We start from the raw sequence: 72089 nt of genomic DNA, 5'->3' as shown, positions 1-72089 counted from the left end.
AGCTACCAGCTTCATGTGTTTTAACTTTGTCAGAGCACTTTGAAAAAGTGGTCTATGATATATGGAAAGCTGATGTTGCGTGTGAATATTATAGACAAGCTTTATCTAAGGAGATCTGGCTCTTGAAGTTGAGAAAGCGGCGTGAAGATTACAGACAAGCTTTATCCAAGGAGATCTAGCTCTCAAAGTTGAGAAAGCGGTGCCTCTTCGGTTTTCGAACAAGCAATCCTGTCGGGGATCTGTCTCTCGAGATTCGGAGAACAGTGCCTCTTCGATTTTTGAGAAAGCAATACTGCTAGGAGTCTGTCTCTCGAGATTCGGAGAGCGGTGTCTCTTCGATTTTTGAGAAAGTAATCATGTTGAGAGTCTTGCTCTCAAGATTCGGAGGGCGGTGACTCTTTGATCTTGAAGCAAGCAATCTTGTTAGGAGTGTTTTCTCAAATGTGAGTAAAGGTTGGGCCTGTTTGCTAGTCTACCTTGCCACAGAGCACAGAGGTTGACACACAGGGACTTTCCAATTATCCAGCAGTGGTCCTGTTCCTTTACCCTTGTGGGTAATAATAAGGTAGCTAGACCTTCAAAATTTATATGTCTAAACTTTGTTAGTGCTGTTTCTTTGTTATTCTTTTACCCTTCTTGGTCATAGCGATGTAATAGGAGCTGCAAGCTTCACATCTCTAAACTTTGTTGGAGATCTTTGGCAAAGTTATCTATGGTACCCGTGAGCTGATGTTGCGTGTGGAAAGTGGATGATTGAACAGTAACATTCACGTGCTTTCTACTTTACCAGAAATCTTCGACAGAATGCCTATAATTTCCGCAAAGTTGAATGTGCATGTGACAGGTGCTGACAAGGCTGAAAAAGCAGGTGCCTCTTCGATTTCTGAGATCAGCCATCGTGGTCTCTGAGCAGCCCAGCTTTTGAGAAAGCAAGCGCCTCTTCAATTTCTGCAATCGGCCTTCGTGGTCTTTGAGCAGCCCAGCTTTTGAGATAGCAAATGCCTCTTCAATTTCTGAGATCAGCCCTCATGGTCTCTGAGCAGCCCAACTTTTGAGAAAGCAAACGCCTTTTCGATTTCTGAGCAGGCGCCTCTTCGATTTTTGAAGCTCTGTCGAGTGCAAATTTTTATAGAGGCTGGCATTAAGTTCCAAAGCACACTTGAATCTCCACCAGTAGAAGCTCCCTTCTTGCATTTCTAAGATCTTGATTTGTCAGACCTCTTCTCTCTTCAACATCTTTGAAAATGTTTGGCCCCTCCGACCGTCGTTTTGACTTGAACCTTGTTGAAGAGGCAGCCACGCCTTTTCCAGACAACATATGGTGCCCATCCTTCTTATCCCCTACTGGTCCTCTTACCGTTGGGGATTCCGTGATGAAGAATGATATAATCGCTACGGTGGTGGCCAGGAACCTTCTCACTCCCAAAGATAACAGATTACTTTCCAAACGGTTTGATGAGTTGGCTGTTAAGGATTCTCTGGCTCTCAGTGTTCAGTGTGCAGGTTCTGTGTCTAATATGGCCCAACGCCTATTTGCTCGAACCTGCCAAATTGAATCATTGGCGGCTGAAGTGATGAGTCTCAAACAGGAGGTTAGAGGGCTCAAGCATGAGAATAAATAGTTGCACCAGCTCGCACATGACTATGCTACAAACATGAAGAGGAAGCTTGACCAGATGAAGGAATCTGATGGTTAGATTTTACATGATCATCAGAGGTTTGTGGGTTTGTTCCAAAGGCATTTATTGCCTTCGTCTTCTGGGGATGTACCGCATAATGAAGCTCCAAATGATCAACCTCCGATGCCTCCTCCTTCTAGGGTTCTGTCCAGTACTGAGGCTCCGAATGATCCCCCTCCGGTGCCTTCTCTTTCTGGGGCTTTACCGACTGCTGAGACTTCTCCTAAGCAACCTTTGTGAAAGCTCCATCTTGTTTGTTTATTTTGACTCATGTATATGTACATATTTGCAACTTCTCGGAGATATCAATAAATAAGCTTTGTTTCATTTCAACGTATTATGTTAAATACACCAAAGCCTTCTTCACTAATTTCTTTGAATTTTTCTTTTGTTGAAGCTTGTATGTTGAAGCTTTGTGAGTGGAGCATGTAGGTTGAGGTAGTGTTCCCTTAATTTCCTGAGTGAGGAAAACTTCTCGGTTGGAGACTTGAAAAATCTAAGTCACTGAGTGGGGTCGGCTATATGAATCTTAGAACGCCATTGTGCTCGGTCTTGTGTCATGTCCTCCGTTAGATCCAAGTACTCTAAGTCTTTTCTTAGAGTCTCTTCCAAAGTTTTCATAGGCCTTCCTCTACCCCTTCGGCCCTGAACCTCTGTCCCGTAGTCGCATCTTCTAACCGGAGCATCAGTAGGCCTTCTTTGCACATGTCCAAACCACCGTAACTGATTTTCTCAACTTTCCTACAATTTCGGCTACTCCTACTTTACCTCGGATATCCTCATTCCTAATCTTATCCTTTCTCGTGTGCCCACACATCTAACGAAGCATCCTCATCTCCGCTACACCGATTTTGTGTACGTGTTGATGCTTCACCACCCAACATTCTGTACCATACAGCATCGCCGGCCTTATTGCCGTCGTATAAAATTTTCCCTTGAGCTTCAGTGGCATACGACGATCACACAATACGCCGGATGCACTCTTCCACTTCATCCATCCAGCTTGTATTCTATGGTTGAGATCTCCATCTAATTCTCCGTTCTTTTGCAAGATAGATCCTAGGTAGCGAAAATGGTCGCTCTTTGGTATTTCCTGATCTCCGATCCTCACCCCTAACCCATTTTGGCCTCCGTTTGCACTGAACTTGCACTCCATATATTCTGTCTTTGATCGGCTTAGGCGAAGACTTTTAAATTCCAACACTTCTCTCCAAAGGTTAAGCTTCGCATTTACCCATTCCTGAGTTTCATCTATCAACACTATATCGTTTGCGAAAAGCATACACCAAGGGATATCATCTTCGTAAATCCTTTTTCCCATCTCTATATCTTTCCATCAATCTTCGTAAGAGATAGATTGCCTCCATGGTTGAGCACCCTGGCATGAACCCGAATTGGTTGTCCGAAACCTGTGTCTCTTGCCTCAATCTATGCTCAATGACTCTCTCCCAAAGCTTCATTGTATGACTCATTAGCTTAATACCCTTATAGTTCATGTAATTTTGTACGTCGCCCTTATTCTTGTAAATAGGCACCAAAGTGCTTTTTCGCCACTCGTTTGGCATCTTCTTCGTTTTCAAAATCCTATTGAAAAGGTCAGTGAGCCATGCTATACCTGTCTCTCCCAAGGCTTTCCACACTTCAATCAGTATATCGTCTGGGCCCACTGCTTTTCTATGCTTCATTTTCTTCAAAGCTACAACCACTTCTTCCTTCCTGATTCGACGATAAAATGAGTAGTTTCTACACTCTTCTGAGTTACTCAACTCCCCTAAAGAAGTACTCATTTCATGTCCTTCATTGAAAAGATTATGAAAATAACCTCTCCATTTGTCTTTGACAGCGTTCTCTGTAGCAAGAACCTTTCCATCCTCATCCTTGATGCACCTCACTTGGTTTAGGTCCCTTGTCTTCTTTTCCCTTGCTCTAGCTAGTTTATAAATATCCAACTCTCCTTCTTTGGTATCTAGTCGCTTATACATATCGTCATAAGCCACTAACTTAGCTTCTCTCACAGCTTTCTTCGCCTTTTGCTTCGCTCTTCTATACCTTTCACCATTTTCATCGGTCCATCCTTGTATAAGGCTTTACAACATTCCTTCTTAGCCTTCACCTTTGTTTGTACCTCCTCATTCCATCACCAAGATTCCTTTTGGTGTGGCGTAAAGCCCTTGGACTCTCCTAATACCTTTTTTGCTACTTTTCGGATACAGCTAGCCATGGAATCCCACCTTTGGCTAGTTTCCCCCTCTCTATCCCACACACACTGGGTGATTACTTTCTCTTTAAAAATGACTTGTTTTTCTCCTTTTAGATTCCACCATCTAGTCCTTGGGCACTTCCAAGCCTTGTTCTTTTTTCTTACTCTTTTGATATGTACATCCATCACCAACAAGCAATGTTGATTAGCCAAGCTCTCCCCCAGTATAACTTTGCAATCCTTACAAGTTATACGATCCCCTTTCCTCATTAGAAGAAAATTTATTTGTGTTTTTGACGACCTACTCCTGTAGGTGATCACATGTTCTTCTCTCTTCTTAAAGAAGGTGTTGGCTAAGAAGAGATCATATGCCATTGCAAAATCCAAAATAGCTTCCCCATCCTCGTTTCTCTCCTCAAAACCATGGCCACCATGAAAACCTCCATAGTTGCCTGTCTCCCTGCCCACGTGTCCATTTAAATCTCCTCCTATAAATAACTTCTCCGTCTGAGCAATTCCTTGCACCAAGTCTCCAAGGTCTTCCCAAAATTTCTCTTTCGAACTCATATCTAACCCTACTTGAGGTGTGTACGCACTAATCACATTAATGAGTTCTTGTCCTATTACAATCTTGATTGCCATGATTCTATCTCCTACCCTCTTCATATCGACAACATCTTGTGTTAAGGTCTTGTCCACGATGATGCCAACACCGTTTCTCGTTCTATTTGTACCCGAATACCAAAGCTTAAACCCTGAGTTTTCTAGATCCTTTGCCTTAAGACCAACCCACTTAGTTTCTTGTAGGCACATAATATTTATCCTTCTCCTCACCATAACTTCCACTACTTCCATAGATTTTCCCGTTAAGGTTCCTATATTCCACGTTCCTAAACGCATTCTACTCTCTTGAACTCTACCCTTCTGTCCTAGCTTCTTCACCCTCCCCCGTCTAATAGGATCAAAGTACTTCTTTTGTGTGTCCTATGTAAAGTTGATAGGAGCATATGCTCCCAAACAACTTTGAGTGGAGTCGTTCGAAAAGAAGTTTCTATGGCCCCCTTGCTCATTTAACACTGCATCCGGATGCCGATGGAGATACAGTGACCCTTGTTCACTTATCACTGTGCTCGGGCCACACAGCGCGCCACTTACGGGTGACGTCTTAGCTTTAGCGTGATTTCGTTCTGGATTCATTTTCATAAGGATTTGACGTAACCGAGGAGTGCCGGCTGTCGACTACCTGACGCCCTCCCCTTCCTCCTTTATCTAGGCTTGGGACCGTCAATGTAAGATAAACTTACACAGGCGGAGTTCTCATAAACATGCAAAACAAAAAAAAACTCTCAGGCTTATAACATGGCACATGTGATACAAACAACAAACTTGTGCAGGTAGAGTACATGCAAAAAGTGAAAGCACTTCTAGTCATCCTCATCTGAGGTTGAACCCCTAATCATATCACTCTGAGTCCTACCGCCATTTTCTGCATCTCCAAACTCATCATCACCCTAATAACTCTGCTCATCAGCACTAGCCTCGTCGCCAGACTCATCAACATTGCTAGAATAAACTGCAAGGTCGAAGGTTTCACCTTTTCGATGATGCTCATCTATTTCTTCACGGTATTTTCGAACAACGCTTCCATCATCATAACGATCAAGGACAGCCATCCATTTCCTTTTTTCAAAGTGAACTTCCCAGGTACAGCGAGGTCTAAGGACATGGAGAAAGGCATGGGAACCCAAGAACTCCTTCATAGCAGCTTCCTTCTCAGTCGTGATACTACTCTTCAGCTCAGAAACCTCAACCAAGGCACTATCCAACTCCTCTTTAACCTTGGAAACCTCGAGCATAGTTGTCTCCAACTGTTTCTTAGTCGCCTTAAATTCTACCTTGAGTCTCAAGTTCTCACAATTCCGCCTCTTCAAACTCTCAAAATGTTGATCCTTGACTTGGATGGCCTCAGCCAAAGCTTTGCTCATCTTCCTGGCATCATTCACAAGCTGCTTATTCTCTTTCAATTTCACCTTGCACCTCTCGCAGTCTGTCGTGATACTCAGCCATGACCTGCATGACAAGACGATCATCGTTACCAAAATAATGCTAATAAAGAGGAGAAAACAAGGAAATGACAAAGTAACACTCACATATGAAGACAGCTTCAACATCTGATCGCAATCCGATTCATCTTTAGCTAAGGGCTCTCCGAGCTCATCGAAAGTGAATCGACGCCCTGCCAGGCAATTGTTGATATACCCAAAGTCCTTTGGCTACATGGCAACCTTCAAATCCTTCTAAGGGACACTGCCAACCTTTTCCTTATCTTTACCCTCGCTGCTAGAACTAGGATCACCTTTCTGCCCAATGTGCTCCCTAACTGGAGGAAAGATAGGATTGATAGTAGGAAGAGGAGGCAGCAATCGCCTATCTTCTCCGGCAACTATGGTAGCAGCACATCCAATTGCCTCAGCTTCAGCTTTCTTCGAGGCAGCAACCTTGAGGACTTCTTCTCGAGACTTAGTTTTAATGATTGGTCTCACTCGGTGCTTGCGAGCTTCCTTGTGAAACATGATGTCTTCTGAAGGAACTAACATGGGCACTCTCCTTTTCTTGGTGCTAGTCTCCACTTTCTTGCCCACCTTCTCCACTGAACAAGGAAAATCAAAGTAAGGAATACCACATTATATATCTATATAAAAAAAAGGGAGGGAAGAACAAGGATCAAGTGAAGGATACAACTTACTCGCTCGTCTCTGGCACTCGGAAACTAAGGGCTGGAAACCGTACTTTCAAAACAAGGGTCGTAGCTTACCCAAGTGTCTATCTTCTTTGGGCACCCTCAGCACTTTCTCTACATCAGCTAGCTCCTGTCCGGAGAGTTTGATGGTGCCTCGTGTCACTGCATGAAGAAAAATCTTAGAAGCAAGAGAAAATCACAACAATAGCAAATAATGTGAAAATGGATACATTACAACCTGCAGTCTGGAAGTGAGTAGGAACACGTCGCTCAGGCATGACACCCTTAGCATGCTCCAAATCATTATAAAGAAAGCACCAACGTTTCTTCCATGTGCAGTACGCCTTTCTCTTATCAAAGACAACACGCTCTCTCTCGCTCCGACATGCACATTCGGCATAACCAGTACATGCTTTCACCGGGCGCATCTTATAACAGTAGCGCCACTAATGGAAGGAAGGCTCACCTAATCCACACTCCATCCAAATAATATAAAACCTAATCAAGGTATCCCAAAAACCAGGGTTGAGTTACCCAGGTGCATAACCAATAAAAGACAGCATCCGTTGCAACCACGGATGCAAAGGTAAATTTACCCCCAAGGTCACTAATGTCTGGGTATAGAACATAACATGACCCTTGGGCGGCTCAGAGGGCAATTCTTCACAACGCACCAAACGTATTCCTACATTACAGGGGATACTACATGATCGCCTTAGGGCCTCAAGCTGCTTTTCTTTATCTAACAAGTTATTTTCTAAATGGTCCACTGTGAACTCAGAGCGAAATATGGGTATGGCGTCACAAATAACCCCCTCACCCACTAGCATGGAGTAAGAACCAATATTGGCTAAGGTTTGACAATTGTGAGGATCATCCAACGTTTCTTTCGTACAAGACTCTAACAAAGGCCATGAAGACCCTAACATTGCAGGCTCAAACCTAGAGCTAGAGCTAGGGGAGCCCTCATCACTAAGACTTCCAGACTCCGACATCTACAACAAACAGAAACAAACTCTATCACTACATGAAAGATCAAAACATAAGGAAGCTCATAGGGCATGAAGAAAAGCTCAACCAGTTCATTATGTTCTTAACAAAATACATGAACACTCAAACAATTCAACAAGAATGAAAACATCTGATCTAGTGAAGAAGAATACCAACTTGAAGATGGTGCAGCAAAGCAATGCCAGAATCCCTCTCAAGTAAAGAGCACTCTGTCTTCAAAAATCACTACAAGATGAGCAAATGAAGGTAAGGTAAAGAATGGAAACTTATCCTTCTTATATATAGTTCAACATAGCTATTGACATTCAAAATTCAAATTCAAACCATGAGAAAACCCCACATGGAAAATCTTCAAACTTCTAACACTAGGGAGTTTCAAATTTCAAATGTTTCAGTTCCCTCATTCAAAAAAAAAAAAAAAAAAAAGGAAGGGGGAACACAGCAGCTTCATCAATGGAATTCAACTACCAATCTCAAAAACTTCGCACTATCTTCATCAAGATAGTGCGAAGCACAATCAATTTATGGTGTCAACAAAAGCTTCATCAATGGAGGACAAATATCAATCTCAAAAGCTTCGCACTATCTTCATCAAGATAGTGTGAAGCAAAATCAATTTATGGTGCCAACAAAAGCTTCACCTATAAAGCTTTAACACCAAAAGCTTCAACCCTTCAACACCAAAGCTTCACCTATAAAGCTTCAACACCAAAGCTTCACCTATAAAGCTTTAACACCAAAGCTTCACCTATCAAGCTTCAACCCCAAAGCTTCACCTACAATACAAAATTTCAACACCAAAACATATAAAAGCTTCACACACTCTTCATCAAGATAGTGCGAAGCTAATTCAAGTTTTGTGTCCTAAAAATAGCTTCAACTAGTCACGCTATATACCCAAGCAAAAATCTATAGTCAATAAACCTTACCTATTAAACTATTTTCCAAACAGAAAACCTTGTGGCAAATAAACAAATTTTGTTCACAAAACCAAGATTCTCTTGAACTTGTACAACAACACATGAGTAAACACAAACATTTTTTGTTTTACATCCGCAATATCCCTATCATAAACAGACATACAATTATATAAAATCCAACCCAAGCAGCCTTTTTCTCCCTCTCCCTCTTCTGCCTCTTTCCATCTATCAAATTTCTGCAACTCCTGCTCTTCCTCAATGGAGCTGAATTTTGGACATCTTATAGTTCTTGAGCAAATGAACAACTTTCACGAAGGAAATGTTTCTATTTGAGCGACGGAAGTTAGAGTGTTGAAGCTCCAAACATGACGGTCAGATTTCTGCAAGCTTCAAAGCTGCTGCGGTGTTTCGAAGATCTGGAAATATTCAACCGTTAGTTTGTTCTGAATTTTTGATATGTTATGGAAGAGATGATGAGGAACAACTTCGATGAAGAAAGTATGTTGATCTGAACAAGAGACAATGAAGTTTCGAAGCTCACAATAAGTCTGACGGGTTAACAGAAAAATGATGAACAACTACTCATCATACCTGACTTTCTGAATTTGTACTACTTCGACGGATCTCAAATGTGGATATGTTGTAGTTCACATGGTGAGGAACAACTTCGATGAAGAAAGTATGTTGATCTGAACAAGAGAACATGAAGTTTTGAAGCTCACAATAAGTCTGACGGGTTAACAGAAAAATGATGAACAGTCACTCATCATACCTGAATATCTGGAGTTGTACTACTCCGATGGATCTCAAATTTGGATATTTGTAGTTCACAAGCTAAGGAACAGTTTTCATGAAGACAACCTTGCGATTTGAGCTACAGAGAATGGTGTTATATTGAAGAGCTACTGCTCCCTCTACGTTAACTCCCTCCTTCACTTCCTTGGCTCCAACACCCACATTTCCTTCAACATGGCTTTGGAATAATTCAGATTTTTAGTGGAAATGAAAACCTTTCCAGCTAAGAAAGGAAAAGGCAAAGCAAAAGAAAAGTTAAAGGATACAAAAAGTGACAGACAAAAGGAATAAATGAGCAGTTTTGGGCTACACAAAAATTTTGGGCCCTTACAAAGCTAAAACCAGCTTGAAATATTTTTGCATAAGGCATATATGAAGATGTGACGTCAAAACAAGGCTTCGTTACTTTGACAAATTAGTAGAAAGCAAGACACTTCATTCGGCAACTCTCCTCGCCTGAAGACTTGGGGGACTCCCACCATATGCTACTGCACCTTAATACTCAGAAGTCTCACAACCACTCAGTGACTTGGATTTTTCAAGTCTCCAACCAAGAAGTTTTCCTCACTCAGAAAATTAAGGGAACACTACCTCAAACTACATGCTTCACTCACAAAGCTTCAACAATACAAGTTTCAACAAAAGAAAAAATTCAGAGAACTTTTTGAAGAAGGCTATGGTGTATTTAATGCAATATGTTGAAATGAAGCAAAGCTTATTTATTAATATTTTCGATAAGCTACAAATATGTACATATACATGAGTTAAAATAAACAAACAAGAAGGAATCTTCATAAAAGTTGCTTAGGGGAAGTCTCAGCAGTCGGTAAAGCCCCAGAAGGAGAAAGCACCGGAGGGTGGTTATCCGGAGCCTCAGTACTGGACAGAACCCCAGAAGAAGGAGGCATTGGAGGTTGATCATTTGGAGCTTCATTATGCGGTACAGCCCTAGAAGACGAAGGCAATAAATGCCTTTGGAACAAACCCACAAACCTTTGATAATCAAGTAAAGCCTGACCATCAGATTCCTGCATCTGGTCAAGCTTCCTCTTCATGTTTGTAGCATTGTCATGCGCGAGCCTGTGCAACTGTTTATGAAGGATTATTTTGTGAAAACATGTTCATTTGAATAACATCTATAGCATGCATTTAACAATTAAAAGGCGGAATCATGCTTGCATGCATTCAAAAACAAAACATTACCCATGAAATTCAAAGCCTAGTAGATTGGTGAACCATGAATCAACTCAAAACAAAGTGAGTTGAAATTTATACCTTTGTAGATTCCTCTTTGCATAAGCAAAGGCTAATCACCCAAAGAGAGGGCCTTCATTCCTTGCATCTAAAATCTATGGATTTGGATGGATGAAAAGGTTTCTCCAAGTTCCCAAAATTGAGAACCTCTAAGTCTCCACACCAAGGAGAGATTGGAGAAGGAATAAGTGACCTTGGAGTAGTGGGATTGCTAGATCCACCCTCCAAGGGGGCCGGCCTCCTAGAGAGAAAAAAAGAGAGACATGTTCTCACCAATTTTCTCCAAAAGAACCCTTAATGAATTTTAGGCTATAAAGTTCTTTATATAGTCACTTCTATAAATGACCTAAAGAACCAAAAAACCCTAATTCAACACATATGGCCGGCCACATTAGGGATTTGGGCTTTTGGGCCTTTGTGAATCTTTATTCATTAAATTGTCATACAACTTAAGTCAATGGGCTTGACGTTCGAAGCCCATTGGGCCTTAAGGTTCAAAACTATCCCGAGGTCTTTAACGAACTTATTCATTTGATTAATTAACATATTAATTAATCCTTGCCATAAATAATTAAACCTTTTAATTATTCTTACTCATCTCCATTGTTTCTTCAATCTCCACCTTACACGGTGTACGATCCATTAGGTTCCTTTTAGCGAGGCAGTGGGCGATTAAAACTCTTTCAAATCGATTGTGAATTGAAACTTACTTTCAATTCTCCCTTTAGTGATTATACACGTTTAGGGCTTCCACAAACCATGAGTGACACCTAGCAGCATATCATGGTTACCCAAGCTAATCAGCAGAGGTGGAGAACCTATTCAGTTTAGGATTACAAATGCAATATGGTCTTTCTCTAATACAATACTTTTGACCACATTGTTTGGTTTGATAGTTTATTCATGTTTACTATCCAATGTGATTCGTGTGCTTATATGATTACCTTGAACGTGATTTGGAACGCCTTCCTAAATCTCATTCATACTTTGGCCAAAGATTCTTAATCATATCATAGAGTATTCTCCCTTAAACGGTTTGAAGGTTAGAGATCCCTTGTTGCGCATTCACTTTCCTCCATGGCTAAGTAGCTTAACCACAACGATGCCGTGGACACCCGCGATGGGGTGACTTTGACATAATCAAAGATCAAGAACTTAACCACAAGACAGCTGTGATGCCTCAGGTCAAAGGACTACTTTGCATTATCCCAACCATGAGTTCTCATGTGACATGAATATGAGAACTCTTCGTTGATCGTGTTCAGTGAACTCATTCTCTATTGAGCACCTACGTACTTGTCTTAATGTCACACACACCAATGACTCGAGACTAGTCACTCTCCCTGAGAGAAGACACAGCACGTACTGATCTTAACGGACTGTCAATGCCCAATTGGCAACCCTATGATCAGGAACGTTTAGGATGTGTCTACGAAAGAATGGTCTCATGAATCTAACTTCTTTAGATCGTATTCTCCCAATCACATATTCCTTGGACTTATCGTTTAAGCATATAACATTTATATGAGACGGCTTAAAACAATAATCTATGCCCTTGATATTAAACTAGATTAGTTTAACATGTGAAATGTCCGTAAAGTATCATCATATGATTGGTTTTAGGGCATATTTCCAATAGTTTATTCTCATGCTTGAGCCCTCTAATCTCCTGTTTGAGACTTATCACTTCAGCCGCCAATGATTCAACTTGGCGGGTTATAGCAAATAGGCATTGGGCCATATTAGACACAGAACCTGCACACTGAACACTAAGAGCCAGAGAATCCTTAATAGCCAACTCATCAGAACGTTTGGAAAGTAGTCTGTTATCTTTGGGAGTGAGAAGGTTCCTGGCCACCACCGCAGCGATCATATCATTCTTCATCACGGAGTCCCTAATGGTAAGAGGACCAGTAGGGGATAAGAAAGAGGGGCGCCATATGTTGTCTTGAGAAGGCATTCGTGCCTCCTCACCAAAGTTCAAGTCAAAACGACGGTCGGATGGGCCAGACATTCTCAAAAATGATGAAGGAGAATGAGGTGCAATAAATCTCTGAAGTAAGGGGAAAATTCCTATAAGCAATAACTCTCTGAATGTACTTCTTACACACAATTGGTGCCCTTATAAAACGAAGGGCAACAGGGTCGTTGGTTCAAAAATCGAAGAAGCACTACTCTCCGGATTCCGAAGAGGCACCACTCTCTACACACAACATCAACTCCTCGGGTACCACATATAACTTTGCCAAAGATCTCTGACAAAGTTTAGGCACGAGAATTTCGAAGTTCCAGCTACCCTACTATTACCCACAAGGGTAAAGGAACAGCACCACTGCTTGACAACTGGAAAGTCCCTATGTGTGTCGACCTCCGTGTTTCGTGGCAAGACAGACTGGTAAGAACGTCCAAGCTTTACTCACATTCGAGAAAAGACTCCCAACATAATTACTTTATTAAAAATCGAAGCGGCACCGCTCTCCGAATCTTGAGAGCCAGACTCCCAACAAGATTACTTTCTTAAAAATCGAAACGGCATCGCTTTCCGAATCTCGAGAGCTAGATCCCCGATGGGATTGCTTGTTCGAAAACTGAAAAGGCACAGCTCTCAGAACTTTGAGAGCAAGATTTCCTTAGATAAAGCTTGTCTGTAATCTTCACACACAACATCAGCTTTCCAGATACCACATACCATTTTTTCAAAGTGCTCTGACAAAGTTAAAACACGTGAACCTGGTAGCTCCCACTACATTGCTGTGACCAAGAAGGGTAAAGGAATAGCATTACTACTTGCTATTGGGAAATCCCTATATATGTCGACCTCCCTCCTCCACGGACAGGCAAACCTGCAAAAATGCTCAACCCTTTCTCGAATTCGAGAAGGCACCATCAACATAACCTCTCGAAATACTCAGCTTCATTTCCCCCCGATAATACCTCAGCAAATAAGCCACACCAAGAACAAGAGTATCTTATATCATCAGGGTTGAAAGCAAGAGTATCCCATATCATGCTTTCTCCATGTCCTTGTCTTTGTCTTTGTCCATACCTGCAGGACAAGGAGAAAGAGAGCAGTCAGTTGAAACCTGAAATCAAACCTCCAATCTGGAACTGACTGCTTGGGACCTTTTCCTGGTTGCTTACTTAGCATTGCTCTCGAGTACTCATCCTCCACTGTTGTCACGGTCATGAATTCTTCCGGCAAATACCTCATGACAGTTGATCAGATATTGGCTCTTTACACTGAAGCTGCCAAGCATGGATGAGTCACTATGAAGGAATGTTCTGAAGGACCATTTAAATGCAAAAGTTGCACACCACTTCTGCCATGCAAAAAATTGAAGCAGAAGGTTCAACGATAAGCTGAAACAGATCACTACATCACGACACCTTTCCATACCACACTCACTATTCTGTCAACAGCAAGAGTATCCCATATCATCAGGGTTGATCATACTCTAGATTTGATGGACTTATTTTAACCCTCAAATTCTTGAGTCGACTCACTAAGGCGTCGTGAACTGCACGTGCCGATTCACCACTCTTGAATCAAATCCTTAAAGATCAAGCCACCAACGGTCCTTGAAGATATCACAAGCCCAATTCAAGATCAAGTGTCCACCACCCTGAATCAAATCCAGTTCAAGAATAAACCTATGGAAAGTTACTCCTTCAAAAGCAAAAGTATCTCATATCATCTCTTCTCATTTTTCTTCCCTTTATCCTTCATGCTGCCTGCAAGATAGGGAGAATGAGAACAATCAACCGGAACTCAAAATCACATATTTGATCTGGGATTGATTGCTTGGAGCTCTGATTGCTTACCTTGTCTGTCACCTCTTTCGGCAGATCTCCTAGCTCGGCGACTTGGGGGACTCCTACTACATGGTTTGTATCGCGTTTGACCAAGCCTAAAACTACAAGTAAGCTTCAAGAGAAAATGATACATTACCTTGTGCATCTCCACCGGTTAAAGACACCACCCCTGAATGGAGGAAGCGTACTTCCAGAGAAGATGCCACATCTACCTATGAGAAAGATAAGGCAAGTGAAGACGATACCACACCTCCGTACTTAGAAGTTTCGTGATTACTCAACGGCTTGGATCTTGCAAGTCCCCAACCGAGGAGCTTCCCTTACTCGGGAACTTAGGGGAGCACTGTTTGTACCATACTTGACCAATCCCGAAACTACTGAGCACCAGTCAACGTTATACCGTCAAGGACCCAGAAGAGCTTCCCTTCAACCATGAGGCCAATCACAATGCGACACATGTCGACATCAGAAGCCAATCACAGCGCGACACGTGTCAACATCAGAAGCCAATCACAACACGACATGTGTCAATGTCAGAACAAAACTAGAAACTCTCTTCTATAAATAGGGATGGATCATTCTCCCACAATAATCTCTAATGTCATTTTATACTAAACTATTCACTAGAACTCACAAAAGGAGAGCTTGAACCTATGTATTTGTGTAAACCCTTCACAATTAGTGAGAACTCCCCTACTCCGTGGACGTAGCCAATCTGGGTGAACCACATATATCTTGTGTTTGCTCCTCTGTCTCTATTCATTTACATACTTATCCTCACTAGTGACCGAAGCAACCAAGCGAAGGTCACAAAACCTGACACTTTCTGTTGTACCAAAGTCCTCACTGATTTTGCGCATCAACACTGGGCGTACTTTTGATCACCTGGTTAGTGGTAATTGCGATAGGTTGCTGAATAATTTTGGAGTACTGGGCGTACTTTTGATTACCTGGTTGGTGCTATTTTAGGCTTATAGGTCTTCGCCCTCCACACAACATACAACCCATTTATTTTGGGCTTTGACTTTTTTTTTTTTTTTAAATTTCCCTCTGATGGGGTTTATACATATTACCCTTTGATAGAGTTTATACATATTACCCTCTGATGGGGTTTATACAGATGTCTCCAAAAGATAAAAATAAGCTTCACGTGTTTTAACTTTGTCAGAGCACTTTGAAAAAATGGTATGTGGTATCTGGAAAGCTGATGTTGCGTGTGAACATTGCAGACAAGCTTTATCCAAGGAAATCTAGCTCTCGAAGTTCGGAGAGTGATGCCTTTTCGGTTTTCGAACAAGCAATCCTGTCGAGAATCTGGCTCTCAAGATTCGGAGAACGGTGCCTCTTCAATTTTTGAGAAAGCAATACTGTTAGGAGTCTGACTCTTGAGATTCGGAGAGCAGTGTCTTTTTGATTTTTTAGAAAGTAATCCTGTTGGGAGTGTTTTCTCGAATGTGAGTAAAGGTCGAGCATTTTTGCCAGTCCGCCTTGCCACAGAGCACGGAGGTTGACACACATTAGGACTTTCTAGTTATTAAGCAGTGGTGTTGTTCCTTTACCCTTGTGGGTAATAGTAGGGTAGCTGGACCTTCAAAATTTATGTGTCTAAACTTTGTCAGAGATCTTTGGCAAAGTTATCTGTGGTACCCGAGGAGCTGATGTTGCATGTGGAAAGTGGTGCCTCTTCGAAATCCGGAAAGTGGTGCCGCTTCGATTTTTGAACCAACGGCCCTGTTGCCCTTTCTTTTATAAGGGCACCAATTGTGTGGAAGAAGTACATTCAGAGAGTTATTGCTTGTAGGAATTTTCCCCTTACTTCATAGATTTATTGCACCTTATTTATCCTTCATCATTTATGAGAATGTCTTGCACATCCGACCTTCGTTTTGACTTGAACTTTGGTGAAGAGGTAGCCATGCCTTCTCAAGACAACATATGGCACCCATCCTTCTTATCCCCTACTGGTCCTCTTACCGTTGGGGACTCTGTGATGAAGAATGATATGACCGCTGCGGTGGTGGCCAGGAACTTTCTCACTTCCAAAGATAACAGACTACTTTCCAAACGGTTTGATAAGTTGGCTGTTAAGGATTCTTTGGCTCTCAGTGTTCAGTGTGCAGCTTCTGTATCTAATATGGCCTAATGCCTATTTGCTCGAACCCGCCAAGTTAAATCATTGGCGGCTGAAATGATAAGTCTCAAACAGGAGATCAGATGGCTCAAGCATGAGAATAAACAGTTGCACATGCTCGCACATGACTATGCTACAAACATGAAGAGGAAGCTCGACCAGCTGCAGGAATTTGATGGTCAGATTTTACTTGATCATCAGAGGTTTGTGGGTTTGTTCCAAAGGCATTTATTTCCTTCCTCTTCTAGGGTTGTACCGTGTAATGAAGCTCCAAATGATCAACCTTCGGTGCCTCCTCCTTCTGGGGTTCTACCTAGTACTGAGGCTCCGAATAATCACCCTCTGGTGCCTCCTCTTTCTGGGGCTCTGCCAACTGTTGAGACTTCTTCTGAGCAACCTTTGTGAAGGCTCTCTCTTGTTTGTTTATTTTGATTCATGTATATGTACATATTTGTAACTTATCGGAGATATCAATAAACAAGCTTTGCTTCATTTCAATGTATTGTGTTAAATACACCAAGGCCTTCTTCACTAAGTTCTTTAAATTTTTCCTTTTGTTGAAGTTTGTATGTTGAAGCTTTGTGAGTGAAACATGTAGGTTGAGGTAGTGCTACCTTAATTTCCCGAGTGAGGAAAATTTCTCGTTTGGAGACTTGAAAAATGCAAGTCACTGAGTGGTCGTGAGACTTCCGAGTATTAAGGTGGAGTAGCATATGGTAGGAGTCCCCCAAGTTTCCGGTCGAGGAAGTTGGTGAATGAGGCATTTCCTTTTTAAGTGGTAGCCCAAAACTCCTTCTTCATATATATTTGTTATGAAAGTTGTTAGGCCCAAAGAAGAGGAGGCTTAGACAATTTTTTTTTTTTTTTTAATTTTTCTTTCGATTTCTTTTTTTTTTTTTTTTTTTTTTTGAATCTTTGAATTTTCGAATTTTTGAATTTTTGAATTTTCGAATTTCCGAAATATATATATATATATATATTAAAGCTTTGTAGGTGAAGCTTTGGTGTTGAAGCTTTGTAGGTGAAGCTTTGAAATTGAAGCTTTATTGGGCACCATAAATTGATTTTGCTTCACACTATCTTGATCAAGATTTTGTGAAGCTTTTGAGAATTTGTAGTTGTCTTCCATTGATGAAGCTTTTGTTGGTGAAGCTTTGGAGTTGAAGCTTTTGTTAGGTACCATGAATTGATTTTGCTTCACACTATCTTGATCAAGATAGTGTGAAGCTTTTGAGAATTTGTAGTTGTCCTCTATTAATAAAGATTTTTTTGGTGAAGCTTTGGAGTTGAAGTTTTTGTTGAATGTGGGAGAGACAACATATACAAATTTTGCTTCCACACTGTTGAGCAAGAGATTGTGATGCAAGCCACACCTTTTAGTAATTGAAGGTTTGGATGAACCATATAAATTGAATTTGCTTCGAACAGTCTTGAATTTGCTTCGAAGGTTTAAGAATTGTAGTTGCCCTCCATTGATGAAGCTTTTGTTGGCACCATAAATTGGTTTTGCTTCACACTGTCTTGATCAAGAGTGTGTGAAGCTTTTGAGAATTATGGTTGCCCTCCATTGATGAAGCTCTTGTTGGCACCATAAATTGGTTTTGCTTCACACTGTCTTGATCAAGGGTGTGTGAAGCTTTTGAGAATTGTGGTTGAACTCCTTTGATGAAGCTTTTGTTGGCACCATAAATTGGGTTTGCTTCACACTGTCTTGATCAAGAGTGTGTGAAGCTTTTGAGAATTGTGGTTACCCTTCATTAATGAAGCTCTTGTTGGCACCATAAATTGGTTTTTGCTTCACACTGTCTTGATCAAGAGTGAAGCTTTTGAGAATTGTGGTTGCCCTTCATTGATGAAGCTCTTGTTGGCACCATAAATTGGTTTTGTTTCACACTGTCTTGATTAAGAGTGTGTAAAGCTTTTGAGAATTGTGGTTGCCCTCCACTGATGAAGCTCTTGTTGGCACCATAAATTGATTTTGCTTCACACTATCTTGATCAAAAGTGTGTGAAGCTTTTGAGAATTGTGGTTGCCCTCCATTGATGAAGCTCTTGTTGGCACCATAAATTGATTTTTCTTCACACTGTCTTGATCAAGAGTGTGTGAAGCTTTTGAGAATTGTGGTTGCCCTCCATTGATGAAACTCTTATTGGCACCATAAATTGATTTTGCTTCACACTATCTTGATCAAGAGTGTGTGAAGTTTTTGAGAATTGTGGTTGCCTTCCTTTAATGAAGCTCTTGTTGGCACCATAAATTGGTTTTTGCTTCACATTATCTTAATCAAGAGTGTGTGAAGCTTTTGAGAATTGTGGTTGCCCTCCATTGATGAAGTTTTTGTTGGCACCATAAATTGATTTTGCTTCACACTGTCTTGATCAAGAGTGTGTGAAGCTTTCTACGAGTTGTAGTGTTTGCATTGTTACAGTGGTGAAATGTTTGAAGCAGATGCAAGAGGGCTGAATAGCTTGATCTTCGTATGCCATGCACTGAAGTTGTTGTTGGCTTCCAATAAGGCTTTGTTAGTGACTATAACTCTTGTTGGGCATAAGTGCTCCCCTAGTTGAGTTGTCAAGCTTGAGGGTTTTTTATTATTTGTGAATGCTAGGAGTTCACATTTACAAGTTGTACCACTCGTCTTCTGGTAGGTGGAATGAATGGTGAGTTGCTTTCATCACTTGGTTGGTGGTACGAAGGTGAGTTCCTTCATCACATTTCATCACCTGGTTGGTGGCACGAGGATGAGTTCCTTCTTCCCTTGGTTGGTGGCATGAATGGCAAGTTGCCAAATGATATTAGAGTATGGGTTGTATATTTCATCACCTAGTTGGTGGCATGAGGGAGAGTACGGGTTGTACATTTCATCACCTGGTTGGTGGCATGAAGATGAGTTCCTTCTTCACCTGGTTGGTGGCATAAGTGGCAAGTTGCCAAATGATATTAGAGTACGGGTTGTACATTTCATCACCTGGTTGGTGGCATGAAGATGAGTTCTTTCTTCACCTTGTTGGTGGCATGAGTGGTAAGTTGCCAAATGATATTAGAGTACGGGTTGTACATTTCATCACCTGGTTAGTGGCATGAAAGAGAGTACGGGTTGTACATTTCATCACCTGGTTGGTGGCATGAATGGCAAGTTGCCAAATGATATTAGAGTATGGGCTGTACATTTCATCACCTGGTTGGTGGCATGAAGATAAGTTCCTTCTTCACCTAGTTGATGGCATGAAGGAAAGTACGGGTTGTACATTTCATCACCTGGTTGGTGGCATGAAGATGAGTTCTTTCTTCACATTTCATCACTTGGTTGGTGAGAATAAGGGCAAGGTGTCTAAGCACATTGTAGCAAGTGTCGAATGACACAAAGTACGTTGAACCCTTTCAAAGCACAGTTGGCTTATGTACAAATGTGTTGGAATGTATGATTGAACAAATATACTGTGAAACTGTTCGTTTATTTGTATAGTCTTGTTGACATATACTTAGAATTTGTTTCATGTTGGAAGCATTCATGTTGAAGCTTTAAACCCAAGTGTTTCATTGCTAGGAATGTAAGAGGATTAAGACCGAGTTGTCTAAATCACATTTTTATTGAATTCATGCCAAATAGTCTTCGTTACATAGGATGCCGGATGGTTGAAGCTTAACACTTGTACAATGTGAGTTTACTTGTAATAGTACTTCAAGTGATCAGCGTTCCATGGATGGCCAAAGGTCTTGCCATCGGAACTTCTAAGCTTATAGAAGCCAGGGTGACTGATGCCAACAACTTCAAACGGTCCATCCCAGTTTGGACTAAGTGTTCCTTCACTCGGGACTCTGTCGCAGAGTAATCTTTTCTTCAATACCCAGTCCCCCACTTTGAAAGAACGATGTTTGACCCTAGAGTCATAGTAGTTAGAGATACGCTGCTTGTAGGCGACATTCCTCAAGTGAGCCTGGTTTCTGTGTTCCTTGACTAGATCTAAGTTGAGGGTAAGTTGTTTGTCATTTTCGCTTTGCACATAATTCTAGACTCAAAACGTTGCTTGCTCAAGCTCAACTGGGACAACTGCCTCTGTACCAGAGGCAAGTGAGAATGGGGTTTTCTCATGTTGATGTCCGATACGAAATGTGGTATGACCAAAGAACTTGGGGTACAAATTCTGGCCAACAACGTTTAGCCTTGTCCAAGCTGGTTTTCAAAGTTCACTTGATTATTTTGTTGATGGCTTCAACTTGTCCATTAGATTGGGGATGAGCTGGGGAGGCAAAACATAAGTTGATGTTGAACTTAGAGCAAAACATCCTGAACTTATTTTTGTTGAACTGTTGCCCGTTGTCAGTGACTATCGCATTGGGAATGCTGAATCTGCAAATGATGTTCTTCCATATGAAGTCTTCTATTTTTGCCTCAATAATGGTTGCCAATGGTTCTACTTCGGCCCACTTTGTCAGGGGTCGTAAGAACTAGTCTTGCTTCATAACCCTGTTGGTTGGACAAGCCATCAACATATAGACTCCATGCTGGGGCTGTTGGTTCTATTTTCTGAGCTTCCGAGGGTAATGAAACCACTTCTTTAGGTGTAGAAACAATGTTAACAGGATATGTGAAGTCAGCAATGAAGTCTGCCACTGCTTGGCCCTTCTCAGCTGGTTTTGGTTGGTAGAAGATGTCAAACTCACCCAATGCTATCGCCCATTTGATCATTCGCCCAGAAGTGTCAGGACTTTGGAGTATCTGTCGAAGAGGATGATTGGTAAGCATGATGATGGAGTGTGCTTGGAAGTAAGGAAGAAGTTTTCGAGCAGACATGACCAATGCTAGAGCCAATTAAGCATGATGATGGAGTGTGCTTGGAAGTAAAGAAGAAGTTTTCGAGCAGACATGACCAATGTTAGAGCCAATTTCTCAATGTTGGAGTATCGTGTCTCCGCATCTTGTAAGGCCTTACTAGCATAGTAGATAAGCCGTTCGACATTACCATCCTTTCGAATGAGAACCGAACGTACTGCTGAAGTCGATACCCACAAATAGATAATGAGAGTGTCACCAACCTCAGGTTTGGAAAGCAAAGAGGCTTTACTCATGTAGTCTTTGAGGTTCTTGAATGCCTCAGCACATTCATCAGTCCATGTAATGTACTTCTTACTTCCCTTAGGTGCTTTAAAGAAAGGAGCACATCTGTCTGTGGCCTTAGAGATGAACCTAGTTAAGGCTGCCACCTTGCCAGTAAGGCTCTGGATGTCTTTTGAAGTTACCGGTTCCTTCATGTCGAGGATTGCTTTGATCTTCTCGGGATTAGCCTCAATGCCTCGTTGGCTTATCATGAAGCCTAAGAATTTGCCAGAGCTTACATCGAAGGCACATTTGTTGGGGTTCAACCTCATGCAATACCTCTTCAAAATGGTGAAAGTTTCAAATAGGTTGGTGATGTGTTGGTCAGCATGTTTGCTCTTGACTAGCATATCATCAACGTAAACTTTCATGCTCTTCCCAATCTGTTCGGCGAACATTGAATTGACCAGTCTCTGATAAGTTGCTCCTGTATTCTTTAGGCCGAAGAGCATGACTTTATAACAATATAGTCCCCTGTCAGTAGTGAAGGTTGTGTGTTCTTGGTCCGGAGGGTTCATGAGGATTTGGTTGTATCCTGAGTAAGCATCCATGAAGCTTAGAAGTTCACACCCTACCGTAGAGTCTATAAGTCTGTCTATGAGAGGAAGAGGAAAGCTATCCTTTGGGCATCTTTTGTTTAGGTCGGTGTAATCGACACACATTCTCCACAAGACCTTTTGAAGCAGGAGACTTTCCTTGGTCGGATTCTTCTTAACAAAGACAACATTTGCTATCCACGTTAGATAATTGACTTCGCGGATGAAACCTATGCCTTTGAGTTTTTCAACTTCTGCCTTTATTACCTCGTACCGTTCAGCGTCATAAGATCTTCGCTTCTGTCTCATTGGCTTGGTCTTGGGGTCAATACTTAAGCGATGACAGATGATATTGGGAAAGATGTCTGGCATGTCCTCGTATGACCAGGTGAAGACCTCGGTGTTCTCTTGCAAAAAAGAGATCAATGCCAACTAAATGGGTGGTGACAAGGTGGTGCCAATCTTCACCATGCGATCCAGATTATCTTTTGAGATAGAGACCTTCTCCAACTCTTCAGCGGGTTGTGCTTGCTGGATGAAAGAGTCATCTCGATGATCGTTGGGTTGACTGCTACCACCTTGAAGATCCAAGTTGGCTTCGTCTGGGCTGGTCTTTATGACTTGGTCATGTATAGAAAGGGTTTCCTTGGGCACAGGCAGGTGTTGTTGCTTAACCGAAGTGTTGTAACATGATGGAGCACTAAGTTGATCTCCTCTGATGTAACCATTGCCATAGGGGGTTGGAAATTTCATCAACAACATATGTGTGGATACCATGGCCTTGAGATCATTGATGCATGTGCGTCCGAAGTAACATTGTATGCCGTTGGGCAATCAACCACCAGGAAGTTAATGGTAATGGTAGCTGTGTAAAGGCCTGTACCAATGGTGAAAGGTAAGTGTATGCTCCCCAAAGGTTGCACAATATCACCGGAGAAACTTATCAGAGGGGAAATCGAGCGATCGAGCAAGTGTTCAGCTATATTAAGTGCCTTGAAAGTTTCAGCAAACATGATATTGACCGAAGCCCCCGTGTCTACCAGGATTCGTCGTACTTTAAAGTTGGCTATGTGAGCTTCCACGATCAGTGGGTCGTTGTGAGGGTAGATGATACCTTTTTCTTCCTCAGGGTAAAAACATATTGGATCCCAGTTAGGCTTTTGATACTTACCTCCCCTGATGTCTTCCACGTAAAACACTTGGTGGCCAGACCTTAAAGCTCATTCACTATTTTTCATGGCCTCGTTGGAAGATTTAGATATGGGTGTGCCACCACTTATGGAATATATCACATTCACCTGGCGTTGGTTACGGTTACCCCTTAGAGGGTGAAAGAGGAATTGATCAATTTTTCCTTCACGTGCCAAAGCTTCAACATGATCATGAAGAATGATACACTTCTCGTCGTCATGGCCGTTATGCTTGTGGTAGCAGCACAACGTGCCCGTGTTCTTCGTGGGCTTGTAATCCGATTGCCTCGGCTTTAGCTTCGGTGTCAAGTGTGCTATGCTGGGGTAAATGGCCACGCATGTGGCGTTCAAGGGTATGTATGCCTCATACCTCGGGGTAGGGGATGTCCTGACACGTGCTTGACCTACTGTGTTGACTGCTTGGGGTCGGGGATTATCATGATGATACCTTTGGTTATCGCGGTAGTGTCCCTTACTCCTTTTACTAAAATGAGACTGGTGAAGATGGAAATCTTTCCTTTTGCCCTGAGATTGATATGTCTATTGACTTGGCAAAGTATTAAGTAAGGCAATGGGATGCACCGTTGCCGTTTGGAAGGTCGAGGTCTTCTCATTTGGTTAGATCTGGCTTCCACTCCCTACTTGCTGATAAGGGGTGGTTGTGGGGGGTTTCCCTTGATATGTCCTTGCCTCGGCGGAGGCATGGTTGTAAGCCTGTGCCATCACCTTAGAGTAAGTCTTCCAAGTGTTGGCATTGATCATGTACTTGAAGAAATAGTCACGTAGGCCTGCCGTGAAGGCTTTGAGGGCAGTCTTGTCATCTGCCTTGGCACAACGAGAATACTCATGGCTGAAGTGACCAGCATACATACGTAATGACTCATCTGGCTTCTGGCGAATAGTGTACAAGTTATCTGCAGAATGCAAACGATCGGTCTAGAAGATGTGTTGAGAGACAAACAGTTTCCTCAGTTCCTCAAATGAGTCTACTGTCTCAGGTGGAAGACGGCAATACCAGTTTAGAGCTCCGCCAGAGAGGGTGGAGGGGAAGAGAAGACATCGATTTTCGTCGGTGTGCATCCGATATACCATAGTGGACTCAAAGAGGTTAAGGTATTCAATTGGGTCCTCTCTTCCAGTATAGAGTTGTAAACCAAGCTTTTGTTTTGTCTTCACTTGAAGCGGGGTGTCGAGGATCCTTCTTGTGAGAGGGTCAGGCCTGGGTTGGTTCCAGTCACGTATCTTGGCTTGACGTTCGACCTTCAACTTGTTTACTTCCTCAAATAGCTGTAGGACAAGGGGGTCCTGAGTTGAGTCATGTACCACTGGAATTTTCTTTTGTAAGTTTCCATCACCTCTTCGAAGTAGGAAAGTTTGAGCAAGGGTGTGTGAAGCTTTTGAGAATTGTGGTTGAACTTCTTTGATGAAGCTCTTGTTGGAACCATAAATTGGTTTTGTTTCACACTGTCTTGATCAAGAGTGTGTGAAGCTTTTGAGAATTATGATTGCCCTCCATTGATGAAGCTCTTGTTGGCACCATAAATTGGTTTTGCTTCACACTGTCTTGATCAAGAGTGTGTGAAGCTTTCTACGATATGTAGTGTTTGCATTGTTACAGATAATGTAGTCCCCTAAGTCTTCGGTCAATAGAGTTTGTTGGCTGGAAACTTCAAATTGAATCTATGTATGGGCCGAAGTGGTGGTTGTTTGGAGGCGGTATTTGTATACCCTGCAGATGACTTGTACACTATTCGCCAAATGTTGATGCACAAAACCAGAGGTCTTGGAACAACGAAAATCCGACCGTGAATCTGCATAAAATGTAAATAACACAAGATGTATCGTGGTTCACCCCAAGGTTTGGGCTACGTCCACACTAATTATGTATTTATCTAAAGGAAAGAGAGCTTTGAGAGGGGGTGAGAGGACCTACGAATTGGCCTCTGAGGGTGAGAATGAGGCTCTCCCCAATTGTGAAGGTGAGGGGTCATTTTATAGAATAAGGATTCTTCACTTATTACATATTTGCCCCTTCCTTTATCACATAATTACATTTAAGTCCCTCGAGTATTTGTATGAGGTCTAAATACGGAGGCCCTAAATATGGTATAAATAGTAGTCCCCCAAGTCTTCAGTTAAGAGAGTCTTTTGGCTGGAGACTTAAAATTCAATCCATGTGTGGGCCGAAGTAACTAGATGTTGTCTTGAACTGATGTTCGATATGAGGTGGTGCCCAATCTGAAATGATGCTTAACTATAAGTAGCACATGCTGTGAGGCTGCTCGGCTCGCGGCTTATGTTGCCTTGGTTGGCTCGGCCTGTGGCATTGAAGGTGAGGGAGTCCCTTTTATAGAATAAGGGTTCGCTCCTCAATGCATGAATGATGGGCTAGAGTTGATGCTCGCGGCGAGGCGGATGCTCAGTAGGCGGCGATGCTCTCTAATGGTGGTGAGAGAGTCCCTTTTATAGAATAAGGGCTCGTTTCTCAATACATAAGTGATGGGTTATGAGTGATGCTCGTGGCGAGGCGGTTACTCAGCTGGCGGTGATGCTCTCTAATGAAAGTGAGGGAGTCCCTTTTATAAAATAAGGGTTCGTTCCTCAATACATGAGTAATGGGTGTTCTCTAATGAAAGTGAGGGAGTCCCTTTTATAGAATAAGGGTTTGCTCCTTAATACATAAATAATAGGCTAAGCCCCCCAATTATTTTTCATAAGGCCCAATTGAAGCCCAATATATGGTACATAATGTAGTCTCCCAAATCTTCGGTCAATATAGTCTATTGGCTGGAGACTTCAAATTGAATCCATGTATGGGCCAAAGTGGCGGTTGTTCGGAGGTGGTATTTGTATACCCTGCACTGAAGCTTTGTAGGTGAAGCTTTGCAAGTGAAACTTTAAAGCTAGAGCTCTGGAAATGAAGCTTTTAAAGCTGATTGACATGAGTGATGCTCATGAATGTTTATGTTGATTGACATGAGTGATGCTCATGGATGTTGTCATGAGTGATGCTTATGAATGTTAACATGAGTGATGCTCATGAATGTTGACATGAATGTTTATATATGATTGTCATGAGTGATGCTTATGAATGTTTATGTATAAATGACATGAGTAATGCTCATGTATAATTTGGAGTACTGGGCCTACTTTTGATCACCTGGTTGGTGGCATGAAGGAGAGTACGGGTTGTACATTTCATCACCTGGTTTGTGGCATAAATGGCTAGTTGCCAAATTAGAGTACGGGTTGTACATTTTATCACCTGGTTGGTGGCTTGAATGGCTAGTTGCCAAATGATATTAGAGTACGGGTTGTACATTTCATCACCTGGTTGGTGGCATGAATGGCTGGTTGCCAAATTAGAGTACGGGTTGTACATTTCATCACTTGGTTGGTGGCATGAATGGCTAGTTGCCAAATGATATTAGAGTACGGGTTGTACATTTCATCACCTGGTTGGTGGTAATAGCAACGGGTTGCCAAATAATTTTGGAGTACTAGGCGTACTTTTGACCACCTGGTTGGAGCTATTTTGGGCTTATGGGCCTTCGCCCTCTACACAACATTCCAGCCCATTTATTTTGGGCTTTGCCGTTTTTTTTTAGGTACTATTACCCTCTGATGGGATTTATACAGATGTCTTCGAGAGATAAGAAAAATAAATTACATCATACATCTGTCAAAAAAGTAAATCACATCATTATGGTGGATGTTTATTCCTTGTTTTTGCTTTCTTTTTTGCTTTCTCTTTTGCTTTATGCTTTTGCTTTCTCTTTTGTCTTTTCTTTCTCTTTTCTCTTTTGGCAGATGGCAGACAATGCCAAAGCAGAATAATAATGGAATTGTTGTAAGACAGCTTATCCCACTTGCTTTTGCTTTCTCTCTTTTCCTCATTGAGCTGAAAAAAAAGCTGATGATCATGCTGATGCATCAAGTCGGGTACAGTTTGTAGGGAACATGCATGATGAAAGTTGGTGGATATCTTAGCAGGAGGAGCTTCCCAGGTGCACGTTAGCAACAAGACCTAACCAAAAGTAGCTCTGCCCTATTGCTATCGTGACTAGATCAGCCATGATTTCCAGTGATATCGGGCAACGGAAATCTTCCGAATTGAGGCAATCCTCCGCCACGCCGACGCCACTGCATTTGGTCTCAGATCTTCGACCCGGTTCACCATCCACAATATCAAAACACATATCAACAGTAGCAAAGCAAACTCTTTAGGCTGCTAAAAAATCCCACCTCTCTTTTCTCTTGGCTTAAATTCTCGAACCCAATTTCCGAATCCAAGAACTTGACTTGCTTCTCACACCTGCTCCATTTCCTAATCTCGAGGAACTCGAGAACCCATTTCAAATCCCTTTTGCCCGGAGCAACTCCATTTCCCTTTCCACTAAATTAAATCCCTGTAGACTCGTGTACTCTTTATCGTTTGATGAATCAAGATCTCTAGCTGTTTGCCAAGATGCCCGTTTGGTTGTTGATGCTGCATAGGGTGTTCAAGCACAAACCGTTGCAAACTTCTATCTTGCCTTTGAATCCAACCTGACAATAATACACGTTAAACACAAGATTGACCAGCCAACTGCTGATCCTGATCATCTTAAAGCTCAACTAAAATCAATGTTTTTTATCTTAACGCTAATGATGCTCTTTTAACATCAACCAAAAAAAGCCATGGTCTTGAGCACGTCCTTCCCGCAGTCATAGAACGCATTCCACTGCCTCCTGGGAAGAGTGGTTCACCCTTACATATGTTTTTACTGGTTCACCCTGATAGAGAAGATCCAGACCTGTAGGAGGCGGGTCAAGCGGGTTCAAACCCGACCGAATCTTCCTCGCTTGCTTCCCTTTCTCTTCGCCGAGTTCCTCTGGTTGGTCTTGGTTTTGTCGAGCGTCAGCTGCGTTGAGTTAGGGTTCGAATCGGTCTCGGTCGGCTCGGCCTTCTCCTTCTCCAATTCAACTCTGGAGTGCGATGGCACGGGGCTAATGTCCGGCAAGAGGTGGATGAGCTCCATGGCTTGGGTCGGCAGAAGTTTTCTACTCGGACAAAGTGTAGGTATCAATTAAGCAACAACCCAGTAATTTGATTAAGGTCTCGGGAAGAACAATGGTCTTTGTGACTGAAATTGGGTGTGAGAGAGATTGGCTTTTCTAGGTATTTAGAGAGAGATGGTGCCTTTGGAGTTGAGTTTAAAGAGAGAGATAGGGAGGTTGGGACTTTGGGGGATGTGAAGCTGCAAAAAAGCTGAGAGAGTACAACCCGTGTTGGGTTTTTGCAGATTTTGTGATTTTGCAGATTCACGGCAGAGGTGAAAAAATGAAAGAGAACCGACACAAATTTTCCTATCGTTTCCCATAGACGGCACCAAATGTTGATGCACAAAATCAGTGAGGACTTTGGTACAACAGAAAGTGTTAAGTTTGTAACCTTCGCTAGATTGCTCCAGTCACTAGTATGGATAAGTATGTAAATTGATAGAGATAGGGAAGCTAACATAAGATGTATGTGGTTCACCCAGATTGGCTACATCCACGGAGTAGAGGAGTTCTCATTATTATGAAGGGTTTACACAAGTACATAGGTTCAAGCTCTCCTTTAGTGAGTACAAGTGAATGATTTAGTACAAATGACATTAGGAAATATTGTGAGAGAATGATCTCTATTTATAGAAGAGAGTTTCTAGTTTCATTCTGACATTGACACGTGTCGTGTTGTGATTGGCTTCTAATGTTGACACATGTCATGCTATGATTGGCTTCTGATGTCGACACATGTTGCGCTATGATTGGCCTCCTAGTTGGAGGGAAACTCTTCTGGGTCCTCAACGGTATAACGTTGACCAGTGCTCAGTTGTTTCGGGATTGGTCAAGTATGGTACAAACATATTTAAATCACACATTAAGGTACATCTGAAGACTTCTTTCAAAAGAATTTCAACACCTGCCCAAACAACAGCATACCTCAGCAAGGATCCTTGATTCGTCACACCAAACGGCACTTTTATTTAGTTTGCAGAGGATTGGGAAATGGCTTTCTTGATAGCCTCGTCATACGTCCTATGGTGATAGGTGAGGGTTGATTCAAGCGAGTCCCAGAGAGAGGTCTTTGGATTCTAACCTATCATAGATTGCCCTATTACGTTGTCAGAATGCCGTTAAGTCACACTGGTCAAGTAGATTAAAGACAAGGTAAATGAAAGATACATACCAAGCTGCTTGTTGATAATAGTCATGTTAGGAATTCCCTTATCACTATCATCATATCCCACTCCATAGAATTCTTGAGAACTAACATCAATCGTGGGTGTCTCCAGTTTTGGTTCGCCACTTACATTCGCATGAACCTGTAATGTATAAAGAACCATCAATGCTTGTATCCATATCAATTTAATGAAATAGCGTTACTACAACTTAATTAGTAAAAAGAAGATGGTATCAAAGAGAATTCTTCACCTCAATCATCATTTCACCAAGCTGCCTAACGGTTACTTCATTGTTAGGGTTGCCTACATTGAAGATATGACCATTGGCTGTAGCAGGATTTTCCTGAGGAAAACAGTGTTAGAAGTTAAAGTAATGCATGCATAGCATAGAATCACATATATACAATGACAAGTGTACGTAAAGTTGATAGGCTTACCTGAAGAAGAGCTTGACATTGCTGCACTTGAACGACAGAAGATCTTCTACACTCAACAGCCAATAATCCAGCTAGAATAGGTTTCACTCAAAAGGGACAACGCTGTGAGTGTAGGGACCTTACTATATATATCCCTACTCCCTTAATATCAGGCCTATTAACTGATACCTTGGATATTCCAAACAGATTAGGAATTAAGGTGAGTATGAATGTATATTCAGTTAACTTACAAATGATTTACAAGTGCTCTTTATAGGAGCCAGACAACAATCAATCATTCATAGCTAATGGAAGCAATCATGAAAGGACAGCTAGTGGACTTAGACGGCTTAGTGGACAAGCATGTGAGTAGAAGATTAGACACAATCATGAATAGCTAATGGAAGTAATCATGAAAGGATAGCTAGTGGACTTAGACGGCTTAGTGGACAAGTAGGTGAGTAGAAGATTCCCTTTTACACCCCCGCAAGACGGTGGTCCCGTCAAAGACACCGATCTTGGATCGTAAAAATTGGAAGCGTGGACGAGGAAGGGCTTTTGTGAAGACGTCTGCAAGCTGATCCTGAGTAGAAACATGTGACACTTGAAGAAGCCCACGATTGACTCGATTCCGAACAAACTGAAAATCAAGTTCAATGTGCTTCATGCGAGAGTGAAGAACAGGATTGACACTATAAAAAGTTGCCCCAATATTGTTGCAGGAAATGGTTGGCTTATCCATTGAGAAGACACCAAGCTCATGGAGAAGGGATTGAAGCCAAGCTAGTTCAGCAGTAGTAGAGGCTATGGCACGGTATTCTGCTTCTGTGGATGATCGAGCGATAGAACGTTGTTTGCAAGAGCTCCAAGAGATTAAGTTGCCACCCAAATAAATGACATAACTCGTGGTAGACTTACGGTCATCACAATCACTAGCCCAGTCAGCGTCTGAGAAGGCATATAGAATAGATGAGGCACTGCGACGGAAGAGAATGCCATTAAAAATAGTGCCTTTCAGATAGCGGAGGAGACGTTTCAAGGCCTGCCAATGAGACTCAGTTGGTCGATGCATATACTGTGAGAGTTTGTTGATGGTAAATGAGATGTCAGGGCGAGTGAGACTGAGGTATTGGAGACCTCCAACAAGTTGTTGAAATGTAGTAGCATCAGTGAGAGGAGAGCCATCAGAGAGAATCAAATTAGTAGAGGTAGCCATTGGTGTTGTCACATCCTTAGCACATCCATTTTAGCTTTAGCTAGAAGATCATGGATGTATTTATGTTGAGAAATAAACAAACCCGTGGTGGTGGGTATCACTTCAACCCTAAGGAAATAAAGAAGGTTCCCCAAATCTTTGACAGAAAAACGATTTGCCAAGGCTTGAATGAACGTAGAGATAAGCCTGGTATTATTTCCTGTAAGAACAAGATCATTAACATAAACTAGAAGGAAGATCACATCATTATCCTGACAAAAAATAAAGAGAAAGGTATCTAAGATGGCATTGACAAATCCTTGATTGAGCAAAAAAGGTGCTCAACTCCTTGTACCATGATCGGGGTTCCTTCTTGAGGCCATATAAAGCTTTGCGGAGTTTGCAGACATGTGTTGGAACAGTAGATTCACCGAACCTGGGGGGTTGCACCCTGTAAACATCCTCAAAGAGTGATCCATGCAAAAAAGCATTGTTCACGTCTAATTGACAAAGAGGCCAACCATGAGTGAGAGCCAAATGAAGAACAATACGGATGGTGGTGGGTTTGACAACTGGACTGAAGGTGTCTAAGAAATCCATGCCAGGATGTTGGTGAAAGCCTTTAGCAATAGGCGTGCTTTGTACCTATCAATGCTGCCATTAGAGTGTCTTTTGATGCGGAAGACCCATTTGCACCCGATAAGATTCTGTGAAGGTTGAGAAGGAACAAGCTCCCAAGTGCCATTGCGGATTAACGCATTGAACTCGTCGGACATGGCTGTATGCCAAAAAGGATCTTTGATAGCCTGAGAAACACATGTTGGTTCAATAGGAGAAGGAAGTGGGTGTTTAGTGGCAGTGCAAAGTTGTTTAGGTTTAAAGATATTGTTTTTGGCTCGAATGGTCATGGGGTGATGGTTGAAATTATTTGGTGGTGGTGGTGGGGGTAAGGGAGTGATAGATCTAGGTATGAGTGAAGGATTATTTTGTGAAAACATGTTCATTTGAATAACATCTATAGCATGCATTTAACAATTAAAAGGCGGAATCATGCTTGCATGCATTCAAAAACAATACATTACCCATGAAATTCAAAGCCTAGTAGATTGGTGAACCAAGACTCAACTCAAATCAAAGTGAGTTGAGAAATATATACCTTTGTAGATTCCTCTTTGCATAAGCAAAGGCTAATCACCCAAAGAGAGGGCCTTCATTCCTTGCATCTAAAATCTATGGATTTGGATGGAAGAATATGGTTCTCCAAGTTCCCAAAATTGAGAACCTCTAAGTCTCCACACCAAGGTTAGATTTAAGTAGAAATAAGTGACCTTGGAGGAGTGGGATTGCTAGATACACCCTCCAAGAGGGTCGGCCTCCTAGAGAGAAAAGGAGAGACATGTTATCTCCAATTTTCTCCAAAAGAACCCTTAATGAATTTTAGGCTATAAAGTTCTTTATATAGTCACTTCTTTAAATGACCTTGTTTGTACCATATTTGACCAATCCCGAAACTACTAAGCACCAGTCAACGTTATACCGTCAAGGACCCAGAAGAGCTTCCCTTCAACCAGGAGGCCAATCACAATGCGACACGTGTCGACATCAGAAGCCAATCACAGCGCGACACATGTCAACATCAGAAGCCAATCACAACACGACACGTGTCAATGTTAGAACAAAACTAGAAACTCTCTTATATAAATAGGGATCATTCTCCCACAATAATCTCTAATGTCATTTTGTACTAAACTATTCACTAGAACTCACAAAATGAGAGCTTGAACCTATGTATTTGTGTAAACCCTTCACAATTAATGAGAACTCCTCTACTCCTTGGACGTAGCCAATCTGGGTGAACCATGTACATCTTGTGTTTGCTTCCATGTCCCTATTCATTTATGTACTTATCTTCACTAGTGATCGAAGCAACCAAGCGAAGGTCACAAACCTGACACTTTCTGTTGTACCAAAGTCCTTGCTGATTTTGTGCATCAACATTTGGCGCCGTCTGTGGGAAACACACTTACTCCCACTCTCTTCAGCTTTGTCAAACTGGTTTCCACCGCTCGTACACTCACTTTTGGCCAAGCATCTCTCTCCGACATGGGGAGCGAAAGAAGCCATAGCACACAGAATGACACCCCCCTTGGACCTAGTATGAAGCAACGAAAGCATGAGGGAAATAGAGTTACTCTTCAAGCTAAAGTCGATGAGCTAGAGGTTCAGAATAACAAGATAGCGATGAAGAATGAGGTCCTCCAGGAACAATATGAAAAACTTTTCGAGATTCTTCACGAGGCTAGGCATGCTCAAACACACAAGCTCGTCGCCCCTGTTGAGGTTAACAATCATCTGAATGCCCCCCAACAAGAAGGGTCACCGATATCCAACACGGACATCCCTGATAGAGATCGAGCTACACATCAATGTGATAATCAACATGAGACTTCTCTCAACCCAGCTGCTTCAACCCGAAGCAGAAGAAGTAGAGGAAAGCACCTCTTCACAGAGGGAGTGGAAGGATCAAAAGCCGTCTATCGCGATTGTCGAGACTTCTTAAAGCAACGTCGAGAGAATCTCATCCACATAAACTCGAAGATCAATGACCCAAGAGTTTCTGAAAGACTCGGTCCTCTTCCACGACCCAGGCCAGCGGCCAATCTAGGGAATGGGCAACAAGTCCCAGAAGAACATGAAGGTACAGGGGACTCGGAAATATTCCGACAAACTCACTCTAGGAGTCAATGTGGCGAGTCCAAGGAAAAATCACGCTATCTTGATCAAACTTTCCTACTTACAAGAGGCGATGGGGACTTAAGGAAGAAAACTTCAGTGGTGCACAACTCCACTCAGGACCCCCTTGTCCTACAGCTCCTGGAGGAAGTAAACAAGTTGAAGGCTGAACGTCAAGCCGAGATACCTGACTGGAACCAACCCAGGCCTGGCCCCCTCACAAGAAGGATCCTCAACACCCCCCTCCAAGCAAAGACAAAGCAGAAGCTTGGCTTACAACTCTATACTGGAAAGGAAGACCCGATTGAACACCTTAACCTCTTTGAGTCCACCATAGTATACCGGAGACACACCGACGAAGAACGGTGCCTTCTCTTCCCCTCTACCCTCTCTGGCAGAGCTTTAAACTGGTATTGCCGTCTTCCACCTGAGACAGTAGACTCATTTGAAGAGTTGAGGAAGCTGTTTGTCTCTCAACACATCTTTCAGACCGATCGCTTGCATTCCGCAGATAACTTGTACACTATTCGCCAGAAGCCGGACGAGTCATTACGAAAGTATGCTGGCCGCTTCAGCCATGAGTATTCTCATTGCGCTGAGGCAGATGACAAGACCGCCTTCAAGGCCTTCACGGCAGGCTTACGTGACTGTTTCTTTAAGTACATGATCAACGCCAACACTTGGAAGACTTACTCTGAGGTGATGGCACAAGCTTACAACCATGCCTCCGCCGAGGCAATGACATATCAAGGGAAACCCCCTACAGTCAACCCTTATCAGCAAGTAGGGAGTGGAGGCCAGATCTAACCGAATGAGAAGACCTCAACCTTCCAAACGGTAGCAGCACACCCCCTGCCTCATTTAATGCTTCGCCAAGTCAGCAGACATATCAATCCTAGGGCAAAAGGAAAGATTTCCATCCTCACCAATCTCATTTTAATAAAAAGAATAAGGGGTACTATCGCGATAACTCAGGATATCATCACAATAACGCCCGTCCCCAAGCAGTCAATGCAGTGGGCCAATCACATGTTAAGACAGGCCCTACCCCGAGGTATGAGACATACACACCTTTGAACGCTACATGCGCGGCCATCTACCCCAGTATAGCTCATCTAATACCAAAGCCAAAGCCAAGACAGCCAGATTACAAGTCCATGAAAAACATGGGCATGTTTTGCTGCTACCACGAGTATAATGGCCATGATGGCGAGAAGTGCGTCATCCTCCGTGATCATATTGAAGCTTTGGCACGTGAAGGAAAAATTGATCAGTTCCTCCTTCACCCTTTAAGGGATAACCGTAACAAACGCCAGGTGAATGTGATATATTCTATAAGCGGCGGCACACCTATGTCTGAATCTTCCAATAGGGCCATGAAAAACAATGAACGATCTTTGAGACCTGGCCATCAAGTGTTTCACGTGGAAGACATCAGGGGAGGCAAGTATCAAAAGCCTAACTGGGATCCAATATGTTTCTACCCTGAGGAAGAAAGAGGTATCATCTACCCTCACAACGACCCGCTGATCGTGGAGGCTCACATAGAAAATTTTGATGTGAAACGAATCCTGATAGACACAGGTGCTTCAGTCAATATCATGTTTGCTGAAGCTTTCAAGGCACTTAATGTAGTTGAACACTTGCTCGATCGCTCGATTTCTCCTCTGATAAGCTTCTCTGGCGATATCGTGCAACCTTTAGGGAGTATACACTTACCCCTCACCATTGGTACAGGCCCCTACACAGCTACTATTACCACTAACTTCCTAGTGGTCAATTGCCCGACGGCATACAATGTCATCTTTGGGTGCACAGGCATCAATGATTTCAAGGCCATGGTATCCACACATATGTTGTTGATGAAGTTTCCAACCCCTTTCGGCAATGGATACATCAGGGGAGATCAACTTAGTGCTCGATCATGTTAGAACACTTCAGTTAAGCAACAACACCTGCCTGTCCCCAAGGAGACCCTCTCTATACATAACCAAGTAGTAAAGACCAGTCCAAATGAAGCCAACTCGGATCTTCATAATGGCAACAGTCAACCCGATGACCCTCGAGGTGACTCCTTCACCCAGCAAGCACAACCCGCTGAAGAGTTAGAGAATGTCTCTATCTCCAAAACCATCCAGATCGCATGGTGAAGATTAGCACCACTTTGTCACCACCCCTTCAGTTGTCGCTGATCTCATTTTTGCAAGAGAACGCCGAGGTCTTCGCTTGGTTATATAAAGATATGCCGGGCATCTCTCCCAATATCATCTGTCACCACTTGAGTATTAATCCCAAGACCAAACCAGTAAAACAGAAGCGAAGATCTTATGATGTTGAACGATACGAGGCAATGAAAGCAGAAGTTGAAAAACTCAAGGACATAGGCTTCGTCCTTGAAGTCAATTACCCAACATGGGTAGCAAATGTTGTCCTTGTTAAGAAAAATCCGACCAAGGAAAGTCTCCTGCTTCAAAAGGTCTTGTGGAGAATGTGTGTTGACTACACCGACCTAAACAAAGGATGCCCAAAGGATAGTTTCCCCTTTCCTCTCATTGATAGACTTATAGACTCTACGGCAGGGTGTGAGCTCTTGAGCTTCATGGACGCTTATTCAAGATACAACCAAATCCTCATGAACGCCTCAGACCAAGAACACACAGCCTTCACTACTGACAGGGGACTATATTGCTACAAAGTCATGCCCTTCGGTCTAAAGAATGCAGGAACAACTTATCAGAGACTGGTCAATTCAATGTTCGCCGAACAGATTGGGAAGAGCATGGAAGTTTACGTTGATGATATGTTAGTCAAGAGCAAACATGCTGACCAACACATCACCAACCTATCTGAAACTTTCACCATTCTAAAGAGGTATCGAATGAGGTTGAACCCCAACAAATGTGCCTTCGGCGTGGGCTCTGGCAAATTCTTAGGCTTCATGATTAGCCAACGAGGCATTGAAGCTAACCTCGAAAAGATCAAAGCAATCCTCGACATGAAAGAGCCAGTAACTTCAAAAGACATCCAAAGCCTTACTGGCAAGGTGGCAGCCTTAACCAGATTCATCTCTAAGGCCATAGACAGATGCGCTCCTTTCTTCAAAGCACTCAAGGGAAATAAGAAGTACATTACATGGACGGAGGAATGTGCCAAGGCATTCAGGAAAATCAAAGAGTACATGAGTAAAGCCCCTCTGCTCTCCAAACCAGAAGTTGGTGACACTCTCATTATCTATCTATTGGTTTTGGCTTCAGCAGTCAGTTTTGTTCTTATTCGAAATGACAGTGGTGTCGAACGGCCCGTCTACTTGCTAGCAAGGCCCTACAAGATGCGGAGACACGATACTCCAACATTGAGAAATTAGCTCTAGCATTGGTCATGTCTGCTCGAAAACTTCGCCCTTATTTCCAAGCACACGCCATCATTGTGCTTACTAATCACCCTCTTCGACAGATACTCCAGAGCCCTGACACGTCTGGGTGAATGATCAAATGGGTGATAGCATTGGGTGAGTTTGACATCTCCTACCAACCAAAACCAGCCGAAAAAGGTCAAGCAGTAGCAGATTTCATCGCCGACTTCACATATCCTGTTGATATTGCTTCTACACCTGAAGCAGTAGCTTCATTACCATCGGAAGCTCAGAACATAGAACCAACAACCCCAGCATGGAGTCTGTATGTTGATGGCTCATCCAACCAACAGGGCTGCGGAGTAGGATTAGTCCTCACTACCCCCGATAAAGTGGCGATAGAATACGCTATTCGTTTCAAATTCAAGGCATTGAACAACGAGGCCGAATACGAAACCCTTCTAGCAGGCTTATGTTTGGCCAAGCATCTTGGGGTTAAACGAATTGATATCTTCAGTGACTCCCAATTAGTGGTCAACCAAGTCACAAACAACTTTGATGCTAAGGATAGCTCCATGGCAGCATATCTTGCGCAAACGGGACTTTTGCTCAAGCACTTCCACTACCAGATCACCCAAGTTCCTCGAGCGGCAAACAGTCATGCAGACGCTTTGGCTCGCCTCGCCTCGGCAGTGGAAGACAAGATTGGGAGAAAAATTCATGTCGAATTGTTGGCAGTACCAAGCACCATGGTCACAGAAGTGTGCAATTTACAACAAAGAGATAGTTGGATCACCCTAATTTATAAATTCCTTGCTCATGGCACCCTCCCAATTGACAAAGTCCAAGCTAAGCAGATTCGATACAAGTCTGCCCGCTACCTGATCATTAACGACCAACTCTACAAGCGCGGTTTTACCCTACCATACCTAAGATGCCTTACACCTGCGGAGGCGGAAATTGTCCTTCGGGAAATACATGAAGGAGTCTGCGGAGATCATGCTGGGTCTCGATCCTTAGCACACAAGACTTTTCACCAAGGATACTATTGGCCAACACTCCACCAAGATGCCATCAGAATATCTCGCTCATGTGATAAGTGTCAACGCTACGCAACTATCCCTCACTCCCCTCCCGAGCCGCTCACTCCTATAATCAGCCCTTGGCCCTTCGCCCAATGGGGACTTGATTTGATCGGCCCAATGCCTGCAGGGAAGGGCAAGGTCCGCTATGCAATCGTTGCAGTTGACTACTTCACAAAGTGGGCTGAAGTATAACCCTTGGCAACCATTACTGAGGGAAAAATAGAAGACTTCGTATGGAAGAACATCCTCTGCAGATTCGGCATTCCCAATGCGATAGTCACGGACAATGGGTGGCAGTTCGACAACAAGAAGTTCAAGATGTTCTGCTCTAAGTTTAACATCAACTTATGTTTTGCCTCTCCAGCCCATCCCCAGTCTAATGGACAAGTCGAGGCCGTTAACAAAATAATCAAGCGCACTCTGAAAACTAGCTTGGACAAAGCTAAAGGTTGTTGGCCAGAATTCGTACCCCAAGTTCTTTGGTCATACCGCACTTCATATCAGACTTCCACAGGAGAAACTCCATTCTCACTTGCTTTTGGTACAGAAGCAGTTGTCCCGGTTGAGCTTGAGCAAGCAACATACCGAATCCAGAATTACATGCAGAGTGAGAATGACAAACAACTCACCCTCAACCTGGATTTAGTCGAGGAACACAGAAATCAGGCTCACCTGAGGAATGTCACCTACAAGCAGCGCATTTCCAACTACTACGACTCAAGGGTCAAACCTCGCTCTTTCAAAGTGGGAGACTGGGTACTGAAGAAAAGATTACTCTGTGATAGGGTCCCGAGTGAAGGAACACTCAGTCCTAACTGGGAAGGACCGTTCGAGGTCGTCGGCATCAGCCGCCCTGGCTCCTACAAGCTCAGAAACTCCGACGGCAAGACCCTTGGCCATCCATGGAATGCTGACCACTTGAAGTACTATTACAAATAGACTCACATTGTACAAGTGTTAAGCTACAGCCGTTCGGCATCCTCTGTAACAAAGATCATTTGGTATGAATTCAATAAAGAGGTGATTTAGCCAACTCGGCCCTAAACTCTTTTACATTCTGAGCAATGAAACACTCAAGTGTTGAAGCTTCAACGAAAATGTTTCCAATACAAAACAAAATCTAAGTATGTGTCAACAAGACTATACAAAGGATCTACATCATACATTCCAACACATTCATACATAAACATCATACATTCCAATACATTCATACATAAACATCATACATTCCAACACATTCATACATAAACATCATACATTCCAACACATCCATACATAAGCCAACTGTGCTTCGAAAGGGTTCAACACACTTTGTGTCATTCGACATTTGCCACAATGTGCCTCGACACCTTGCCCTTATTCTCACCAACTAGGTGATGAAGGAACTCACCTTCGTGCCACCAACTAGGTGATGAAATGTACAACCCGTACTCTAATATTATTTGGAAACTTGCCACCCTTATCACCAATCAGGTGAAGAATGAACTCATCTTCATGCCACCAACCAGGTGATGAAATGTACAACGCATACTCTCCTTCATGTCACCAACCAGATGATGAAATGTGATGAAAGGTGATTAAGGAATTCACATTCGTACCACCAACCAAGTGATGAAAGCAACCCACCATTCATTCCACTAACCAGAAGACGAGTGGTACAACTTGTACATGTGAACTCCTAGCATTCACAAATAATCAAAAACCCTCAAGCTTTACAACTTAACTAGGGGAGCACTTATGCCTAACAAGAGTTATAGTCACCAACAAAGTCTTATTGCAAGCCAATAATGGCTTCAGTGCATGGTATATGAAGATCAAGCTCTTCAGCCCTCTTGCATCTGCTTCAGACATTTCTCCTCTGTAACAATGCAAACACTACAACTCATAGAAAGCTTCACACGCTCTTGATCAAGACTGTTCGAAGCAAATTCAATTTGTATGGTTCATCCAAACCTTCGACTACTACAAGATGTGGCTTGCATCACAATCTCTCGCTCAACAGTGTGGAAGCAAAATTTGTATACGTTGTCTCTCCCACATTTTCAAATTTCTAGTTTTCCCAAAAAAAAAAAAAAAAAAAAAAAAAAAAAAAAAAAAAAAGAAAAGGGAAATTGGAAATTGGGAAATTCAACAAAGCTTCATCAATGGAGGACAAATATCAATCTCAAAAGCTTCGCACTATCTTCATCAAGATAGTGTGAAGCAAAATCAATTTATGGTGCCAACAAAAGCTTCATCAATGGAGGACAAATATCAATCTCAAAAGCTTCGCACTATCTTCATCAAGATAGTGTGAAGCAAGATCAATTTATGGTGCCAACAAAAGCTTCACCTATAAAGCTTCAACCCCAAAGCTTCACCTATAAAGCTTCAACACCAAAGCTTCACCTATAAAGCTTTAACACCAAAGCTTCACCTATCAAGCTTCAACACCAAAGCTTCACCTACAATACAAAATTTCAACACCAAAACATATAAAAGCTTCACACACTCTTCATCAAGATAGTGTTAAGCAAAATCAATTTATGGTGCTCAACAAAGCTTCACCTACAAAGCTTCAACACCAAAGCTTCACCTACAAAGCTTTAAAATATATTATTTTTAATTTTTATTTTTTGGGAAATTCGAAAATTCAAAAATCCAGAAATTTGAAAATTCAAAAAACAAAAAAAAAATTGCCTAGGCCTCCTCTTCTTTGGGCCTAACAACTTTCATAACAAATATATATGAAGAAGGAGTTTTGGGCTACCACTTAGAAAGGAAATGCCTCATTCGTCAACTCCCTCGACCAGAGACTTGGGGGACTCCCACCATATGCTACTGCACCTTGATACTCGGAAGTCTCACAACCACTCAGTAAATTTGATTTTTTAAGTCTCCAACTGAGAAGTTTTCCTCACTCGGGAAATTAAGGGAACACTACCTCAAACTACATGCTTCACTCACAAAGCTTCAACAATACAAGTTTCAACAAAAGAAAAAAAATTCAAAGAACTTTCTGAAGAAGGCTTTGGTGTATTTAACACAATATGTTGAAATGAAGCAAAGCTTATTTATTAATATTTCCGATAAGCCACAAATATGTACATATACATGAGTCAAAATAAACAAACAAAAGGGAGCCTTCACAAAGGTTGCTTAGGGGAAGTCTCAGCAGTCGGTAGAGCCCCAGAAAGAGAAAGCACCGGAGGGTGGTTATCCGGAGCCTCAGCACTAGACAGAACCCCAGAAGGAGGAGGCATTGGAGGTTGATCATTTGGAACTTCATTATGCGGTACAGTCCCAGAAGACGAAGGCAATAAATGCCTTTGGAACAAACCCACAAACCTTTTATGATCAAGTAAAGCCTGACCATCAGATTCCTGCATCTGGTCAAGTTTCATCTTCATGTTTGTAGCATAGTCATGCGCGAGCCTGTGCAATTGTTTATTCTCATGCTTGAGCCCTCTAATCTCCTGTTTGAGACTTATCACTTCAGCAGCCAATGATTCAACTTGGCGGGTTCTAACAAATAGGCGTTGGGCCATATTAGACACAGAACCTGCACACTGAACACTAAGAGCCAGAGAATCCTTAACAGCCAACTCATCAGACCGTTTGGAAAATAGTCTGTTATCTCTGGGAGTGAGAAGGTTACTGGCCACCACCGCATCGGTCATATCATTCTTCATCACAGAATCCCCAACGGTAAGAGGACCAGTAAAGGATATGAAGGATGGGCGCCATATGTTGTCTGGAGAAGGCGTGGCTGCCTCTTCTCCAAGGTTCATGTCAAAACGACGGTCGGAGGGGCCAGACATTTTCAAAGGTGTTGAAGAGAGAAGAGGTCAGACAAATCAAGATCTTAGAAGTGCAAGAAGGGAGCTTCTACTGGTGAAGATTCAAGTGTGCTGTGGAACTTAATGCCAGCCTCTATAAAAATCTGCACTCGACGGAGCTTCAAAAATCGAAGAGGCGTTTGCTTTCTCAAAAGCTGGGCTGCTCAGAGACCACGAGGGCCGATCTCAAAAATCGAAGAGGCGCTTCCTTTCTCAAAAGCTGGGCTACTCAGAGACCACGAGGGTCGATCTCAGAAATCGAAGAAGCACCTGCTTTTTCAGCCTCGTCAGCATCTGTCACATGCACACTCAGCTTTGCGGAAATTACGGGCAATCTGTCGAAGATTTCTGGTGAAGTAGAAAGCACGCGAATCTTGCTGTTCAATCACCATTCTCCACACACACCATCAACTCCCCGGGTACCACATATAACTTTGCCAAAAATCTCTGACAAAGTTTAGGCGCGAGAATTTCGAAGTTCCAGCTACCCTACTATTACCCACAAGGGTAAAGGAACATCACCACTGCTTGACAACTGGAAAGTCCCTATGTGTGTCGACCTCCGTGTTCTGTGGCAAGACAGGCTGGCAAGAACGTCCAACCTTTACTCACATTCGAGAAAAGACTCCCAACATAATTACTTTCTCAAAAATCGAAGTGGCACCGCTTTCTAAATCTCGAGAGCCAGATCCCCGACGGGATTGCCTGTTCAAAAACCGAAGAGGCACAGCTCTCAGAACTTCGAGAGCCAGATTTCCCTAGATAAAGCTTGTCTGTAATCTTCACATGCAACATCAGCTTTCCAGATACCACATACCACTTTTTCAAAGTGCTCTGACAAAGTTAAAACACGTGAAACTGGCAGCTCCCACTACATTGCTGTGACCAAGAAGGGTAAAGGAATAGCATTATTACTTGTTATTGGGAAATCCCTATATACATCGACCTCCCTCCTCAATGGACAGGCAAACCTGCAAAAATGCTCAACCCTTTCTCGCATTCGAGAATGCACCCTCAACATAACCTCTCGAAATACTCAGCTTTATTTCCCCCCGATAATACCTCAGCAAATAAGCTACACCAAGAACAAGAGTATCTCATATCATCAGGGTCGAAAGCAAGAGTATCCCCTATCATGCTTTCTCCCTGTCCTTGTCTTCGTCCTTGTCCACACATGTAGGACAAAGAGAAAGAGAGCAGTCAGTCGGAACCTGAAATCAAACCTCCAATCTGGAACTGACTGCCTGAGACCTTTGCCTGGTTGCTTACTTAGCATTGCTCTCGAGAACTCATCCTCAACTGCTGTCAATGTCATGAATTCCACCGGCAAATACCTCATGACAATTGATCAGATACTGGCTCTTTACACTGAAGCTGCTAAGCGTGGATGAGTCACTATGAAGGAATGTTCTGAATGACCATTTAAATGCAAAGGTTGCACACCACTTCTGCCATACAAAAGATTGAAGCAGAAGGTTCAACGGTGAGCTGAAACAGATCACTACAGCACGACACCTTTCCATACCACATTCACTATTCTGTCAACAGCAAAAGTATCCCATATCATCAAGGTCGAACGTACTCTAGATTTGATGGACTTGTTTTGACCCTCAAATTCTTAAGTCGGCCTTATACTCTGAAGGGAACCAGAAAACCCTCCAGCATAGTTCAAGAATAAGCCTGTGGAAAGTTACTTCTTCAAAAGCAAAAGTATCTCATATCATCTCTTCTCCATTTGCTTCTCCTTATCCTGGCAGCTGAATGAGAGACAAGGAGAAGGAGAACAATCAACCGGAAGCCGAAGTCGAACCTCCGATCCTGGGTTGCTTGCTTGGAAGTTTGACTGTTTACCTTGTCTGTCACCTCTTTCGGCAGATCTCCTTGCTCGGCGACTTGGGGGACTCCTACTATAAGGTTTGTATCGCACTTGACCAAGCTCGAAACTACAAGTAAGCTTTAAGTGAAATTGATACATTACCTTGTGCATCTTCATCGGTTAAAGATACCACCCATGGATGGAGGAAAAGTACTTCCAGAGAAGATGCCACATCTACATATGAGACAGATAAGGCACGTGAAAATGATACCACACTTCGGTACTTAGAAGTTTCGTGATTACTCAATGGCTTGGATCTTGCAAGTCCCCAACCGATAAGCTTCCCTCACTCGGGAACTTAGGGGAGCATTGTTTGTACTATACTTGACCAATCTCGAAACTACTGAGCACCAGTCAACGTTATACCGTCAAGGACCCAGAAGAGCTTCCCTTCAACCAGAAGGCCAATCACAATGCGACACGTGTCGACATCAGAAGCCAATCACAGTGCAACACATGTCAACATCAGAAGCCAATCACAACACGACACGTGTCAATGTTAGAACAAAACTAGAAACTCTCTTATATAAATAGGGATCATTCTCCCACAATAATCTCTAATGTCATTTTGTAATAAACTATTCACTAGAACTCACAAAATGAGAGCTTGAACCTATGTATTTGTGAAAACCCTTCACAATTAATGAGAACTCCTCTACTCCGTGGACGTAGCCAATCTGGGTGAACCACGTACATCTTATGTTTGCTTCCCTGTCCCTATTCATTTACATACTTATCTTCACTAGTGATCGAAGCAACCAGGCGAAGGTCACAAACCTGACACTTTCTGTTGTACCAAAGTCCTCGCTGATTTTGTGCATCAACAGACCTAAAGAAAAACCAAAAAACCTTAATTCAACACACATGGCCGGCCACATAAGGGATTTGGGCTTTTGGGCCTCTGTGAATCCTTTATTCATTAAATTGTCATACAACTTAAGTCAATGGGCTTGACGTTCGAAGCCCATTGGGCCTTAAGGTCCAAAACTATCCCAAGGTCTTTAACGAACTTATTCGTTTAATTAATTAACATATTAATTAATCTTTGCCATAAACAATTAAACCATTTAATTATTCTTACTCATCTCCATTGTTTCTTCAATCTCCACCTTACACGGTGTACGATCCATTAGGTTCCTTTTAGCGAGGCAGTGGGCGATTAGAACTCTTTCAAATCGATTGTGAATTGAAACTTACTTTCAATTCTCCCTTTAGTGTTTATACACGTTTAGGGCTTCCACAAACCAAGAGTGACACCTAGCAGCATATCATGGTTACCCAAGCTAATCAGAAGAGGTAGAGAACCTATTCAGTTTAGGATTACAAATGCAATACGGTCTTTCTCTAATACAATACTCTTGACCACATTGTTTGGTTTGATAGTTTATTCATGTCTACTATCCAATGTGATTCGTGTGCTTATATGATTACCTTGAATGTGATTTGGAACGACTTTTCTAAATCTTATTCATACTCTGGCCAGAGATTCTAAATCATATCATAGAGTATTCTCCCCCAAACGGTTTGAAGGTTAGAGATCCCTTGTTGCGCATTCACTTGCCTCCATAGCTAAGTGGCTTAACCCCAACGATGCCGTGGACACCCGCGGATGGGGTGACTTTGACATAATCAAAGATCAAGGACTTAACCACAAGACAAACGTGATGCCTCAGGTCAAAGGACTACTTTGCATTATCCCAACCATGAGTTCTCATGTGACATGAATATGAGAACTCTTCGTTGATCGTGTTCAGTGAACTCATTCTCTATTGAGCACCTACGTACTTGTCTTGATGTCACACACACCAATGACTCGAGACTAATCACTCTCCCTGAAAGAATACACAGCACGTACTGATCTTAACGGACTGTCAATACCTAATCGGCAATCCTATGATCAGGAACGTTTAGGATGTGTCTACGAAAGAATGGTCTCATGAATCTAACTTCTTTAGATCGCATTCTCCCAATCACATATTCCTTGGACTTATCGTTTAAGCATATAACATTTATATGAGACAGCTCAAACAATAATCTTTGCCCTTGATATTAAACTAGATTAGTTTAACATGTGAAATGTCCGTAAAGTATCATCATATGATTGGTTTTAGGGCACATTTCCAACAATGAGATGATGTGGTGATGGGAGGTGAGCAGTCGCAGATGGTGATGGTGTAAGGGAGAGACACAACTCCGAGACCTCCGAAGACGTATGAGTGGCAGCATGCTGAGAAGATGAAGTGTGTGATGGAACCGGTGGTACCTCGGCAATGTGAGCAAGAATGGAGATAGCTGCTGAACTGATAGCAGACCATGTAGTGAAGTCGGGGGAAGGAACTGGAGGGACGACGGAGTCACGAAAAGAAAAAGGAAAAGTGTTTTCATCAAATTGAACGTGATGAGAAACAAACATACGACGGGAAGGGAGATCAAGACATAGATAAGCACTTTGACTAGAGGAGTAACCAAGAAAGAGACATAGACGAGATCGAGGAAGAAGCTTGTTAGAATTGTAGGGTCTTAACCAAGGAAAACATAAGCAACCAAACACACGAAGCTTAATATAGTTAGGAAGATCACCAAAGAGAGCTTTGTATAGAGAGATATTATTGAGAACATGAGTGGGCATCCTATTAATAAGATACACAACAATTTTGAAAGCATATGACAAATAAGTTAGGGGTAAGGATGCTTGGTGGAGAAGTGTTAACCCTATTTCGACAACATGGCAATGGCGGCGTTCAGTAACACCATTGTTTTCGGGAGTGTGTGGAGGAGTGGTGAGGTGAGTGATGCCATTTGTGGAAAGAAAATGCTTGAGTTTAACATACTATCCCCTTCTGTCAGAGTAAAAGGTCATTATTTTGGTGTGGAAGTAGTTTTTTACAAGAGTTTTAAAGGTTGTGAAGATTGAGAAAACATCAGATTTGTGTTTCATGGGATAAAACCAAATGTATTTTGTGAAATGATCTACAAAGATAACATAGTATGAAAAACCATTAGTAGATAAACAGGGAGCAGGACCCCATACATCACTATAAATTAGTTCAAGGGGACGCTTACTAACAAGCGTAGAATGACCAAACGGGAGCTTGTGGCTCTTATTGCAATTACAAGAAATGCAAACAAAAAGAGTTGAAGACATAGGAATGGAGGAGGTACGCTGGATTTAAAGAAAGGTTCGATGGTTGGGGTGACCGAGCCAACGGTGCCACACATTGGAGGAGTCCATCACACTACTCATAACTTGTTTTTTAGGCATCAAGCACGGCCACCCATATGTATCGTCCTTATTCGGGCCTCGAAGAAGTGCCGCTCCCGTGTTGAGATCCTTGACAAGAAAGAAATCAGGAAAAAATTCAATAAAGGTTGCATTTTGTCTATTAAATTTGGCAATGGAAATAATATTACGAGAAATGGAAAGAACACACAAGACATCATTTAAGTGAAATGGGGTGGTAGAGGAAGAAGAGAGTGATGTGGAACCAACATGTGTAATACTCAAACCTATTCCATTACCAATAATAATCTGATCAGGACCATCATAGGTAGTGGAGTCCGGGATGTTCCTGGAGTCAGAGGTGACATGGTGAGAGGCACCCGAGTCGAGCAGCCAAAGAGATGATGTTGAGAAGCAGATAGTGGTGTGGTTGACCATAGGTGGAGCGGAAGAAAGTTGAGGGCAACGTTTTGCACTATGCCCTTGAGTACCACACCATTGACAAAAACCACGATACCCCATACCGGAACGACGATTATTGGAGTTGTGGTTGTTAGCACGGTGAGAGTTGTAGGTGGTATTCGTTGGACGTTGTTGGGAGGACCTGAAGTCATGCTGGGAGCTTGAGCAACAAGGGAAGTCATAGGAGTAACAGCAGCTGGTGGTGCATCCTGTTGGAGGAAAGTTTCATGTTCAATGAGTTTGTCATACAGATTCTCAAAGGAGATGGAGGTATCGCTAGCCCGAACAATGGCATCTATTTCTTTGAAGGCAGGTCCAACACCATTGAGGACATGTAGAACAACATCATCGTCGGATAGTGGAGAATCAATGATGGCAAGCTCATCGATGATAGCTTTGATAGCTTGTAGAAAAACTGACACATGTTGTGTATCACGACGCATGAGCGTAAGACGCTCTTTGAGGTTGAGAACCCCGCGTGTTTTGTTGGTGTAGAGCTTGGTGAGCTTGTCCCAAGCCTTCTTGGAGGTTTTAGAGGAGGAAATGAGAGATATAATTTGTTCAAAGACAGAAGCTAAGATAGCATGTAGTAGGAGCTGATCTTGACGAATCCAGAAAGTGTAGGACATGGCAAAGGAGGCAGCAGGACATGGTTTTGATCCATCAATGTAACCTATCAGGTCATATCCAAGAAGCAGGGCATTGAATTGAGCTTGCCAGGAAGGAAAGTTGGTGGGTGTGAGTTTTAGAGGTAACTGAGCAGCAGCGTTAATGGTGACAGGGGTGGGCAAGGGGAGTGAGTTGGTGGATTTAGCCATAAGGATCGGAAAAAAAAAATGCTCGATGGAGCTTTGTTGCTCTTGATACCAAATTAAGGTGAGTATGAATGTATATTCAGTTAACTTACAAATGATTTACAAGTGCTCTTTATAAGAGCCAAACAACAATTAATCATTCATAGCTAATGGAAGCAATCATGGAAGGACAGCTAGTGGACTTAGACGGCTTAGTCGACAAGCAGGTGAGTAGAAGATTCCCTTTTATTAGGGTTTTGGTGTAGTCCTTGTAGGTATTGAACTCTTGTCAAGTCTTGATAAGGTTACTGAATATAATTGCATGTTATTAGGACTCTTAATCTTAGCCAAGTAGAATCGAAATTTCCTCAACATAATAACTCATACACTGAGTTATCAGTTTGTCGAGAACAAGAACTCATTCTCCTTGACACTCACATCTTACAAACAGGTCACTGAGCAACAACTTTTGCATGCTAAATATTAATTTGATCAAAAGAGATTTGTAATTTCACTTACGATCATCAACATAACAGCTTTAATAACATCCTTTATGTAGACAAAAGTTCTCTGAGATTGGCCGCCATCTACAAGCTTGAGAGGCTCACGGCGAAGGAGATTCTGTAATAGAAGAAAGCAGAGCACGATCACAACACAAATATTGAAATACCAAATAAATATGGAATGCTACAACCATTATTTGACATACATTACTAAAGCATGCAAGAACTCTTGGAACACCCTCACTTGGGCCGTCGATGCCAGGAATGAAATCCATCCTAGGTCCAATCCAGTTAAAGGGTTTCACAATGGTAAATTCAAGACCATTTTCCGCACCCTCAGCTATAAATGAGAAGAAACTGGGTCAGAATTAGAAACCTATATTACAAATGCCAATTTATGAATCACTACGTAAACGTAGAACAAAGAGATGACTAACCATAGATCCGCCTTTCAATCAATTGCTTTGCACATGCATAGGACCATCTCTGCTTCTCAATAGATCCAAAAATGCTAGGGGATTCACCTTCTTTAAGCAAATAATAAGCAGGATCCTATGAAAACATAGCACGCAAGAAGTAAGGTTTCCCGTTACCAAAATCAACAAACTTCATTGCAACTTATTGCATTGATCAGTGACTCAATCTGAAGAAATCACATTACACAATGAAAACATAGAAATGCCACGTATCCGAAGAAAAACTTATGAGACAAACGGAAGAGAAGTTTATGGTTAAAACTGTTAAATAATGTTCCGGATCAACAATTTACATAGTCTAATTAGTATTAGATCCCATACTAAGCAGCCTATGGTCAGGGACCATCTTGGAAGAACTCATTTTTCTCTTTGCCATCTTTTTACCTTGAGGCCTTAGGGGTCCATCTCGGCTCCGACACTGCTTCAGGCGTCCATTCCCGCTCTTCAAATGTGTCGCATTCCTGTTGGTATGGGTCTATTTCTGGCGAACTCTATAGAGGGATGTCGTGCATGACAACTTCTAGACCGATTTGCACAAGTTTGTATATGGAACAATCTTTGACAACATTCCAACATTCCCATATGTTGAATGATTTGTTTTTTTTTTTTCGTTCGCATTTTACCAAGCTTGTGCTTGAAGTGTCTATAAAAAGTGGGATTAGACAATATTATAAAATGCGGGGTGTAATACAAATAAATAAATAAAAATATTGTCACCTGACCCACTAAACTTCTGCCACTACTCATATTAGTGGCAGCATGAGAAAGGGCGTTTTTTCCAACAAGCAATTTGTTGAGTTTTTTTTCCAACGACCTTGAAGACCTTGATTACTTCTTGCGTCTTTTCCAAGCCTCTTGCAAAACCTTATAGTATTTCTACTCCAAAGTTCTCGCAACTGCATCTCATTACCCGTAATCGGGTCATGAGTAATTTGAACACCGTATTCACACAACGTAACATCTTCGATGAACTTCCAAGAAGCCATATTTTTTTTCACACAAAAGTATATGAAAGCTTTGATACAAAGTGTTGAAAATATTGAAATGTGGTGTAAGGTGGAAGATGATGGTTAGGTATTTATAGAAAAAAATAATAAATTTTTGTTTTATTTTTTATGTATTTTTAAACAATTTTTATTAAGTTAATTAATATAGACCGTTGGATTTGAAAAAGATTGAAATCCAACAGCCCAAAATTGGACACGTGGCCAATGGTAAGAATTCTGACATTTTCTTCTTTTTTTTAAATGTATTTTTGCCGAAAATCTTGGATCATTGATCTAGGAATTGGACGGCTTAAATTTTGCCACGTCACTAGCCGTTGGGTTTGAAATTCAATTTTTTTTTACCATTGGAAATCCAATGGTTCAAAAAACTAGCCGTTGGAAATCCAACAACAAAAGACGCGCCACATGGCCCATGTCCCGTGCCCCTTTAGAGCGCCTGCAATGCGGGGCCCGCCGTATGTCAACTGTTGGAAACGTGCACCCACTCATGCGTGTTTCCCATGCGCTTGAAGCAAAAAAAAAATATCAAGCCTTCGTTAACGCCATGCTATCATCATCATGACGTTAGATAGGTTGATTCCTCACTTAGTCCATTTCGGGCCGGCCTACAAACTGGGGTGGACTTTGGGCCGACCTATATTGTGGAGTGGAGTTGGTTTTTTGGGTGCTAGCCTATTTTTTTAGGCTTTGGGCTAGCCTCCAAATGAGGGGTGGAGTTGTTTTTATGCCCCCATTTTCTTTCATTTCTTACATTTTTTTTATGTATTAAGGGTTATAATTGTAATTTCATTGGTTTTGGTTGACCAAGTAAGTTCTAATAATATGTAGTTTGAGAGCGACAGTCACACCTCCCCCTCTCTCTAAATGCAAGGTTAATTTCATGACATTGTAGGAGATTTTAATTATAAAAAAAAAAACAATAGATGCGGCCCTCCTCCCAATTCAAGTAGATGCATGTGAATTTCTTTCGTTCTTAATATTGGCACCCCTTGAACTCAAATTTTGCCTCCATCCCTGCTAGTAAAAGTGGCATTGGTTCGCAATGAAACATATGTTGTTTCACTATATAAACCACATACAATGAAAGCTTTTTGGGTAGAATAGTTCATGAGATTGTCATAACTCCTCACTGTGGTTCCTAATATTGTTCACCTTCAATTATTTTGGTCATTCTGTGAATCTCCGTTAAATTGAAGAAACCACCAATTCAAGGGGAATGGTTGATTTGACAAAAATACCCTCAATTTAATAGAGATTGCTCACAAAATGGACCAAAATGATTGATGGTGAACAATCTCAAGGACCACTTCTATCAATTTTAAATCTCAGGGAACAAAGTGAAGAGTTATGCCAATCATATAGACCATTTTGGATAAAAAGCCTAAAATGAATGTATAATAAGGTGCAACCTTTGAATAAAATTGTTATACCTTTTACAAGGCTTACAACAACCATTCAACAAGGGGTTCTTTTCTCTTTTCTCTTTTTTTTTTTTTTTTTTTTGAGTAAAAGGCTACTTTATTACCAACAACATAATTACATAAGAAAAAGCCCAAATACAACAAACACACAAACAAAAATATGGACCTCTATAGTAACCCAAAAGCCCAAAATAAAATTTTGAGCCCAATACATAAAAAACAACAAAGCAAACCCTAGCAGCTTCCTCCCAACTTCACCGATGGATATTTGCTTGATAACCAACCGAAACAAACCTCCCCAACACAAACCTGAAATCAAGCTAAAAAAGACACAAACTAGGTGAAACCTAAGTGAACAAAGAACCGCAAACAGATCCCCAAACACCGCCACCGAGCACCATGATAATAGCTACCACAAATCAAAGGAAGTCAGCGGGAAGAAGCAGCCCACAAGCAACAGTGCCAACAAAGGCAAACCCAACGAAGGAGGTGGTATGAACACCCGAGCTAAAACTCTACACACCTTCTGGGTTAAATGCAAAAAACCGCAGTAAAAAGAAGTAGAAGCTGAACTAAATTGTAGAATCGATGATGAAGGATGGGGCCGATTGGGATGGAGAGTGAAAGGAAAGAGAAACAGAAGAAAATAGGGGGAAAATGTGGTTGATAGAAGGTGGAATGAAAGGGTAAAAAAGGGAAGAAAAAAAAGGAATAGGAGAAAAAGAGGAAAAGGGTGGGAGGAAATTGGACGGAATGAAGGAAACAAGTATCAAAAAGTTGAAAGAAGGAAATAGGGCGAAAAAGTTGAAGGAAGGTGAAATGAAGGGGAAACGGGAAAAAGGGAAGAAGGGGCTACAAATAGAGAAGTCAGAGGGGTACAGGGGGTTGGAAGAAAGTGGTGAACATGATAGGTAAAGCCAGAAGATGAAGGAGAATGAAAGGAAAGGAAGAAAGAGAAATGAGAAGAAAAAGACTGTCACCGATCCTAGCCATAGCTAGGGTCAGCGGCTACAAGATGAATGTAATCGGGAAAAATGGTACCCTTTAGTTGTCTATAAGACCAACTCCAACCCTCAGAGTAAATCCTAAAATTTACCATCTATTCCCCCCGTTCCTTCCAACCCTTGGGCCAATTTAGGGTTATTGGTTAGAAGCTAAAATTGGGCCAAATACCAACCAGAAAAGTGGGCTGGGTTAGTGGTGTGCCCCACATATGAGGGTGGAAAACTGGATGTGAAACCTATAAAACATATATAAACACATGTGTGTCTTAGTACCACTAGTCACAAGTTAACCAATTGAATTATCAAAAACCAAGAATTGGTATACCTTAATTTCACATAATTCTACAACAAATAGGATTTCCAAAAGCTTATCAACATGATTTTTCCATACAAGATTTATACAATCAGGCTATAAATGTTTGTCTCATACTCATACTCTTACAAAACCCTGTTGCTCAGGCCCAACACGCGCATGCAGCAATACGCGATAGCCGCAACACCAGTCGGACCCCACCCACGTGGGCTTGTCCCCCGCATGTCGGAAGTAATAATGAGCCTAACGACTGTTTTTTTCTGATCCTACAGCCACAATTTAAATGGTTGTTGGTTGATCCAACAGTCCACGTTCAAACTTTTTTTTTTAATATATTATAAATTTATTTGAATCTGACGACTGAAATCGAATATAATCAAATCTAATGGTTAAAAAAATCTAAAGGCCCAAATTTAAATTCAGTGGCTAAAGTAATTAAAAAGATTATTTAACTCAAAATTCATACAAAAACTCTATACGTACCTATGTATTTGTTGAAACATCCACACAATACTCACTTTTCTTCTACAATTCTTCCATTTTTTTTTCCTACCATCTTCCAAAACCATTTCTTCCCATTTCCAAAATTTTCAAGATGGCAAAAGATCATTTTAGAGGTTGTAATTGGTCATTTGAGGAAGATGTTGCTTTGTGCTTGGCATGGGTTTCTATTAACGAAGATGGTGTGGTTGGCACGAATTAAAATAAAAAGGTTTTGTGGGCTAAAATTGTTGATAAGTTCAATGAAATCTCCAACGCCAGCCAAATGGAAGTTGGTCGTGTTTACGATCGGTGGAAGGTTATCAACAAATCGTGCACTTTATGAAAATGAAGCTTGGAAAGAGCCGTGGTTGACATGACTAGTGGAAGGAGCGCCATAGAAGTGGTGAGTTTCTTTGCTGATATTTTATTTGTCATGTACATAATCTTATTTTGCAACTAATTGTATTTATGCATTCCTTGCATAAAGTGACAAAGTAATGGCAATTTATAAGACAAGAACTACGCCAAAAAATCAAGCTTTTAAGTTGCATCATGCTTGGGACGTCTTCAAGGATTGTCTGAGGTGGGGAACCGATGCAGACCAACAATGGGGAAAATTATATGGTAGTGAAGCCGCAAGCACAAATGATGTCAATGAGTATGTCGATTCGGTGACCCCAACTTCTTCTTTTACAAGGCCCCCGAGAAGAGATAAGCAAAAGGAAGCAAAGAGAAAATGGAAGATGCAAGATCCGGTTAGCACAACCATTTCTACCGGATTTGTAAAATTGGCCGAAAGTCATAGCTCTTGGGAGGAAGAAGCAGCCCTAATGCGCTTGTCCTTTATGAAGGTTGGGGAAAGGGAGCATGGAATGTTCAAATGTGATTTGATAAGGGAGGACCTCAACAAATACATTTATGATAGGAAGTTCTTACGTGATAAGCAAAAGGAAATTTTGTGAATGAATGCCATAAGGAGTATATTTCAAGATGATGATTCACCTCAAGGCTATATCCCACATCCACCACCAAGTCCACCAGAAAATCCAACACCAAGTCAAGGTGGTGAATATTATCGTTAATTATCATTTGTATTAAGTTTTTGTAGTTTATTAATTATCATTTGTATTAAGTTTATGCAATTTATTAATTATCGTTTGTATTAATTTTATGTAGTTTATTAATTATCGTTTGTATTAAGTTTATGACTTATTAATTATTGTTTCTATTAATCATGGTTTCATGTGTTTTGTGTTTATACATCTCTATCATGTGTTTCATATTCTTCCATGGTGTTTCATGAGTTTCATGTGTCAGTTTAATAATTTTTCAATATTCATCGGAATTTATAATATTTTTAGATTAAAATGTTCATAAAATTAATTTAGGTTAGTCTTAATTAAAAAAAAAAAAAAGCCTAAATTCATTCTTCAACAATCTGGAGTGAAAATTTTAAGCCAAGGGTTGGAGCAAAAAAATTGTTTTTTGATTAAAACCTAAATTTTCTGAATTAAAAAATTTAAGTTTAAACCCAAGGAATAGAGATGGTCTAAATAGCTTAGCATTCTAACCTATTTCATTCATCCAATTCACTTGTACTAGAGACTAAGAAAATAAATCTTCTTTTTGGTAGCCGACCCCACTTAGTGGGAAAAGGCTTTGTTGTTGTTGTTGTGGTTGCATCGAATGATAGGATACTTATTTAGCATCTTGTTATCTTGTTGGCTTTTGTCACATCCAAAGTTCATCAAGTTTTGAACTCTACTACCATTAAACCGATGATAAACATCAAAAATTAAAATAGAAAGCAAAAACCCTAATCACCATAAGAAACTACAGTAATCCCCATCTACAAGACAACAAGCTGCAAGTTCCCATTAGGATAGTTTAATAACAAAAGTATAGGCATAATCTCATATGTTTAACGGTTCAAGAGAAGTTCCTACTTTTTGCGCAAGCCTCTGAAATAGCCTTTAGGATCACGCGCAAACTCTTCCCTGTTTATGATTTTATCTTTTCCAGGAGCTTTCATCGTTTTCTTCTTTTTCTCACCAGCTGATGAAACAAGTGCAGATAAACCCCAAGCTATTAGACCAATTCCTGCAGCAACACCAACAACACTTGCACCTAAGCTGTACGAAGAATTGTTCTCATTTCCCGGCTTTGTGCTCTCCGAACTTTGTCTCCATTCCATTTTGCAACCTGAGAGCATGTACAATATGTAAGACCTATTTAATTTCTGGAGGCACTTTGAAATACTCTTTGTTATAGATTTTGTTATTTGATATCCTAGCAGTTCGAAAAACAAAAATACTACATACAAAATGGTGCAAAGATAACAAGAAACTAAAAGAAAAAGTTAGAGAGAAAGGAACACAGATTAATCACAAAGGAAAGAAGATAAGTGAATTTATTCGACAACATAAATTCGCCATGGCCCTGCGTGTAGGCGGCCGGGCATTTACATGAACATGAACTTGGAGATTGCAAGCGTACCACTATTATTTCCGGCTAATAAACGGTGTGTGTGATAAATACTTGCGCTATTTAACTTCTAACCTTTGTGACGATCGGATTGTTCTTAGTTGAGATTGATGAATTAAAAAATAGGGATGGCTTTGTTTTCTTTGAACTTGTGTTTTGAGTGGCTGCCTCTGCTTCTCTTTATATAGGGAACTAAGGAGCTGCTAGCAATTTTCCACTTGCAATGTTAATGAGTAGCGGTATTGATTAACTAACTACTTTGGCATAAAGCCACTTCCAAACAAAAGGAAAGCTATTTCCCCTTTTCTTTATTGCCTAAGCAAGTCTGCTTATTCTATCGTTTCTTGTGAAAAAAAAAGAAAAAAAAAAGCAAGTCCACTCGAGATGATTTTTTTTAAAGAATATTATGAAAATGGATTTACAAAGGTGGAGATTGAATCGGATCCCCAGGTGATATTGCGAATTATTAACAAGAAGATTGAAGTAGATGCTGATTTGGAATGTCTTTTGTTTGATATTGATTCTTTGGTGAAGCATATTGGAGATGTCAAAATCGGGTTTGTGGCTGCTCACACGGTTACCTCGTTTACTGCCAAACATGGTGGTCCATTTGTTTCGGACAAAATAGGCCCTGAATTTTTATTTAATATTTTTGCTATGGATGTAAAAATTTCAATTAGATTATAAATAAAGTATTTTTTGACAAAATAAAAAAAAAAGGATAATTTTCAATTACCTATCTTTAAGTATCATGAAATTTCAATTTTCATATCTAATGTGTTTTTTTTAATCCACTTTCACACCTAAAGTTTAATTTTGTGACTCTCTTAAACTTCCGTTAGTTTTTCCGTTAACACCGTCGATAAAGCGTGATGTGGCGCTCATATAGAGAATAATTGTGCAAATGACATGGCACGGTAAGCCCCACGTGAAAATTTGAAGAATAAAAACATTAAAACTTTTTTTTGACTAAATAAGAATTAACAAATAAAAATAAAGGATAAATTATTTTTCAATTCATTTAATATTTTATTTAAAAAATAAAAAAACAAAGAGAAAAGAAACCACTGCTCTTCTACACAGCACCATCGCCATTGATGCCAAGTACAACAATGCTTCAGCTCTTCAACTCCCCAATTCCTGCAAAGGTTTCAATTCCCAAACAATTTTCTCAGCCTCTCTACAAACTTTCTCCCCGGATAAAAGTTCACTCTGAATGTTGAGAGTTGATGGTGTGTGGAGAGTTTGTCCCACGTTGGTGAAGGACAAGTCTAGATAAAGGCTTATATGATCTTGAGTTATTCCTCATATTGTTTATTGATTATATGGTAAAATTTCAATTTCATCATTGTATTAGAGCATGTTGTTTCTTGTGTGAAAGCTCAAAAGGACCACACGTTGATCAAGCATCACCCATTTATTGTCTACGTGTAGGCTTGAAAATCGATCATACGTGCGAATGTACGTTGAAAGTTAATGGTGTGTGGAGAGTTTTTGTTTCACATCGGAGAAGGACAAGTCTGGTTAAGGGCTTATATAATTTTGAGCTACTCTCCATATTGCTAATTGGTTTTACGGTAAAACCTCAATTTTATCACTAAATCATTAATAAGTTTATCTCAGACTTTCAGCAAATCTTCTCCTCCTCCTTCATTACCTTCTTCAACTTTGTCCTCAATTTTCTTGGGGGCAACGGTGAGTCCATCAACGAATCAGAAGAACCCAGCGGATAATGAAATGATCAAGACTTCGATTTGGGCTTAGTTCGCTGCTTCCCATCTGGATTATAGCTAGATGATGAGAAAATTGCGCTTTCCGGAGAAGAATTGGAGGAATTTGGAGGAGATGAAACCAACCCATTGGTCGATTTCGCCTTTGAACCCATTTTCCCACCTGGGTTGTATTTCGATTTTCCTTTCGTTTTCTTCCTGGCTGTCGAGGAAGTGCACCTGAGTTGTAGTACGACATGACAAACAGTGTTGTTCTCGAATTTGCATTCTCGGTATTTTTCTAGGGATCCCTATGGTTGCTTCTTTGTTACACCCAACATATCAGTTCGGCAAGCGCTAACACCAGCATCGACTCAAAGTCTTCAACACTGAGATGAGTCGACGATGGTGCTAGCACTTGATTGAGGCTAATTGTGAAGGAAGATGGGTTTAGGTTAGGACTTTTTATTGGGGTTGTTTGTTGGATTTACCCACCTGATGAAGACGACGACTTTTTTTTTTTTTTTTTTATTTTACTAAAAAAATTATTTTCAAATTGTCCTTGTGGAGCCGCAGTACCACATGGATGCACAATCATCATCCAATCAATGAGCCATGTCCTTAGTTAACTAAGCTCCTAATGGAAAGGCTAACAGAAGTATGAAAGTGTAACTATGAAATTTCTAAGACAAGAAAGAGAATAATCCCTTAACTCATTCGAAACTGATGCCCAGTATCTAAATCTACCCTATGGTTCATCTACTCCCACTCCCTCATAATCCTCAAAATTCTTATACTACACACAAACCAAATGTTTCAAAAAACTGCCAACGCCAAACGGCCCCATAGCTTTTTCCCCCTTCCTAGAAATCAAAAATTTCTAAGCCAAGCAATTATCCTCAACAATCATATATATATTTATTGGTAAGGGGAATCAAAATCGAGCACTAGGATTCTGTGTTCAATTAAAATAGTCACTATGTTTTTTGTTTAACATTTAGAGGGTCAATGTACAGAAAACTATATAGAAAGTTCCTTCACTTTTTAATACTTAAAATACATTCAATGGAAAAACAACATTGATGTATGGTTAAATTCTATATTCTGGTGTATAGCATACACCGAAATAACAAAAGAGTGGTTAAAGAACTAATGAATAGAGATGCAATGGTTAAAGATCTCAGATTATAATATATTCTAGTGCATATTAGAAAATCTTCTTGTTTTGAGATCTGATATAAATTAGAGAGAAGGGATTCAAACTTAAAAACATCAATAGTACACTGTTTTGACTAACTTGGCTACATCCAAATCTGCAATGATGTCTTGTTAAGTTGTTATCAAAATAATTTGTGCACAAATCAATTTGACTTCTATTTTAAAATATTAATCTTTCTTCTGCAAAAACTGAGCGTAATGCAGACAGGCTAAAGATAATATTTTCAAATGAAATTAGATATAAAATGAATATATTTTGAGCGGCAATGAAGTTCAAAACTATACGTTGCGACTTATAAGAAATTTCGAAGAAATACATGGAGGGTGAGGTTCCCTGTTCCCCATTTCCCGGCAGGAACTTGAGATCTCCAGTTCATTTGAAACGCAAGAGTAACACAACTCAATATAAAGCAAATTACCAAACAAATAAACCCTAAGGATATTCCTCCAGTTCATTTAAAAAAATAACACAGAACCCAATCCAACAGAGGAAAATCCAAAACATGTAATCCAATCCAATCCATTAAAACCCAAAGACATCAAATTTATAGATTTTAGCACATAAAAATTGAAACTTAAACACTGAAATAATGAATCCAGATAGAGAGATACCTTTGAATGCAGTACTGCCCAATAGGGGAAGTGGAAGCAAATAAACAGAGGCAGATCTTTGGTTGCAGATGCAGTATTGGGCAGATCGAAACACTACAAAATACAAAGAAATCGAAACAAGCAAATCAGAAAAGAATACAAAGAAATCGAAGCACTACAAAATACAAAGAAATTCAGCAAAATTAGGAACTGGGTGTTAATAACACCGAAACAGGCAAATCAGAAAAGAATAATAATGCAACTTCAAATTTACTTCAAAATTAATTAACACATTTCCTTAGCCATTAGCTGAAAAAAAATAAGGCCAAATCGGATAAATGACCCCTGTGGTCATAAGATATTCGGAAGATGGCCCCTGTGCTAAAAAAAACTTGAATTTAAACCCCTGTAGTTTACTCCGTTAACAAATTTAATCCAAAAGTGATTTTTCCGTTAACTCTCTCTCTCCCTCCCCCCTACTTCTCAAAAATTGAATGACTCTGTCTTGGTGATCCGATTTCCAGAGATTCAATCCTTTCCCTTCCTTTCTTCCTCCATTCTTCATCTTTTTCCTCCAAATTTTACTACCCATTTCTTCTTTTCCCAGAAATTCAAATCCACGTTTCAAATTTATCAGAATTCAAATTCCAGAAATTGCAAATTTCCATCCTTTTTTTTTTCAAAAATGTTCTAACCCATTCTTCCTGCTCTGCACGATTAATTTAACTACCCAAATCAATCCAATTTCTTGAACTTAATCACATTTTTTATATTAATTACTAATTTCTTTATTATTCAAACAAATTTCAATCTAATCCCATTTGGGTCTCTGTTTTTTTTTCTGCAAAACTACCCAGAACAGAAACAGAGTAATCCAACAAAATGGCGCAACAACCACCCATTAAACCGATTCTCCAGAAACCTCCAGGATACGGATACCCGCACCAACCGGGCCGGCCCCTACCCAGTCCACCAGGCCGAAAGCCCAACATCCCCCCTTCCGCCCAAAGCCCAGCCGGGGGAGCAGCTGCTACTGCGTCTTCTGCGCCTTCCTCCTCATCGTCGTCATCCTCGCCGCCCTCACCGGCGGCATCTTCTACCTCCTATTCAACCCCCGCCTCCCGGCCTTCTACCTCCTCTCCTTCCAGATCCTCAAATTCGAACCGTCTCCAAACCCGACGGGACCCACCTCGACGTCCAGGTTGTCACCAGTGTAGAGGTGAGGAACCCCAACCCGAAACTCGACATCTTCTACAGCGAGGGGATCAAGATGTACGCGATCCTCGGGAACGAGAACGACGTAGGGTTGGGGCTGGGTTCAAAGCTGCTCAAAGGGTTCACGCATAGGCACCGGAACACAACGAATTTCAAGATGGATATGAGGGTGAGGAACAAAGTGGTGGATCAGAAGGTGGGGCGGGGGCTGGCGGCTGGCGGCGCAGCTGAAGAGTAAGGAGATAAAGGTGGCGGTGGAGGGAAAGATAAGGATTGGGTACGTGATCAAAGGGTGGAGGGTTGGGACGATGCAGATCAATGTATTAACAGATAGTTAACAGAAAAATCACTTTTGGATTATATTTGCAACGGAGTACATTACAAGGATTTAAATCTGAGTTTTTTTAGCACATGAGCTATCATCTGCATTTTTTTAGCATACGAGCTATCTTTCCAATATTTTATGACCACAATGATCATTTATCCAATTTGGCCAAAAAATGAATATATAAATACTTGTACAAAAGAAGGTGTCCTACAGCTGACTTGCAGAAGAAACACTCTATATTTGTTGTTCCAACACATTAGTCTTCAACACAACAATCTACTACGACTCATTATCTCAACCCACTATCGAGCACACAACAAAGGCAAGAGTGTGGGAGTAAATGCGTTGCTAATTATTCAAACTAAACTAAATGATCCGATTGACCAACTCAAAAGGAAAATCATTTATAGAAATCAAGCACTAGTAATTATATAACTCGAGCAAATTTATACATCATCTCCCCCTACTTTGTGCTGATGAATCATCACTAAGGGCAGACTCACAAAAGAAAAAATAGGGACCCGAAACATTGCCCAAAGCCACGAAATATCGATGCTGACCGAAACATTGTCGTTCATAAATTCAACCTCAATTACTAAATAAGATCGAAACATTTGTCGTTCATAAATTCAAAGACAAACTTAATCCATTTCTCATTGTTAACATCTGAAAATATAACCAGAAACAAAATGTATGTCAGCTTCAAAATGAAAAACAAGTTTCCTTCAGGTAGCGGCTTCATACACGCGACACAACCTAATTTCGTTGTGAGTCATATAATGTCCACAAAAAAAAATATATAAGCTGTACACCGGAAATCTTTCGATGAAAACCCAATTTCAGTTAGATGTCAATTAACGAAGTTTTCCATCCTTCGCAATCTGATGATTTGTGTAGCAAACCAAAATTGCGCATCAGAGGACGTAGATCTCACTAAGTTTGGCTCATGACAAGAGCAATACATGATATCAGACTATTATTCACTTTCGAAAAATGCCCAGAAACAAGGAACACAATATAACTCTCCTTCATAAAGCACATAGTAAGACTGTAAGAGAAAAGCTGGTTTAGGTCACGGAAAACCATCATATTTCATATGACATCAGATCACGGATGAAAGACAACCAAGTCACTACAGCTTTCAAGAGGCTGCCGAACTGGTTTGTCAGATAAAAGTTAATAGGTTCTTCAATTAATCAAACAGAGAACAAGATCGAACCTGGAACTTGGAGATGCAGATTCCACTCTGTGGGGAAGAGAAGAGACGGTACGGGAGAGGATGAGGAGGAAGCTTTCGAAATTACAGCGGCAGGAAGAAGAAGCTTTATTAGGGTTTCAGATTTTTTGGTGTAAATATTGAAAAAGATAAGGGGCATTTTTGTCTTAAAAATTTATGATTTTGTGTTCTACGGGATGGAACGAGTTGTTCCAAGGGGGAGGTAGAACGAAAATTCAACCAAATTTTGTTCCGTGGGACAGCACATTCCAGGAAAAAATAGCACACCAAACGTGGGACGGATGCGTTCTGTCTCATCCCACATACTAAACGGTACCTTAAGCATGAAAGTGGGACAGAAAAATTTTATGCATGAAAATTGGAATTTTACAACCAACCTTTAAAAGTAGTAAAGTGAGAATCACACTATAAAAGAAGCATGGACTAAAAGCGCTCTTTCTAATATACTTTGCCCCAGTTTGGGGTTGAGGTGATTTTAAAAAAAACTCCTATGAAAAAAAGCTGAGAGTGTTTTTAGTGTTTGGTAAACTTAAAAAAAAATGACTTATTTTGGAAGCTGCTGTGAGAATAAGCTGAAATCAAAGGAAAAAGCTGAAGCTGCAATTTGTAGCTTTGGAAAACTGGCTTTTTTTCAAAGCACACAGAACTACAGTGCTCTTTTAATGAAAAGACCCACTATCAGACTGTTTTTTTTTTCAAAAGCACTTTTACAAAAAAGTTTACCAAACACTCTGCTGATTTATTTCACAGCTGCTTATTCTCACAGCACAGCCGCTTATTCTCATAGCAGCTTTTTTTCAAAGCACAGCAATACCAAACCAGCCCTTTGTCTCTTTATTCGCATTCATTTATAGTATTCGCTTCAAAAAATAATGTATAACATTATATTTTGGGAGCTGCTATAAGCTTTTGCACTTATATCAAGTTTTTTTTTTAAGGGTAAATATCAGATTATTACTCTTAAGTTTTGTGGTTTTGAATATTTGATATATAAATTTTTTTTTGTCTCAGAGTTATACGTAAAGTGTTAATTTTAGGAGAGTCTCATATATCCGTTAGTCAAACAGTTAATTCTGCCGTTAACTGATGATGTGGCGCCTATGTGGACAATGACTAGACGTTACGCGTCATTAAGGGGTTCATGTGGAAATTAAAATTTCAAAAAATAATTAACTAAATATTTAAAAAATTTAAAAAAACACTAAACTAAACTAAAAAACCAAAAAAACCCACCCACACCCAGATCATTCTCTCATCTCTCCTTTCCACTGAGCCCACCCCAAACTCAGTCATGGCTTATCCCTCCCCTCACAACTCCAAGATATGCAACTCCCACCCCTGTGCCACTTGTCATTCTTCTTCTCCTGCTCCCGACTCCTCTCAATGCTGATATGCAGCACACTCCCATCCTCCACCTCCACTTTCACCTCCTCCTTTTTTATCCCCGGGAGGTCCGCCTTGAAGATGTGGGCCTTCGGGGTCTCCTTCTAGTTGATGCAAGTGTTGGCGATGGCGGTGGTTTCACGGGCGGAGGAGGGGATGTTGGCCAGAGTGCCCAACCCCTCAAATGGGTCCCAAATGTCTAGAGAGAAGGGGTCGAAGATGTTGCTTCGTCATCTGCCAAAGAGACTGAGAGCCATTAGATGATGGGTTTGAGTTGGGCTTTTGCTGGGCATGAATTTTTGCTTAGGGACACGGGTCGACGAGAAGATCTGGGTGTGGGTGAGAGGGCGGGCATGGGTAGATTTGGGGAAGACGATCTGAATTTTTGATTAGGGACACAGGTCGACGGGAAGACTATGGGAGGGTGGGCACAGGGGTGGGAGTTGCAGATCTTGGAGTTGTGAGAGGAGGGAAGAGAGAAAGATCTGGGTGTGGGTAGGTTTTTTTGGTTTTTTAGTTTTTTTTTTTTAATATTTAGTTTTTTTTTTTTAATTTTTAATTTTCACGTGGATCTCTTAATGACACATAGCGTCCAGTCATTGTCTACATAAGTGCCACATAATCAGTTAACAGCAGAGTTAACATTTTAACTAACGAATATATGAGATTATCCTAAAATTAACACTTTAGTATGACTCTGGAACGAAAAAAACTTCATATACCAAATGTTGAAAACCACGAAACTTGAGGGTAGTAAATTGATATTTACCTTTTTTTATGTATATATTTGGAGTGCATGATACTTTTTAGAGGGTGCCAATAACGCCACCAATAGTTTTTACGAAAACCTAACTCATATCCGCAAATGCCTTTTTACTGTAGTGTGGGACAACAATCATGTTTATGCATTATGGTATAGGTTCGATTTCCCACCGATTCCTCTCTCTAATAACTAATTATTTAATTCATTAACAATATTGTTCAACTCAAACATTATGCCGCATGGACGGAGCCACCTTCGGCCTAGAGGGGGCGGGATGACCCACTCTTTTTTTTTTTTTTTTTTTTTTATAGGGAAAAAAATGCACTTAATGCATATAGTAATCCCATGTGATAGAGTATTTTTGGCTATGAAATGTTTGAAGAATCAATTGAGAAATTAGATGAGAGATCAATAGATGAATAATAACATGATTATTTTTATAGAGAGATATTTGATGGTATTGGTAATTAAGAAAATGTGTCAAGTGATATTGTATAAAAAACCTTATGGATACACACACACACACGTGTGTGTGTATGTGTTTTGTTTAGTAATTTTTTGAGAATTTCAATTCGTGACTTTGTTATTTGAAGATGACCCTATTCATATAGATTTTTGGCTTCGTCCTTGATACACGGGCTTGCTTCTCACAATCCACACTTGCTTTTAATTAGTCATACAACCTAAAATATATACATCTATAATTACTTTATTTCAGGTTGAATAAAATGGTAGACAATAATTAATTCCCACTAGTGCCAAGAGGGTAGTGTTACATAATTAGGTATGGATTTCAATCTTAACTATTTTGTGTGTGGATTATATCATTAATTGATACATGTTCATAAATATAATTCTCTTCAACTCTGTTATCATAAACTTAACACTTGTCAATCAATGACAGAGGTAACAAAAATGTCACACAAAAAATGAGTACAGAAGCTTTGAACTCGATTGTATTAGTCTCATGCTTAATGATAATTCAATATTATCCAGCATACGCAATTATTAGTTCAGCTAAAGTACTTACATCATCTACTTATAATCTTTACTTAATTTATGCGTCATTACTTATCATACATGTTTTCTTGTCTCTCTTAGTTATTGCCTACCAAAACGTTTGTGATGATCGGATTGTTCTTAGTTGAGATTCAGAATGATATGGGATGAAAACGTTTCTAGTCTAAGGCTTGGAAAATTCTTGGACAGAGTCACAGAGAAGAGGTTTGATGAATTAAAAATAAGAAGGCTTTCTTTTCGTTGAACTTGCCCCTGCTTCTCTTATATAGCAAACTAAGAACATTTCTATAAAGGGTAAACTGTCGGTTTACCCCCTGAACTTTCACCTCACTTTCGATTTCCCCCCTGAACTTTTCTATTGGAAAATTAAGGACTCAAACTAATTTTTTTAGCCAATTTGCCCCCTACCGTTAGTTTTTCATATATTCCATCCATATTTCCGTTAAGTGAGACCATGTGCATAACATGTGAGGATAGTTAAGTCATTTCAATTTAAAAATGATTAAAAACTGAAAATAAATAATAATAATAATTTTCCCTCTATTTTTTCCCGCTAATTCCTATCCTCAATTTTAATTTTCCCTCTCATTCCTATGCATGAGAAATAACATATGGTGTTATTGTCTTCATAAGTAGCTAAGTTAATCTTTTTTTTGAAGCATGTACTACCATTTTTATTTTCTCTAACAAATTAATAATTTGACAAATGCTCATGGTGTTATTGTCTCAAAAGCAGTGCATTAATATAAGAAACAGGTCCATAAAAAAGACTAGGGTTTCTTATATTAATGCACTGCTTTGGAGACAATAGCACCATTAGCATTTGTCAAATTATTAATTTGTTAGAGAAAATAAAAATGGTAGACAATAACACCATATGTCATTTCTCATGCATAGAAATGAGAGGGAAAAATAAAATCGAGGATAGGAATTAGCGGGAAAAAATAGAGGGAAAGTTTTGCTTTTTTTATTATTTTCAGTTTTTTAATCATTTTTAAGAGTGAAATAACTTAACTACCCTCACATGTTGTGCACATGGTCTCACTTAACGGAAATATGGATGGAATATATGAAAAACTAACGGTAGGGGGCAAATTGGCTAAAAAAATTAGTTTGAGTCCTTAATTTTCCAATGGAAAAGTTCAGGGGGGAAATCGAAAGTGAGGTGAAAGTTCAGGGGGTAAACCGACAGTTTACTCTTCTATAAAAGATATCAAAAAGTTTACATCAACAATAACAATAAAAAAAGATAATTAGTGTTTATCAACCGAGATGTCAATTCTTATGTGGCATGACGTGGATTGGCACCAAAGGTGATTGCTGTCAAATTCGACAGCAACTTCAAATTCATTTTCAATTAATTAATAAATATATTTTTATCATTTTTATTATTGTTTTTGTTCTAAATATATTTATTACAATTATAAAAATATAATAAATAATAGTTCAATTTGACGTATCTGATGGAGAACAAAGTTAAAAAAAGATCAAAGTGCCTTAGGCTTTCAATTTTAAATTTTATGTTTAAATTTAACATCCAAGGAGCTGCTAGCAATTTTCCTAGCAATGTGAATGAGTTGCAATATATTAATTAAATAATGAGTTAGGCATAAAACAACCGCACAAACAAAAGTAAAGCTAACTCTATCCATTCATGTAAAAAAAAAAAAAAGGTCACTTGGGGTGATTTCTTTTTAGGATAATGCTAGGAAGTAAATTTATGGATAAAATTTTGTAAATTAAATGGCATGAAAATTGAATATTAAATTATTATTGATAACGTGCTTATTCTTATTGATGACGCATTATTTAATTTACAAATTTTATTTATAAATCTAGTATCCCTAACATTACTCTTTTTTTTTAAGGAATCTTATAAAAATGGTCATTTTCACTTCCTATCTTAAGTATCGTTCCACCCAAAAAGAAAGGGGAAAAAAAAGAGAAAAAGTAAAGCTATTTCCCTTATTGCTAGTCCAGTCAAGGTGATTTTTCAAAGCATGTTATAAAGAAAACTGGGTCTAAAAATAGGTTTGGAAAAGAGAAAAGAATCTGCTGTTTTTTTCTTAAGATTGTGGGTCATTGGCAACAGAAAGCAAAAGCAGACCACGGTCACTTCAATTGAAAGAGCTCTTTCAAATATATTTGGACTCTATTCGCATCCATTTATAGTATTTGCTTCAACATATAATTTGGATAACTGGTATTAGCACTTCACTAATTTTATTTTACAGTTCTCATAAATATATATATACATATTTTTTCTAATTATAGAAAGTTTAGAATGCAAAATAAATTTTTGAAGTACCAATAACAATTTACATATTTTATAACATTATATTTTAGGAGCTGTACAACCGACTTCACTTAATAAAAAAAAAGTTTTGTTGTTGTTGTATATTTTGGGAGTTGTTGTTGGCTTTGCACATCTATCAAGTATCCTTCTATATATATATATATATATATATATATATATATATATATATATATATATATATATATACATTTGGAGTGCAAGATATTTTTTTAGGGAGTACCAATAACGGCACTGATATCTTTGCAAAAATCTCATTCATATCTGTAGATGACATTTTATCACAATAGTAAAAAACAATCATATTTATACACTTTAATGTGTATTTGATCTCTACCAATTTTTCTCTTTTTACAACTAATTATTTAAGTCATTAACATAATCGTTCAACTCCAAACAATAAATAATCGGCCTAGCCTCTCACAGTCCACGCTCGTCTTTTGCATTAATCATACAACCTAAAATATACATTTATAGTTTATTTATTAATGTTTAATAAAGTGGTAGAGAATAATTAATTCTCACTCGTGCCAAGAGGGTACTGACACTGTTACATAATTAGGTAGTATCTCTGTTCTGTGGTTGGTGTGGATGTATGGATTTCAAATCTTTTGCACTTATTTTGTATGTGGTCTCTCTCTAGTTTCTATCATTAAGTGACACATGTCTATAAACATAATTTTCCTCACGTGTCAATTAATGACAGAGATTACAGAAATACCACAAACAAAATGAATGCAAAAGCTTTGAACTCGATTGTATAAACTCATGCTTAATGATAATTCAATATTATCCAGCACATACAATTGTTAGTTTAGGTAAAGTACTTACATCATCTACTTATAATCTTTAGTTTAATTTATGCGTACGTACTTATCATACATGTTTTCTAGTTTGTCTCAGTTATTGCCTACCGACACGTTTGTGATGATCGGAATATTCTTGGTTGAGATTGAGATTAATGTGGATCAATAAATTTCTAGTCTAAGGCTTGGAAAATTCTTGGACAGAGTCACAGAGAAGAGGTTTGATGAATTAAAAGTGAGACGGCTTTCTTTTCTTTGAACGTAGTGTTCTGATAGTGGTTGCTTCTACTTCTATTATCATTGATTGATATGTGTCCATAAACATAATCCTCTTTAATTATGTTGTCATAAATGTAACACGTATCAATCAATGATAAAAGTCACGGAAAAGCCACATACAAAATAAGTACAGAAGGTTCGAACTCAATTGTATGAGTTTCATGCTTAATTATAATTCAATGTTATCCAGCACATTCAATTATTAGTTCAGCTAAAGTACTTACATCATCAACTTCTAATCTTTACTTAATTTATGCTTAATTACTTATCATACATGTTTTCTAGTTTCCCTTAGTTATTGCCTACTGAAACTTTTGTGATGATCGGATTGTTCTTATTAGATGAGATTGAGATTGATGTCGGATCAAAAGGTTCTAGTCTAAGGCTTGAAAAATTCTTGGACAGAGAAGAGGTTTGATGAATTAAAAGTGAGAATGCTTTGTTTTCTTTGAACTTGTGTTCTGAGTGGTTGCCTCTGCTTCTCTTGTACAGGGAACTAAGGAACTGCTAGCAATTTTCCACTTGCAATGTGAATGAGTTGCAATATGTTTATTGAATAACCAGTTTGACATAAAGCCATCGTCCAAACAAAAGGGAAGCTATGTCCTTTATTGCCAAAGCAAGTCCACTTACTCCATCGTTTCTTGTAAAAAAATTAGCAATTAGTTCACTTGAGGTATTTTTTTTAAGGGAACTTGAACGAAAAGCTCCTGGTAGTGTTCACTTTAACGGAAAAATCACATTTTTACACTAAAAAGTCAATCTTGGTACTATTAATTTTATCCTTTATTTTGTCCTTATCGTTAAAACTCAAAGTTTTCAAGCCATTTTCATTAGTTTTCCTCTTTTTTTTTAATTTTTAAATATCATCTTAGAAAAACAGCTGAGGCTAAAATTGGGTTTGTAAAAGAGAAAAAAGAATATGTTTATTTCTTCAGATCCAAGGTCGGTCCAGAGATTTTTGAGGCTCGAGGCAACTCCAAAAATAGTGTCCTAACTTCATATAAAAAAATTATTTATTTTCACACGTAAGACATCAATAAAATTATACTAAGAAAAGCACTTCAAACTCAATAATTTAGAAACACAGAAAGACTAATTTATTTTGTATCGAGAGAAGGAAACCAAAAAACTCTAGGCTTACAAGTAGATAGATGATGAGTTTTGTTTTCCATTTGAACTTTGAAAGTGATTGTGTATAAATTGTGAGGTGTTTTTTTTTTTTATTTACTAACCTTGTCAATATGGGACCAAAAAAATTATGATGTTTTCAAGTCTTTAATTGATATGTATTAGTAATCAATAGGCACTGTGATAGCCCGTTTCGAAATATTTATTTTCGACAGCGTGAAATTACTTATATACCCTTGGACGTTTTGTGTGGTGGTGTAGTAGGTTAGATTTTGGACCAATTAGTGCTAAGTCCTATTATTTTGGAACCAATTAGGACTTAGATGGTATTTTTTTTGGATTTGGTTGGCGATCCATGTGGACCACACATACACACACACTCTTTCTCCCGTTGACTCTCCCTTCCCTTTCAGATTTCTTCTATCTTCCGTACAAGTCGTAAGGACAACCTTGAAGCTTTACTTCCTGTGACGGATCGAGCTCGTAGTTACCATCATCATCTTCATCTCATCGTCACAAGCTTAACCATACCCTTTTCTGGTCGTGAAATGTTCGAAACCTAAGAATCTGAGATACCCAGTTTTGGTGCACTGTTCATGCATACGTAAATGGTAAGGTTTCAGTGGTTTTTGAGCTTCTAGAAAACTTTAAGACTTCTCCACAAACCTCGGAGAAGAAAAACGAGGTGAATTGGATGTCGGGAAGTCGAGATGGACGAGTTCAAAGTTTGGCCAGATTATCAAAGGATCTCCAGCAAATTCTTGAGGATTTCAAGTCCCAAAATTGGTAAGGTTTTTGTTCCTTATGTTGTAAGCTTCATTTTGGTGAAAAATTCGTGGAATTTGGTGCAAAAATGAGAGAGATATGAGGTTTTACATATTTTTCTAGTTTTCAGCGGATGGTGACGTCAATGGCGACCGGCTAAGCTAATCGAAGAAGAAGATAGAACATTCCGTCAAAGTTGACGGAATATTCTGACGCCGTCAGGTAGATTTAACTGTTTTTTTTCCTTTTAAAAGGAATATTCCTAACGGCGGTTAGGGATTCCGTTAAGATTCCCTGTGCATAGCCGCAGGTGTTGCCATGCACTTGTCGGCGCGTGGGACGTCGAAATTTTTTTCTAAAACTATGAGGATGTTCGTGAGGTTGTGTAGATCATGTTGGTATATTCAAACATCCCATTTGAGCAATGTATGAGAAGTTTTTTATCTATGTGCTTTAAATAACGTTTATTCAGTTATTTCGGATATAGGTGAGACCTATCCCGACATACTAGTGAGTGGGCTTTTGGTTTTCAGTATATATTTATATACTTGATATTTTCCCAGAAAATGTGTTTAAACGAAAGTATGCTTTGAAATGACACGCATATAAATTTACATTCACCATATGAATTAGTATATGATGCATAATATGAATTGGTGTTGTGGATGCTCAGGTAAGTACCAGGTGAGTTATATTTTGTTTTATGAGATATTGATAATGGGAGAAGTGATTAAGAGATCATAAACCTGCACCCCAGGTGATTGTGATTTAGCTAGAAATATGGTACATGCCCGTTTATGATGTCACCTCCCGCACCATATGCTCACATTGGATCCAATTTAGGTGCACAGTCTTGTCGTACAGACCATTATAGGTGGTTCCAAATCGTATATGACTAGCGATTTATCGCATAGCTATCATGAGAGTGTAGCATTAAGCATAACTATATTACACCCAGTCTTGTCGTACAGACCCTTACAGTGGTTCCGACTTATGTGCAGTGTAGTGCCGTATAGGTCACTTGCGGTGACTCCGCCTAGATTGACTAATGAGCTATGAATTTAGTCGTACATACCTCTGCAGGGGTTCCAGCTAATATGTTAATTTCCATG

The 72089-nt window shown here is 40.3% G+C and overlaps 1 protein-coding gene and 1 pseudogene across 1 annotated transcript; both read right to left on the bottom strand.

Annotated features, from left to right (window-relative positions):
* Nucleotides 1–29378: 29378 nt before the first annotated feature.
* LOC139194667 (UDP-D-apiose/UDP-D-xylose synthase 1-like) lies at nt 29379–49882 on the bottom strand (annotated as a pseudogene).
* A 5595-nt stretch (nt 49883–55477) lies between these two features.
* Nucleotides 55478–62670, bottom strand: LOC103423917 (uncharacterized). Its single transcript, XM_029099870.2, has 3 exons — nt 62499–62670; nt 59758–59850; nt 55478–55936 (listed from the first exon to the last, which is right to left on the bottom strand). The coding sequence occupies exons 1-3, from the start codon at nt 62653–62655 to the stop codon at nt 55677–55679; spliced, it is 510 nt and encodes a 169-aa protein (XP_028955703.2). The 5' UTR covers nt 62656–62670; the 3' UTR covers nt 55478–55676.
* Nucleotides 62671–72089: the final 9419 nt, after the last annotated feature.

Source organism: Malus domestica, chromosome 03, assembly GCF_042453785.1.
Source record: "Malus domestica chromosome 03, GDT2T_hap1".
Taxonomy (NCBI): Eukaryota; Viridiplantae; Streptophyta; class Magnoliopsida; order Rosales; family Rosaceae; genus Malus; species Malus domestica.
Note: the sequence above shows the minus strand (reverse complement) of the source record. Positions and strands in the feature narration are given on the sequence as shown.

Coding starts and splice junctions, on each gene's coding strand:
- LOC103423917 (XM_029099870.2), bottom strand. CDS start 62,655: ATGCCCCTTATCTTTTTCAATATTTACACCAAAAAATCTGAAACCCTA. Junction 59,851..62,498: donor TCTGCATCTCCAAGTTCCAG/GTTCGATCTTGT, acceptor TGTATTTTGTAG/TGTTTCGATCTGCCCAATAC. Junction 55,937..59,757: donor GGGCAGTACTGCATTCAAAG/GTATCTCTCTAT, acceptor ACATGCTCTCAG/GTTGCAAAATGGAATGGAGA.